This window comes from Podarcis cretensis (genome assembly GCF_951804945.1).
Source record: "Podarcis cretensis genome assembly, chromosome: 4".
Taxonomy (NCBI): domain Eukaryota; kingdom Metazoa; phylum Chordata; class Lepidosauria; order Squamata; family Lacertidae; genus Podarcis; species Podarcis cretensis.
The window spans coordinates 44,759,171-44,831,259 of NC_137173.1; the positions used below are offsets into that span (position 1 = coordinate 44,759,171).

Consider the following 72,089-nt stretch of genomic DNA (forward strand, 5'->3'; position numbering starts at 1 on the left):
TTAATTGTTTTTGTTTTATTTTTGTTATGTATATGTAGTATTTTGTCTTTGTATTGTATTGTATGGTTTTGTTATGTTTCTTTTTCTTTTCTTTCTGTAACCTTTAAAACTTTAATAAATATTATTTTTTTAAAAAAGGTCAGCAACCTCCAGACCACTTGAAAAAGCTCTGCTAGCCAGCTGCTTGAGGATATAAGGTAGTCTGCAAAGAGCACCTTCCACATGGTAGACATGACTATCTTTCGTCATATGGAGGAACATGAGGTGGAGGGGTCATGTGAATCCCATTATAATTCGGGATATTATTTATTTATTTATTTTTATTTGACAAAAATTATATGCTGCTTTGGGGGGGACACCCTCTAAGGTGTTTATAAACATACAAATGTTGTTGTATAAATACTGTATTCATATACTGTCTTCCATATGAGAATTGGGTGGAAGAAAATGGTAAGCCAGGAATGAGGTACCTGAGGACCTCCAGATATTGATGGATTCCATCACCCCAACAAGTATGGCTAGTGGCCCAGGATCATTCAACCTGTGGAGAGCTACAGGATCCTTGCCCCCATCACAGACAGACAGATCACAACTACAATGCTGGTAGGTTTGTTCTTTTCCTACAAACACAAGGTAGTTCCACAGTCAGAGAACAGCACTTGTTATCTACACTCCCTTTGAGAATAATACCTTTTATCTATATTCTAAGGACAGTTTGCTTTTGCATTATTTTACTGAGTTCTGCTTCCTAGGAAACAAGCTGCTATGCTGCCCTATAATAAGAAAGAGGAAATAATTGGATCCATACCCTGTGAGGAGTTGGCTGAGGTGAGATGCAGGTGAAATTGTTGTGTAGAAAACAGAGGTGTGCTTCCTGGAGGGGTGAGAGCATTCCTCTGTCATATACACAGCTCTTTCACCTGTGAGGAATGGTATTGTATTCCATTCAGCAGAAGGGACAACTCTGAAGAAAGTTTTGCATGTGTTAAGTCTGTGCAAGAAGCTTGCAGGCTAATTAGCATAAAGTTCTATTCAGGGGGAAGGACCTTGCAATTTTGAAGTTGCTTGACAGTTGAAGTGACAGTTGAATGGATTTGCTGAATGCTGAGACTCTGTAAGTGAGGATTTCCCTCCCTCACCTAAGTATATCTGAAGACTAAAGAATGCCTTCATTCTGTCTGGTGAGGGAAGAGATTTCTTAAGTGATCTGAAAGTTGTGTTATCTCAGGAGAACGAGGTCCACTTCTATGAGGGAAATCTCAGGGGGAAGCTGAGTAATAATTTGGAAGCTGTTACTTGCCTGGCTTTAATCTAAAGTTACTCGAATCCTACAATAGCAGCCACTGTTAAATGTTATGAATGCAGGTGAAGAGATGGAGTTTTATCCAGTGGTAGTCGTATTCAGGAGGGAAACACTTCCATTTCCACAAGGCAAGAAAACAGAATTTCACTGATAAATCTACCCACTGCAGCACCACATGTCCAGAAGTGACTGGTGTTATGGAGAGGTGCTGAGGAATCACTCTCCCAACACTGGTATCACTGCAGCTTACATTAAATGGTGCAGGGGTAGGGCAGGATAGCAGCAATAGCTACTGCCCCTGTCCAGCCCCGACCTCATTGCCACTGTGCCCTGACCTATTATCATCCAGGTGAACTGCAACAATGCTGGTTGTGTCCCTTGAAAAACTGAAAAACGGGTGCTTGGTCTTGCATGAAAAGAACTATCAGCTATAATCCATGGAAGAAATGTATAATGGGTGGTGATGGTTGTTTATACAGATTGTATAGGCATGGTGGTACTAATTTTCACAATCTTTTGAAACCTATTTGGACTTATCTATTTCATATTTACTGGATATTTATTTCATATACACTGGATACTTTATTTGAGAATAGGGAAGGGTCATAGTTCATTGGTGAAGCACCTGCCTTGCATGTTAGTAGGTGCCAGGTTGATTCCTCAGCATCTCCAGATAAGCCTAGGGAAGTCTTTTGTCTGAAACCCTAGAGCAGCTTTCCACAACCTCTTAGGTGCTATATTTTGCTGGACTACACTCCCATCATCTTTGACTATTGGCCTTGCTGGGTAGGGCTGATGGAAGTTGGAGTCTAAAACATCTTGAGGTTACCAGGTTGAGAAAAGCCAAAGAGCTGCTGCCAATCACTGTATACCATTATAAATGGACAAGTAATCTGATTCTGTATAAGGCAGCTTCCATACACTCAACACTGCCATATCTTAATTTGAATTAAAACTTTGTATGACTGCTCCAATATGAGATTTAGTTTAGCTTTGCTTTTTGTCTCACATGTGAAGCAGTCATATAACATGCTTAAGACACATTTTAATCCTCATTTGAACTTCTCATTTGAACTTGGCCCACATTGTTTGTGATGCATCTTTCACAGAATCTAGGTTGCATTTGGATGTATCTTGTGAAATGTGGGGTGAGTTTTATAGAATGCATTTTGGAATCATCTCTTAATTTCATAGATATCTACAACCATGGGGTCAGATTTCCTTGAGGAAATGTCAGTTCTTGGAAAATGAGAATTACACTCCAAATTATCTGCCAAGCTTGATAGATCTCCCACCAAATATTTCCTCCCTAAATACTTCTGAGCCTTCTAAAGCATGGGCAGAGATTTAGGACCAAGTACAGGGGAATATTCTGCAGCCCCAATGAGGTAAGTCGATCCTGTATCACAATTTACTCCTTTTATCTAGAAATACAGTAGGAAGGCCTTCCAGTAAAAAAAAAAGTTTGACACTTGATTTGAGCACGTCACATAAATGATGAATGAGTGGCAGATGCCTGAAACAGAAAAAAGACTCCCTTTCTTTCTTTACTACTGATTCCAAAGTCATTATAACTGGATGCCTTGTTGTATTGTAGAACACATTCAGGAGCACAGAATATGTGGATAATGCTTAACATCTATGGTGTAATATGTGGCAGAACTTTAAGGCCATAGACTCGGCCAGTTGATTGTTGCAAAAAGGGCAGTGAGATGTGAACGTATGGATCAAATTACAGTGGCTCAAATTGCTTAGGAATCTTTATGATGAACTGCTGTTAATTAAATTGAGAGTCAAAGAATGACAGTATATTACTCTGTTGATAAGAGAGATGAATCAGGGAAAAAGTGAATCAGGGCTAATTGGGGACTAATTCAAGTTATTATTTAAAGTACTGGCAAGCATGTAAATTGTCAGTGTTTGAGAAGCTATTCTGAGGAGAAAATGACAGATGGCAATAGGAGTTGGGATGAGCCATAGTGGCCAGGGGGTGTTAGAGACTTCAGGAAACCCTAGCTCCATTAGATATGTAGGTAAAGGAAACACTAACAAAATAAAGAAGGAATATATCTCATGGTATATTCTCATGGTATAAAAAAGAATGGTATTTTTTATACTCATGGTATAAAAAAAGAATGGTAGCTTATTTTTTCAAAAAAATATACAATATGCACAAAGTATGAAATATTGCAAATGCTATCAGGCTTTATATCCACCCCTTTCTCCCTGCCACACCCATTCAGGTATGGAAGTAGGTTTTCCTGATTAATGCTGCTTCAAGGCCACACAACTCCAAGCGAGTGACACAGGTTAAATCTCCAAAGTGATCCATGCCCTATCTCATAAGTCACAAAGCACTGCATGAAAGTCCCACCTGACAGTGCCTCGGGGACTCACCATCTCTTCCCTTTACCACACACACATTCTATGTGACCAAAACCTATTGACCTAGTTATATACATCACCCACCACTAAAGACTCTCCTCCCTGAAAGAGAGGGGAGTGGTTGTGGACGGGAGCCCGAGCACCGCTCCTAGCAGGGGGCGTTGCCCCCTGCCTCCAGCACACCTGGCTGGCACTCACGCCCCCCCCAGTGGCTGTCCAACCAGGTGCCATGGGGGGCGTGTCCAGCAGCCTTTATGCTGCAGTGCCAGCCTCCCCCCCGGCCTCATTTCTCTTTGTCGTCCTGGGCGAGTCAGGAGGATCCTCACCTCCGTGTTCCTGCATAGAAGCGGCCACGTGGAGCTAACTTTGAAGAAGACTTTTGAGAAAGGGAAGTCTTGCCCTCAAATCCTCCTTCATTACTTTTGTGATTACTTTTTCCTTTCTCCTTGTCTTTAAATCCTCCTTCCTTCCCACCATCATTTCCCCCTTTACTTTTCACATAATACCCTCCTAGTTTCATCTTTGATCCCAAAGCCTTTTCGCTGTGTAGGGGGTCTTCCAGTGTGTGTTTCCAGCACAGCTGCGTTTTTGAGAGTGCTAATTTTAATTTTATTTTATGCTGCTAATTCTACCCTACTTACAGCTCAACTGGTCGAGCATAGTGCTGATAATGCCTAGGTTGCTGGTTTGATCCCTGTATGGGACCCCTGCATATTGAACGAGATATTATAATATGAAGTAGGAAGCATCTTTAATACATACATACATATATATATATATATATATATATATATATATATATATATTTGTTGTTGTTTAGTCGTTTAGTCGTGTCCGACTCTTCGTGACCCCATGGACCAGAGAGCGCCGGGCGCTCCTGTCCTCCACTGCCCCCCGCAGCTTGGTCGGACTCATGCTGGTGGCCTCGAAAGCACTATCCAGCCATCTCGTCCTCTGTCGCCCCCTTCTCCTTGTGCCCTCCATCTTTCCCAACATCAGGGTCTTCTCCAGGGAGTCTTCTCTTCTCATGAGGTGGCCAAAGTACTGGAGCCTCAGCTTCACAATCTGTCCTTCCAGTGAGCACTCAGGGCTGATTTCCTTCAGAATGGAGAGGTTTGATCTTCTTAATAAATAACACACGCACGCTGCACATACTAATTGGATAAACTATTGAACATTTAACCAAATAATTGGAAAAAATTGTTATTTATTATAAGTGAATCAATTGTTAATTAGTACATTCGTTTCAGAATCTATAACAGGTGCCTGTACAACCGCTTGTAAACAGCAGCACGTGTTTGTGGCAGTAACTTTAGCGCGTTATCCATGGCTCCTAAGAGGAAGTGCTCTGCGGCGGAGTCAGCTCACACCTCAGGCTGCATGGGTGCCACATGGACAGGATAATAACACCAAACCTATTTCGCACTACCTAAATGCCTTTAGATCGTTCATTGGTGATTATGAGCAGCATTTTTTCGAGCAACCCCTAACCCCATGCCCTCCGCTGCTACCCCTGATACGATACTAGATTCCCAGGTGGTTCCGGAGAGCCTGCCTTTCACCCAGGTTGATGACCTCCCAGGCACCTCTGCCGCCCTCTTCAACGTTTCTCAGTTTTCAGGCACAGGCCCAAGCTCTCTGGCAATAACTGCGGCAGTGAAAACTAGGCCTCTGGCCCTCAGAATCTGCATTGGGTCACCTGTGCGGAGGCCGCCGGCCTGTGTCAATAACCCTGTTGCGTCCAGTTCTTCCGGTTCTTTGCAGAATATGCAGCCCGCTTCCAGGATCCATCTAGCATGCTGGGATCTAATTGAAGATGTCACCTGGTCTGTGGTGGTCGTCCCGGATGTTGAGAAGAAGCCATTAGATTCTTATCGCACTGGTAAGCCGGACCTGAGAAGGGAGCCAAAGCGCAAGGTCAAGGTACGTTGGGAATTCAATAAGGGGTCATGCCAAAGGCAGTCTTGTAGGTATCTGCACGAGTGCGAGAGCTGTGCAGGGGTACTTCCAGCCGTGGCGTGTTACAGAAGGCAGCAGCGCTTTAGGGAAGGCGGGGTGCCAGTGCCAAGGAAGCCCCTGCAGCAGGGAACAGACGATAGGGACCCTCCGGGTCTAGCATTTTCCCTGATCCTGCTCCCTCCTCTCCACATTCTTCGATTGAAGTCTTCGATTGGGCACTAAGACTTATTCGGATTTTTGGTTACGAGGCACTCTTGACAAAACGTGACATGGAGTCAGCCTTCTGTCTATTGCCAGTTCATCCCAATGACTCTCATTGGCTGGGATTAAAATTTCAAGGGAAATATTACATTGGCAAGCTGACACGTTACCTCGGTGACTTTCTACTCGTTGGGAAGCCCAATACTGGCAAATGTGCCTCCCTTCTGGAGGCCTTTTCAGCTTTGGCCCAGGAGCTGGGAGTTCCCCTCGGTGACTTTCTACTCGTTGGGAAGCCCAATACTGGCGAATGTGCCTCCCTTCTGGAGGCCTTTTCAGCTTTGGCCCAGGAGCGGGGAGTTCCCCTCACAGCAGATAAGGCGGACCATCAACGGATCTTACTTGCCTGGGTATAGAGCTTGACACAGCAGCTCAATCCGCCCGCCTGCCAGTGGGGAAAATGGTTGCCCTTAAGGAAACAATTCGTCAAACCCTTCCCGAAATAATAATAATAATAATAATAATAATAATAATAATAAAAAGTCGCTCTTAGACAGGTCCAGTCCTTGCTAGATCATTTCAACTTCGCATGTAGAGTAGTTTCACCAGGCCGCCCATTTCACTCCCGCTTAGCCAGGTTGTCAGCGGGCCTCAAGCATCCGCACCATAGAGTAAGACTTCTCAAGTCGGTCAAGGCGGATTTTGAGATGGGGATCAGATTTCTGGAACACCACAACGGAGTCTCCCTATGGCTGGAAATCCTTAATTTAGCCTCTGATTTCCAGGCCCACTCCAATGCGCCTTCGGTGCCCGCCTAGCCAGGCTGTCAGTGGTCTTAGACACCCGCACCACAGGGTCTGCTTCCCCAGGTCGGTCAAGGCAGATCTGGAGGTATGGACGACTTTTCTGTAGAACTACAATGGGGTATCTCTATGGCAGGATGTCTTGAATCTGTCATCAGACTTTCAGGTCCAATCGGACGCGGCTGGGTCCTTAGGCTTTGGCTTGTACTTCAAGGGGCGCTGGTGTGCACTACAATGGCCGACGGCATGGCAAGGTCAGGCCATCACGCGGGATCTCACCTTTCTTGAGTTCTTTCCAATAGTGGTGGCCGTTCACATCTGGACGGAAGATTTTCGAGATCACCGCGTGTGCTTCTGGACCGACAACCTGGTGGTCGTGAACATTCTAGCCAGGCAGTCATCTCGGTCTGAGAGGATCTCCTCCCTTTTGCGGGCATTCGTCCTCCGGTGCCTTGAGTACAACATAATACTTAAGGCCAAATTTGTACCCGGAGCCAATAATGACATAGCCGATGCCTTGTCTCGATTTCCGATACCTCGCTTCCGGTTGCTTGCACCTGGAGCACAACTGTTGCCTTTCCGGAGCACCTGTGGAACGTGGGAGACGCTAAGTGATACAGGGAGTATTGGCGTCCGTGGCACCCTCCACTCTCAGGTCCTACAAGAAGGCCTGGTGTGATTTCCTTGGTGTCAGGTCTGGGTTATCTGGGCTCTCACATGACGTACCTCCTACCACTGACGCTGTCTTGCAGTACCTTTCCCATCTCTATGATCTGGGACGTGCTCCTAAAACCTTAAATATTCATGTAGCCGCCATCAGCTTCTTTTCAAAAGCTACATTTGCTCATGACCCGGGTAGCGACTTCTTGATCCATAGAGCCATTGAGGGTTGGGGCAGGTTACAACCTCACAGGGCCGAGGGCCGTAAGCCGATTTCTTCCGAGTTGTTATCACAGATACGCATAAAACTCAGGTCAATTTGCTACGCTATCGCCTTTTTGGCACGCTTAGAGTTGGTGAGGTGGTGTTTGAAGTTAGTGCACGAGGTTCAACACGCGGCCTCCTGTGCGAGGACGTGCAGTTGTCCGATTCTAACATGACAGTGCGTATGTGTCAGTCCAAGACTGATCAGGCTAGTAAAGGTGTCCTAGTTAAGCTCACGGCGTCGGCACAGCAGGGCCCATGCTCGGTAGAGGACACTAGGCGGTACCTCTACCTCAGACCGCCCAGCCCGGGTCCGTTTCTGGTCCATGAAGATGGGTCACCCTTGTTGAGGCATCAATTCACCAGAGTACTTCGCAAGGCTATTGAGGCTTGTGGTCTACCCTCCCAGGAGTACGCTGCACATTCATTTAGGATTGGCGTTGCAACCACGGCCTGGGTTGCACCTGGGGCTACTGGCGGACAGGATCAAAGAAATGGGCCGGTGGGAAATCCAATGCTTATAAGTCTAATATGCGACTTGCAGCTTTACCCTACTTATCCGCCTTTTCTTTTCTGTCTTTTACCCCCAGCTATGCTCAGGAGAAGCGTGTGGATTTGCGGCCACAGTATAGTTCATTGGGCCCGCGTACAAGCGGTGAGCTGCGGCCTTGCACACAATCTTGGCCTTCCACATGGTGTTCGAGTTTCCTGGTTGTCGACAAGAGGCATGTGTTGGGAGGAGCTTATGCCATTGCTGTGGGAGAAAGTAGCCAAGTTCGGCCCTCCCGACATCCTTGCAATTCATTTGGGGAGAATGACCTCGCTAACAGAAGGAGTGTGGACTTGTTGTGGAGCATAAAAAGAGACTTGAATGCATTTGCAGCCTTGTGTCCCAGAACAACGGTGTTCTGGTCCTCCTTCTTGAAAAGAACTGTTTGGTATGGCCATTATAAGAACCAGGAAACTCGTAAATCGGGCGGTAGCCCGTTGGGTGCGCTTTATGTATGGCCGAGTCATTTATCATGACCGTATCCGGATCGGCGACCAAGCTTCATACCGGAATGACGGCATCCACTTAACGGATCTGGGGAACGACATTTGGTTAGCTAGTGTCAGCAAAAGCATCTGGGATTGGTTGCAGCTTTGAAGGTATTGGCGGCGAGCCTTTAGCTCGGGTGGCGGTTAGGCATTGGAATAATGTGTTGTGGTGTGTCGAAGTGCTAGGTGTGGCCATCGCCTATGCCTTCAATTTCTAGGGGTATTCCGTTAATGGAATCTGGCGGTCGTGTATTCCGTCCGAAGCCTGCTTGGCGGGAGGCCATGGCACGACCCTCGGTGACATCAGGGGTGAGCCTATAGTTGAATTAGCATCAACAGGTGATGAACCCCTGGTGAATAAACCCACTTGTTTCGCGATCCAATGCCTAAGCCAATACCTTTTCATTGCTGTAATCAATAAAGTTGTGGCCTTTTCTAGCCCATTAACCTTATATCGTGTCCCTGTGTCTTCATTTTACTTCGCGGGGGTCGGGTCCTCGAACCACAAAGACTCTCCTCCCTGAAAGAGAGGGGAGTGGTTGTGGACGGGAGCCCGAGCACCGCTCCTAGCAGGGGGCGTTGCCCCCTGCCTCCAGCACACCTGGCTGGCACTCACGCCCCCCCCAGTGGCTGTCCAACCAGGTGCCATGGGGGGCGTGTCCAGCAGCCTTTATGCTGCAGTGCCAGCCTCCCCCCCGGCCTCATTTCTCTTTGTCGTCCTGGGCGAGTCAGGAGGATCCTCACCTCCGTGTTCCTGCATAGAAGCGGCCACGTGGAGCTAACTTTGAAGAAGACTTTTGAGAAAGGGAAGTCTTGCCCTCAAATCCTCCTTCATTACTTTTGTGATTACTTTTTCCTTTCTCCTTGTCTTTAAATCCTCCTTCCTTCCCACCATCATTTCCCCCTTTACTTTTCACATAATACCCTCCTAGTTTCATCTTTGATCCCAAAGCCTTTTCGCTGTGTAGGGGGTCTTCCAGTGTGTGTTTCCAGCACAGCTGCGTTTTTGAGAGAGGACACCATTCAGGTATGGAAGTAGGTTTTCCTGATTAATGCTGCTTCAAGGCCACACAACTCCAAGCGAGTGACACAGGTTAAATCTCCAAAGTGATCCATGCCCTATCTCATAAGTCACAAAGCACTGCATGAAAGTCCCACCTGACAGTGCCTCGGGGACTCACCATCTCTTCCCTTTACCACACACACATTCTATGTGACCAAAACCTATTGACCTAGTTATATACATCACCCACCACTAACTGCACCTACCCAACACTAAAATGTGGAATGGGGGGGGGGGTCCTGCCTTCCAGCCAGTTGTTGGAGGAAACAAAATGGGGATGGAGCATTGCAAACCAGTGGAAAAAGAAAGGAACAGAGATGTCTATAAATGCAAGGAGGTGTTGGTGGAGAAATGGGCTTAAATGTCAGTTGCATCAACATGAATGAGCACATCTACATACCACTTTGTCTGCCCACCTCCTGCATTCTTGGCTTTTTCTACGAAAGTGACTTCAGCTAACCACTACAGCACAGGCTTTAAAGTCGCAAATTGGGAACAAAACTTTGCAAGATCTTCATTATTTATCGGCAGAATTGTTCAGCCGATGAACTGCGCTGTCACAGAAGCTCTGCAACAAAATATTTTACACACACAAGCCACAGTAGTGTCGTGTTCCTGGTTCAGAGGCAGCTGGGAAACTCTAGGGAATGCATCCAAGCATTAGGTTTTGCCTTTTGTACTCCTTTGGCAATTTCCTGTGCTATGAAAGTATCTGGGGGTTGCTGTCTACCTAATCACTCTTGCTTTTGTCTTGGTTTGCTTGCCACCGTGATGTTACAGCAAAATAAAATGGTTGTGGAGTCTTTCATGTCTCTCCCTCCTGCAGGTCCCGCATCTGTAAAGGTCAGCGTTCCACTGGATTTTCACTTACCTCCAAAAATAGGATGGATTCATCATAACTGTAGCTGTCCAGGCATTCAAAGTCCTTTAACAATACAAGCTCCCCTCCCCACCCCCATATAAATGTTTTATAGATCTATAGCAGTATTAGTTTTCTCAGTTTCAGGTGAGGTTTTTTCCTTTGTTTCTTTCTGTCAAGACAACTGGTATAACTTTTTTTTTTTAAGCTATGCAGGTTGAAATTCCCCTCACAGTATTCAATCCTAATGTACCATTTCTTTCTCCTGCAGTAAGCTCTGAAAGAAAAGGAAGGGGAGGGTATTAAAGCTTTTCAAAGTACTTTTTCACGAATGGAGAAAAGTTTGGATTGGCGCCTGTGAAATCACTAACATTAAAGATAAGTTCTCTCCCCGCCCCGCCCCCCCCCAAAAAAATTGGGGCAGAGGCTATTGATTGTATATCATCTTCCAGTCATGGAAAAAGTTTTCAACTTAAAATAAAATACTACATTTCTGCGTTGAATATAATAAAATATACCTATATTTGGCACTGAGGGGTGAGTCACGCTTTCGTGCGTGCCTGCTTTCCCAACTGTAAGTCAGACACCAAGGCCACCATTTTAATGCAGGCAGCAACCATTTTGTGCAGGGCTTCTGTTCCCAGCCCCCATTCATGTCAGCAGTGTATAAGTGCACCCCATCCCATTATGCCCCACCCCGTTTACCCCTGTTCCGACTTCTTCTGGGTCCAAAAGGACCCATGTGCTGGTGATCGTTGCCTGTATTACATCTTCTTTCCTCCCTCCTTTTCTCCCATTTATGTTGTGTCATGGACTGATAACAGTTCGTTAGCATTATCAGCCTCTTCCCTTTTTTAAGTCTGTCCATTCTACAATCTTCCTTCTCTGAGGCAGGTCTGTCCACCATCCTATATACTCTAAGATATTATCTGAATGCACTATATGTGGGGGTACTACTGAAGAGTATATTGCAGTGATGCAGTATTCTGCATCTTGTTCCCATCTCCAGGCAGGTTGCTCATATAACATACATCTTTAACTCGGCTAAATTGGCTGCCATAGGTTTCTGAGCCCAGTTTCCACAAGGGAGTGCTTTATTCCATATTGCCCCTTTGCACTTTAAGATCTGTAGGGGAGGTGCTGTGGTGTAGTCCACCATTAAATTTGTGAAGGTGAGGAGAAGCACGACTTAGTGGTGGCACCCACCTTGGACAACTTGCTTCAAAGAATAGCATCTCAACCTTACTGACCAACTTTGGGCAGCAAATAATAGCTTTCTTTAATATGGGCTAGGAGTGAGCCTGAAATTAGAACTTGTGTTGCTTACTTTTTGATAGATTTTAAGGATATATTTTATTTTAGCCATTTTATTGTGGTTTTGACATTCCAAGTGTTAGTTTTAAAGGAGATTATTGCTTTAGCTAACTGTGGTAGAAGAATTAACATACCAAATAAACCTGGGGTGGAGATTAAGTTTTGACCTACAGGCCACCTTCCAGGGGCTCCATTGTAATGGTGCACAACAAGTGTGTGATCTTTCTTAATTTGATGTATTTTCCGTACATTTTATGTATGTTACGTTCATACCTAAATGGCCTTGGCCCAGTATACCTGAAGGAGCGTCTCCACCCCCATTGTTCAGCCCTGACACAGAGATCTAGCACTGAGGGCCTTCTGGCGGTTCCCTCAAAGCGAGAAGTGAAGCTATAGGAACCAGGCAGAGGGCCTTCTTGGTAGTGGCACCCACCCTGGGGAACGCCCTCCCATCAGGGAGATAAACAACTATCTGACTTTTAGAAGACATCTGAAGGCAGCCCTGTTTAGAGAAGTTTTTAATGTTTGATGCTTTAGCGCTTTTTATTATTATTAATATTCAGTTGGGAGCTGCCCAGAGTGGTTGAGGAAACCCAGCCAGATGGGCAGGGTATAAATTATATTTGTTTACTTGTTTATATCAATATCCCATTAGAATTATGTGAACTATACAGATTTTTTTAGTCTAACACAGGCATAGGCAAACTCGGCCCTCCAGATGTTTTGGGACTACAATCCGCATCATCCCTAGCTAACAGGACCAGTGGTCAGGGGTGGTGGGAGTTGTAGTCCCAAAACATCTGGAGGGCCGAGTTTGCCTATGCCTGGTCTAACACTAGGAAAACTGCAGAGAATTATAGGGCAGGTTGAAATGATTAACAGGTGACATGTCACAGGGTTGGAGATTGGGTGGAGCTTGCTAGAAATGGACTTGTGGCCATTTTGGAGGGAATTGGTGAGCCAAATTAGGTCCATAGGCTGGAGTTCCCCCACTGATGAAATAAGCAATAAATGTGTGAATACTGGCACCCCAATTTTACCCACTGGTAATATAATATATAAGAAATAACTACCCTGTAGATCTTATCCAAATCCATAACCCTGTGGTATAGGACGTAATTTCAAGGACAGGAATGTGACCAAATTCCTTTAATAGCAATTCAGTTAAGGCATGAGCGATTCTCTAATTTGCTGCTGCTTCTTCCTTAGGTAGTTGTTTCTGTGAAAATATGTCTAATCCATTTCATACACACAAGCACTAGTTGATACATTAGTTGTGCCTATGGTAGATACTGGCTTCTTTACAGAATTACCTAAATCAGTATTCCTGCCACTTACTTTTGCTTGCAGCTTACTTCAAGCAATTCCTTTTGAGTCAGTTATGACCCATACAGGTCCTTACCAAGCTTAAAAGATGAATTAGCAATTTACGTAAATAGCAGGGATATTTAATTACAATCTTTGTAGCTGTCAAATTTTAGAAGGCATATCAACCCTTATGTTCAAGGACTTATAAGTAAATAATTATTAAAGACAGGGATAAGTTGCTACCAAGAAATGTGTGTATACCTAATCTTCTTTATTGGTAGTGCTTCTATCTCTACCTGAAGCATATGCAAGTATGGACCATCCTTTGTGTAAATATGAAACAACGGATGTACCTAGCAGTTAACATAATAAAAGAGACAGAACCATGGGGGTTGGAAGTAACCTTGTCAGCATCGAGCCCAATTCCCCTGCTTGATTCAAATAATTCAGACTAGAGCACAGATGGCTGTCTAGCCTCTACCTGAATACCTCCAGCATGGAACTGACCACCATCCTTCAAGGAAATTGGTTCCATGTCAAACGGGTCTCCTAATATTCAGTCAACAGCTACCCCCTTGTAACAAGTTACTTCTTTCCAAACCTAAATGCCACGGAATGAGAGAAATTAATGAGGATTTGCTGGAATGTGGAAGAAAGTGTGTGTGTGTGTGTGTGTGTGTGTGTAAGGGTGAACATAAATCTTGTGTGCTGCTAAAGTTGGAGATAACTCAGTTAAGAACAATATTCAGTAAAATATATTGGCCCAAACTATGCAGAAGTTTGCTATGATAAAGTTCCACGGAAAGCAATGAGACTTAATTGAGTTATGAGCAGTGCTTTTTTCCGGGGGTACGCATACCACTAAACATTTTGTGAATTTTTGTACTTTTGTCCATTTACTGTATTTATTTCCCCCGATTTGAACTATAAAATGGTGGTTTTCTTGAGTCAAAATGAGAGTACCCCTAAACATTTATTTTTAGAAAAAAGCACTGGTTATGAGTAACCTGTTTTATTAGTTTCAGTGGAACTTAGCCATTACATGTTAGCTGCAGTGCAGTGTGATAATTTTGAGTTGTTGCTCCTGTTTTCATGCTGCCGCCGTAATGCTTGAAAAAGAAGCTTGTACCCATGTCTCCTAACCCAGTATTAGGATCATTTGTGCCTCTTCCAGGAAGTATATGCAAGGGTGGGTTTTTTGAATTATATAGAAAAAAGCTGTGAAAATGGAAAGCACAATTCATGGAATGTGTGAAAGAGCTCATGCAATACTAGAAAACATCTGTAAATTCATAATGGTCATTAACTTTATTGCAGGTATTTTACAAAGTACATTTCTAGCTGAACTTGAATTCACATTTCCCATACCATCCTGCAAAGCACCTATTAAAACATAATAATCTAATAAATTAAGCTCATCTTTTTTTGTCCAACTGAAATCCAGCCAACAAACACCTGAGACATCTTACAGCACTTCAGGATGATGGTTAGACTGGTAGGTGAATCAGGGGAAGGGAGCTGGAAGAGTAAACACTGAAAATGCTTTTTTGCCATTCAGATGTGGCACATGGATGGTATAGATGCTCTCAGTTGATTGTAGAGGTCATAATGATACAGTTGGAAGGAGAAATTTTCTAAAAAAGGTGGTTCACAAAATGTGAGGCAAAGCCTCCAAAATGTCTCTTGATTGGGATTGAAATCAGAGTATCTTCTGTTGATTGCCAGTTACTGGAGATCAGTGGGACCGTCACCTCCTTTTCCTAAGCTTTTTGCATTGTCAACTTAAAGTGTGTTATGCCGTTCTCTTCCATAAAATTGCAACCCTTTCTTTTTCCATCCATCTTCTTGCTTCTAAGCTGAGAACAAAAGTGAATTGTAAACTGAAGAACATTCTGTCCACTGGTTTTACATCTGAAGAAACTGCAGAAGTGGTGTTTCTGTTTCCCTCCTTGTTTGTTTGTTTTGTGGTGTGGAAACATTCTAAGACAAACTTTGAGTACATAGGGTTCAGGGGTGGGACAGAGAAATGTTTAAATCACTCAAAGACAGTTTATGAGGAATAATCAAAGGGGTAGTGAAAACAGGAAGAGGGGATGGTGGCTGCCTCAGTGTTCCCCTCACCCACCCCAGAAGTCTTACAAAGACATTGTATGTGAAAAAAAGATGGCTGTCCTCACAGACTGATGGGGGCAACCTGATTTTCTCCATACAATTACCTAGGAAGGGACTGTACATTATGAGGTGTATGGGAGCATTATTATTTTTTAACCTTTTGAACATAGAGGAGAATTTAGCTGTTCTAAGGAGGTTAACATGCTAAAGAGGAGGATAGTCCTTGGACCACCTTGTAAGTACAGTACAGATCCATGGACAGATCAGTTTGTTGATTAAGCAACTTAACCCACATATCTATGTTCATATCTAGGTGTGAGTTCAAGGAGGTTGAAATGAATAGGTTCATCCCAGAACACTGAATAAATAGGAATCCTCACCCCTATTCCTTTGGAATTAAGGAATAGGAAACTGCTAACTGCAGGAAATTGAAACATGGGTTTTGATCTCTTTAATATAAAGAGATAACACTTCTACAGCCAAGGAGTTCCCTAGAAAATGTAAGTGGTTGAGACAATAGCTAGAACATACTTGTTGATAAGTAGGAATGAACAAATCTGGCAGTTTTGGTTCTCTGGTTGCCATTTTTCCAATCTTAAATCCATTTTTCTGCATGTGGAATTCCTTTTAATTCATTTTTTAAAACATTGTTTAGCTGAAGAACTGCATCACGAATTTGGATAAGTGTAGATTTTTAAGGATAGTTGTGTTTTGGTTTATGGTTTGAGAAATGTAAATTAGATAGTTTCTCATTAAAATGCAAACAGAATCAAATTTCTCCCCATCTCAGAGTATGTTAGCTGATCCAAAAGTGACTATACATATTACTCTGGAATCAATTTTATTTTACAGCCAATGATAATTTTCTTCATATTCCAGGGAAAGTATATTTTATGGATTTTGGTCTATTAACAGTTTTTCTGTAGTCTATACAAGATTGCAGATTTATCCTGAGGTAGCCACTGCCCTAACCAATACAACTGAGCAGCTTCATAATATGTACAGTGGTACCTCGGGTTAAGTATTTAATTCATTCCGGAGGTCCGTACTTAACCTGAAACTGTTTGTGATGGCCTGGGATTCCGATTCAGAGGCTGAACCAGAGGAATCTCAGCCTGCACAGGAGTCCCTGCCTCCAGGGCCGGCTGAACTGGGGCAAGGCCTAGATTCTGAGGAGCCTGCACCTGTGTCAGATCCTCAAGAGCAGGCAGCAGGTGAAACCCTTCTGGCCCCAGAGGTGCTTGAGGACTCAGTGGCTACAGGTGAGCCTCCTCCGGGGCCCAGTAACCCTTCGGCCTCTCCTGAACTACAGAGGCTTAGGGCAGAGAGGCGAAGGGAACTGGTTGCTCCCAGGAGGAGTGCTCGCCTTAAGGCCAGAGGAGGCGGGGCTCCTGGGGGCCGGGACCGCCCCTGGCCTTAGAAGAAGATAAAGGTCAGTCAGCCCGGTCCCAGGTTGCGGGAGCAACGTCGTTGTTGGCTTCAGACCTTCCAGTGTTCCTGTTCCCTGCTCGGCCTCCTGTTCCTGACCTTTCAGCGTTCCTGCTCCCTGCCCGGCCTCCTGCTTCTAATCTTCCAGCGCTCCTGTTCCCTGCCCAGCCTTCTGCTTCTGACCTCCCAGCGTTCCTGTTCCCCGCCCGGCTCCCTGTTTCGGACCTCGCCTCTCATCTCGTGAACTCTGACTACGATCACGGTACCTTTCCCCCAGGACCAGCACAATGTTCTTAACCTGAGGTACCACTTTAGCTAATGAGGCCTGCTGCTGCCGCTGCACCACCACCACACAATTTCTGTTCTCATCCTGAAGCAAAGTTCTTAACCTGAGATACTATTTATGGGTTAGTGGAGTCTGTAACCTGAAGCATCTGTAACCTGAAGCGTCTGTAACCTGAGGTACCACTGTACCACCAAAGATTAGGAAGTCTTAATCTTCCATTATATACTGGTTTCTGCATAGCTGATGTCTTGACCCTCAGGCTACCTGCCCATATAACATTATCTAACATTTTCTGCCAACCACACAGAAGTCAATTGAAAAGGGAGGATTAGCAGTTTCTAATCTTCTATGGCATTATAAAGCTCCTCAAATAAATTGGTTAGGACAGTAGCTATCTCAGTATAAGTCTGAAATCTGGTGTAAATTAGAGCAAAAATTGATTCATATTTCATTAAGCACACTACCATTGGCAAGATGCCCTTCTTGGGCAGGAGCTTATTTCATCTCAAATCCTGGTATGAGAGAAATACAAGAAAAGGTCTTGGAGTATCTCCACTGGCATCAGCTATAAGCAATCAAAACTTTGACATGGAAAGTACATTGCTTTTTCCCTACCAAGAATAATCTCTAATGTTAATAAATTAGGTTATACTCATCAACGATATAATTAATTACTTGGGAAAACAATAGGGCAAAACACAAGGATGTGTTCCCTTGTGGTTTTTAAAAAAACAAGCACAATATTCATAATTTAAGAATCAGGGATTGTAGGACAATTGAAGTTATAATCCTGGGAATTACTTTTGTGCAAGCACCATTGAACTCAATGTGACTTACCGTACTTCTGTGTTGGTACCTAGAGGACTGCCTTGTAATGAAAACTATAAGCCTTGTGAATATTTTTGTTTTTTTGTTTTTTTTAGGAATTGGGTAAAAGTAGAATACTATCACAAGTTTATTTTAGTTCATTCATAACTGGGTGCTATGAGATGCTCCATCTGAATAGAACTAGATCTAAATTCATAGATCAATTAGATTCCCCCTTTATGTCTATCACTGAGAAAACATTTATGCATTTATAAAATCTATATTCCATTTTGAACATAAAAAAACATAAATTGCCTTTGAAGGCAATTTAAAACCATCAAATTAAAATAAAAAATGATAAAATTGAAATAAAACAGTAAAAGCAGAATAATAGGAGCACAAAGAACAGAAAAATTAGTAAAAAAACAAAAGCCAGCTATGGCATAAATAAATATGCCATCTGTTAAAGCCTGAATAGAGTCAAGTTGATTTTTCTGGTACTTAAAAGTTAACAGAGAAGGCACCAACCTGTTCCTGGGAAGTATATTCCACAACCAGACACCATTACTCAGAAGGCCCTGACCAACACCTGCCTAATCCCTCAGAGATGGTCCTCTGATGAAGATCTTAGAGTAGACAGGTTCTCATGGGTACAGGCAGTTCTTCAGCCATAATGAGCTTTAAAGGTCAAAGCAAGCACCTTGAATTGTGCCTGGAAACATATCAAAAGATTAATTTTGGACAGGTGATTGCAGCACCATGGAAAGATCCAAGTAAACAACTTCCTCTAGCAAAGGCTACAGGTGGGGTGAGGCCACACAAGTCCCTCCAAAAAGTTTCACTCTCCTAAGTCCTACCAACTTGCCTTAGGAGTGTGAATTATAGGGTTGCCACCCCACCCCACCAATTCCTGGCCTGAAGGAGGAGGAGAAGAAGAAATAATAAAATAAAATAAAAAATAAAATAAATTAAAATAAATACATTTTTATTTATACCCCACCCTCCCCAGCCAGGGCCAGGGCCAGGCTCAGGGCGGCTAACACCAAATATAAATTACAATAAAGCGTAATAGGGGGGGAAACAAAACAAAAAAAGTTAATTAAAATACGGCTTAAAATACAGCTTAAAATACAGCTTAAAATGCAGCCTCATTTTAGTAGTAGTCCATATATGAAGACCATAAAGGGAGGAAACATCAGATATTCACCCGAGCCAGCTATCCATGGGAAGATTTATATACCAAATCCCATATAAGGGGTCAGAGTGATTCTAAGCCGAAGGCCAGGCGGAACAGCTCCATCTTGCAGGCCCTGCAGAAAGATGTCAAATCCCGCAGAGCCCTAGTCTCTTGTGACAGAGTGTTCCACCAAGTCGGGGCCAGTGCTGAAAAGGCTCTGGCCCTAGCTGAGACCAATCTAACCTCCTTGAGGCTCGGGACCTACAAAGTGTTGTTATTTGTGGACCTTAAGGTCCTCCGTGGGACATACCTTAGAGGCAGTCCCGTAGGTACAAGGGTCCTAGGCCGCATAGGGCTTTAAAAGTCAAAACCAGCACCTTAAACCTGATGCTGTACTCCACCAGAAGCCAGTGCTGCTGGTAAAGCACTGGATGAATGTGGTCACGCAGCAAGGCCCCCATAAGGAGTCTCGCCGTAGCATTCTGCACCCGCTGGAGTTTCTGGAGCAGCTTCAAGGGCAGCCCCACATAGAGCGAGTTACAATAAGCAAGCCTGGAGGTGACTGTCACATGGATCACTGTGGCCGGATCAGGGCGAGAAAGGTAAGGGACCAAATGCTTAATACGGTGTTCTTCTATGTTCTTCTGTGGCCTCCTGCCTGGTGCACTTCTTGTGCTCTTGGGCAGCCACAGTGAAAACAGAGGCAGGTGACAAGTCAGATAAAGTGCGCTTGGGATAGGTGTCTGCAAGGCTCATGGCTTTTATTTCACAGAAGCCACAGGTGCCATATCAGGAACATAGTTTAGCTCTTCTGCCAATGGTAGTCATCCCCAGATTCAACTAGGTCATCTTCCTCTGTCTCTTGAGCATCAGTCTAGGGTTGCAACACCCCAGACATTCATTTATTTAAGCTATTTATTAACGGCATTAGCCTAATCGGTGAAAGCTACTGCATCACACATGCCTTCAGAGTAAGGAGCCGTTCTAATGGCACCTCTGCTGTCTGAATTTGATCCCGAAGTGGAAGTGCAACTGCAGCCTCATCCCAAACAGGTCAAATGCTGCCTCACAGGTTCATTGAACTACTTCCCAACAATGTCTTTTTCTTGTGGGGAATTAGTACTTTGAGAACTGAACCTGGACCCAAAAGATGGACTGAACTGGATTCAGATAATCTGTAGTGTCTTAAGAGTGGCTGGCATTGAGAAGCATATATTCAAAGTTGGGCCACCCCACCCCAGTACATCACTTACATTGAACTACAATTGCTACTTTAGCACCCCATTGATTAAGGTATTGCTGAGATAACTAAATCGACTTATAGTCCTAATAAAAGACATTAATCTACAATCATAGAACAATCCAGTTTAAAAATGATCTCACTTGTGTGTGTGTTTTAAAAATCATAATACACATTGTAACTCCATTTGTTGAAACAGAAAGTTTCTTTTCTCTCCTAATAGCAAATTTAGTTGCTATGTGCTATGTGTAGCCACAACAAGAGGGATGCTCTTAGGGATGCTGATGTTGGCAGAAAGGCAAACAAAACAAAACAAAACCCTGGGGGAGGGAATGCAAGGGGAAATCATCCCAAAGAACCCAACAAAAACTGAACATACTCAATAGCCACAGAAGGCTCAATGTCTTCTTTGGTGGGATAGAAAATGAGGAATGGAATCAAGTTCCCATAAGAGGCCATGGCTTGCCTGTTTGGAATTGTGGACCGGAGTCCTGCTTTTTGAAGGGTGAGGATACAATGCAACACTTAGTTGCAGGCTCCCTTATATGTTGTAATTCTACCCGTTTAAATCAGCAAATATTTAGACCTGAGCTGAGGCAATTTTCATTCCAAGCAAGTGTAGAAAAAAATAGAAACATTCCAAAATCCCCCTTAAAAAAAAATCCAGGCAAATTTCCAGAGCAGTGAAGGAGAACAACAAAAGCCTGATATGCAGATAGCAGACACAGGGTGTCTGTTCAGACTCTAGATTGATTGATTTATTACACATTTCCAGCATTCACATCTTGAGAGAATGTCCATCCCCATCAATCATTTAAGAGGATTTATTCTGAGAGGTGCACAGATATGCAGGCTACTGTAAAATATGTCTCAAAGCCTGGTTAGTGTGACTGTGACTCAGCCCATTTGTGCAGCCCACCCTCTGCAGCTTCATTTTGATTTATGTACTGTGGCAGATTATCTCCCTCGTAAATACTAAATTCCATCAATTTATTTGCATTATGCAAAGAGGAGAGCATTTTAGTACCAAAGGGAGCACACCCCATGTTGTGTAATCATGTTGCTTTATGGGGTTTCAGGGATTTTGTTGCTGCTGCTGATGTAATAAAGGTCTGCTTCACGCTATCTGATGCACTGCAACCCCCTTCTTTAATTTTATCGCTGAAGTGATGGGCCAGGCTGAGGTCAGATGATAAAGGACATGATATTAACAAGTCATAAAGTTTCACTTTAGATAATGCAAACTTAAAGAATGCTAATGATGCATAATTTACCACTAGCAACCCTTTCTGTACACTGCACAGCATCTAGCAATGTTAGTAAGGTACTAGGTAATTACAAGCTGCTACCATGTGTCCTCCACAAATATGAGTGAGCTAATTGCTATTAATTTAAAGAAACCTGTGGAGTTTAAATAGAGTAAGCTGCTGTCTGAAAATTATTGGGCTATAATTCTTCTGCCTTCTGGCTGTAGAGATAGTATAAATCTGCAAAGAATGTGCCAGGTTAGATATGTAGTCAGCAGAACCCTGAGATGAAATTAAAGACCCATAAGTCATAAGTTTAAAAAACATTTCCTATAATATGTATACTCAAGTTTTGCTCAGGGAATACCACTGTGTATATAGACACAGACTACAAATGTAATTAAAACCAAAGTGTTTATTCAGTCACTCTGTAGTTTATCACACCACTGGGAATGGAAATCATCATGAGAAGATGCAGCAGTGGTTCAATGTACAGTCATTAACATTTGATTTCTTTTGAGGGGGTAAGGAAAGGGAAGTCCTAGATTTTGCCGTTAACACTATACCCACGAATCGGAAACAAATGTGCATCTAGCTGCAACATAATTTTGTCATATTTCCAAACTTCTACTTTCCTAGTTATAATAATCTAGTGGGAGAAAAGAGTTCAAGAAGGTACTTCAAGAAACCATTCTGTGTCTACTCTACCCCGCCATGCAAATATTATATGATCTCTGGTAATCTGCTCCTACACATTGTGACAGCTAACCACCTCCCAAATTGCTATCTGTTATATGTCCTGTTCTGTGAATCATTCTGATTGATTGGAAAAGACAGGGACTTTTACCAGATTTAGAGTTGCTGACTGATTCTGGGCCCCATGTATATAAATAGTAAATACTACTCTTGGCAATGAAATATCACTGGTTGCTTTATTGTTCATTTATGACATAGACACCAATAGAGAAATATATTTCAGACAAGATTGCGTCAGAATAACAAAATGGCAACCATTGGCTTACTACAAAGCTACTAATCAGGTGTCAATAATACAGGTTGTTTAATGTTGGTGTTAACCTGTACTATCATAATAAACAAGGTTAATGGCTACAATGAGGCCTCTGGTGGTGAACCACTCTATTCATTATTAACATTTAGAAGGAATTTACAAACATTAATGCTCACCGGGGCATTTGATGGCTTAAATATACAAAAAAAAAAAAAAAAAGCAATTCACTGTAGTATCTGATCCTGCACCTGCATGCGAAGCCTCTGCTCTACCGCTGAGATTTTTGGCATGCAAAACATGAGCTCTTTCACATAGCTACGTGGCTTCAGTTGTCTTCAGTTGAAATAAATAGTATAGAATTAAATATAAATCCTGAGCTCCTGCTATGATGACATGTGAAATGCACCCAGCTATATAGTTAGGAAGACACACAGTAAAACCTGTCTATTTTGAAATTTTATTATTCAGTGGGAGTTGCCAGGATGAAAAGCAGTGACAGACTCAACTACTACATCAGCATGCGGACATCTTGTATTAATTGATGAAACAACAGTGAAGCTCACAGCTTCAAGGTAAACTCTGTCTGCCAAAACTACCTGAAGTTCATAAGAGTAATTAAGATCTAAACCCAGAAGAATAATTAAAATATGCAAAACACTTATTGATCTTCAGCATCTGGTGACTTGTCAGTTACCACAGACATACAGACACAAAAGCAAGCTTGATTTAACATACTGTTAATTTGCTTTCTTTGATTAAGCAAATTTTTGGAAAATATTCATATCTTTACCTAGTATGTAAAGAATTCTGCTGCTCATACTAGTGTTTCCTAGAAATTTCTCTGGCATTTGGAAGCCAGTTGAGATGCTGTGAAGAGTAAAAATGCTGAACTGAATATATATATATGTAATGAACCAGGTATTTATTTGGATCCACAAGAGATTATGCCATAAGAAATTTGATAGTCTTTAAGATATTAGGGAGTTGGACTAGATGCCCCTTCTAACTCTGCAATTCTTTGATTCTTTGATTCTATTACTTCTGCCCAGAAGTCATCTTCCAAATGCCAATGAAATGTTCAATGTTAGTCCCTATACAATGAACACAAGAGCTTTGAGAACTTAATGTTATGGTGTTGAAAACCATTTGGTGGAAGAAGAAGAGGAGAGCAGATTGCTATTCACCTGCCCCTGAACTGAATATCTAGAACCAACAACTCTTGTCATCACAAAACATTTTCAAAAGAGTGAGGTAGTATAACGGGTCTGAATTTCCACCTAGAAATATAGGAAGCTGCCTTTGTTCTTCTGGCTCACTGTTGTCCATAAGTCCTGCAATGATTCACCCAAATTTCAGGCAGGTATCTCTCCAAGTCCTACCTGGAGATGCTAAGGATGGAACCAGGGACATTTAATATCTATTAAATGTCTATATTGCCATTACTCCACAGATCATAGGGCAGTTTTCCATAGAGAAACACAAAAATACATAATATAGTAAGAAACAAAAACAATACTCCCTCACAGTTTAAAAGGCCAGAGTGTTTAATTAGCCAAAGTCCTGGGAAACAAGGAATGATTTTGCTTGGCAATGAAAGATATGTACAGTAGTACCTCGGGTTACAGACGCTTCAGGTTACAGACTCTGCTAACCCAGAAATAGTACCTTGGGTTAAGAACTTTGCTTCAGGATGAGAAGGTGCTGGAGCTTACCATGAATGCCTCCCTTGGTGTCTTATAATGCCAATGTAGCCGACCAGAGAGGTTCTGGAACTTATTATGATACCTGTGATGTGATTTATACCACTTTGAGGAGTGGGTTTTTTATCTTTACAACTAATGGTACTGCGTATGAAATAAATACAGCAACATATTTTATGTATGTTGTGAGGACAAGAGCCTGCAGCCCTATGAGTCAAAATTAGGCTAGGAACAGAAATGGGGGGCGGGGACTGAAACCACTGTTCTCTTCCCAGTAATGTGACCATGTAGTCTCCATGTTTAAAACGTGTTCCTATAACAGAGTTTGACTGAAATATATGGAATAACTCTTGACGTGAAAAAAGAAATGGCCCCAAGACACTGCATGCTGGGAAATGTTATTGTCGTCAGTCTCTTTTTGCTTTCTGTTTTCTGACATGCTTTACTTCCCTCATTCTATGAACACACACATTCCTTCCTAGCCTTCTTGTCTGAGATCACTCATCTCTTACCTTCATTGCCAAACAACTAGAGCACTTGATGTTTATATCTATGACTTTTGTTTCATTTCATAAACCAAGAGGCTCCCTGTACTGATGTTCACCCATTTCATTTTACCAAATATAATGGCTTTTTTTTTTACTTTCTGCTGCCTGTAATACTACCAGCTGGGTTATGCACCTTGATTGTCTTTTTCCTTGAGTTTCTAAGATGCCACAACACTATTGATTCTTCTCTGTCTATTATTATGATCCCCCCTCACACACTTCATCTCCAGTAATATCAGTTTATTGCAAGACTTCTACTATTCTCACATGACATATTGGTGATTCTATCTTCTAAGAAACAGCATTTATCCTTTTGACTTCTAAATCATTTTTTTTTTTCTAAACGCAAAACTTTCTGTCTAATCCTGTAACATCTTCTTGGGCATCTATCTAACATCCTGGCTTAAGCCACTGAAGAAGTACAGAGAACATATAGTGAAACCACATGTTAGCTGCTATTTTAGCATTTTTGCTAGCAATATCAGAGGAGATTTCACCAGCCACAATTTCAGCAAAACTGTGCTTTCCAAAGCAAAATGACTGCTAACATTTTGTACTTTCGCATGGAGGATAGCAATTTGTATTTTAATCCATAACCATCTCTAATTCAAAGCAACTTTATCAGCGCTCCATATAGCAGTCTTCTTGGCTGCAATTACAGCATTAACGTTTAGCTTTTCAGTCTTGATAACACAGTCTAATTTTATCCCATCTGGTTTATTGTGCAAAGTTTTTTTTCATGCCTGGAGGTGGCATTTCCTTAATCATTTCTTCTGCATGGAATTGCTGGTTGGAGTTTAAAAGGTTTTGTTAGCTACAAGGACCAACTGCAGGTTTCTTCTCCATGAGGACAATGTGTCAGCAGTTCTCTGTAAGAATTGTCTAGAAGGCAATCATTTGGAAGCTCTTGCTGTACTAGGGAGGTCATCAAACCAAACTGAATAAGCTTTTGATCTCACTTTATTTTTTTAATGACTGTAATGTTAGAGTGACATTTCCTTTCTAATGATTAGCTTTCAGGGAGGTAGGATTACAGACTGCCAGTTTATTAATAGCTGGTGGGAAACAGGTGACCTTAGATTTGCATATTAAACCCATGCCAAAATCAATGTGGAGATATGAAGGTGGAGGAGGATCTTCTCAGCAACAATGTGGAAAGTGTTTGGAAATCGGCATGCAATCAGTCCTTTTCCCTTTTGATGGCCATATGCTTCAATTAGTTCCTGTATTGAACATTTGTGCAAGATGACACCATACCAAACCACTTTAGGCATTTCCAAATAGATGCGTGTGTTCTGTTTCTAGGAATATCATGCCAAACATTTTCTCAAACAGAAAAAAGGCTCAGATACTTTGCTTCGCTTTGGCGAAAATGGGATTTTTTACCAGTAATATAAAATCTTGATTAGAGATGCCAGGAAATACATTCTGTGATTCATAAAAAATAGGCCCCCAAACAAAAGGTGACCATTTCAAGCCTCAATCTTTTGCATTAAGCTTTCTGGCTTCCCCCCTGCCAACCTATCACTGCTCTTCCCTTTCTTTCTCAGTGGAAAGAGCAGCAGCAACATCACAAAAAGAGAGAAAATAAGTCTCTCTCTCTCTCCATTACTTCATTACATTGGCTAATAGTGTAATGGGATGCACGGGATTAGCTCCCTAGAGATCCTGCAATTATAGCTCCTTTGGGTAAAGCTAGAGCTCCCATAGTCTTTCATGCCCTCCCATGTCCTTTAAACTGAACACAAGTACAAGCAATCTCTACACATTTGTGTGAAGGTGTGTACAGCTCATCTGTTGTGTATTCAAATGGACAGACTGTACAGTCACTGAACATTACATATAAATAACTGTGCAAGTGTATGGTTCAAGTATTTGGGTACACAGGCTGCACAGTCATTGAATGTACTATTAGCTAGCGTACTGGGGCAATGGAGTGGGGGAAACTGTGTTCCTCTCTTTTCCATGTCTGTCTCATCACTGCCACAGAGGACAAGGAGGTGGGTATTTGGGAGGAGCTGGCAAGTCAATGCAGAAGGGATGCTGGTGAGTTTCTTTCAAGCCCTCAGTGTGGTCTATTTTTATTTCTGGGAAACTTGGGGAAAGCCCAGCCCAGAAGAACTTTGGAGAATTTAAACATCTCTGTTTCTTACGTAGTATATGCAAGCAAGTGGAAAAATCAGGAAGATAAACTGGACTGGCCTATGCGTTTCCACCCTTTGTCCTCGCTCATATTTTGCTCTTCACACCCATTTTCTGCTATCCATATTCAGAGGAGACTGAACATAACAAAACTGTAGTCGACATACCTAAGGATGAGGGGGAAATTCAATCCAGTTTGCATATAAAGGTGAAGTGACCAGATTTGCACTTTCCTAAACAATGTGCAAAATGAAACACAACCATCTTTTGAAATTCAAACCTCTCCGAATTTTGCAATGCAGTTCGCCACCCAAGCAATGTGTACAAAAATGTTTATCCTTGGGGAAAGTGTACACAAAAGCACATATATCAATGGAATCAACATATATATTCACTATATGTTGTGAACACAGAATAATTTTACTTTCTTTTCTAACACTGATGAATTTTCATGATGACCTTTTATTTATTTATTTTAAAAAAATCCCAAGCTGATGTGGAAATCTGAAAAGCTGAATTTAAGATCGGATAAATTTGAAACAGAGAGACACCAGAATTGACAAATTTGCTCATCCTTAGTTATATTTCTGTTTTCTTCAGTACCTTTGTCTTCTTGCTTTTTTCTATGTTTGTTTCCCCTATTTCTTTTTCTTCTAGTCCCATCATCCAATTCTGTTTTATATCCTTTTTTTGCATGAGTCACTCTAGACAATGACTTGTATCTCTGTTTCTAAGCTTGTTCCACATTTGGAAAATGTTGGTTGACTGCATTTCCACCTCCCAACCCCCATGACTGCAGTTATACGAAGAGGCCAGGGATTTTTTTCCTGTATTCCTTTAGCATGTCAAAATTCATTTCTGGATTATGTATTTAATCATACAAACTGATTTGCTGTTTAGAACTTCTGACATTAGAGTTTCCACTATCAGCTTCCCAAATATCATTTGAAGTATTTTCCCCATATTAATCAGCATGACATTTTTACTGCTAGCACCTGTAGCTATTTCTGTGTTTAATCTCTGAGTCTTTTCTGTCCTCTTTTAATATGGTCACTGTATAGAGAAAGAAAATACACAATCCAAATCACAGTTAAGCACATTCATTAAAATCAGTTAGAATTCAAGAATGTAAGTATTTCTTTCCAGGACTAGTGCTAATATTAAGTTGAGGAGGTTGCTGCCTAATGCAGCTGATTGTGGGTGTCACGAAAGGGCAGGAACTGGTTTGTTTAATATTGTATTTTTATTCTGAAGGAAAGGCACTTCTGGGATTTTCTCTCTCAGATGCCAAAATAACTTGCCAACCTTGGGTACTAATGACACAGAGTTCAGATCAAAATAGAAATGGGTGTGGGAATTGTCACTGTTCACTTATTTGCTCATTATCAGGACTGGATTGATGTCATGCAAATGAAAGCAGGCTATTTTTGACACTGAATTTCAATGCTGTGGATGTCTATCACTGAACTATATGCCTTTATTTGGCAGGAAGGATTTAAGGTAAAGGGACCCCTGACCATTAGGTCCAGTCGTGGCCGACTCTGGGGTTGCGATGCTCATCTCGCTTTATTGGCCAAGGGAGCCGGCGTACAGCTTCCAGGTCATGTGGCCAGCATGACTAAGCCACTTCTGACGAACTAGAGCAGCACCCGGAAATGCCATTTACTTTCCCGCTGGAGCGGTACCTATTTATCTACTTGCACTTTGACATGCTTTTGAACTGCTAGGTTGACAGGAGCAGGGGCTGAGCAACGGGAGCTCACCCTGTTGTGGGGATTCGAACCGCCGACCTTCTGATCGGCAAGTCCTAGGCTCTGTGGTTTAACCCACAGTGCTACTCAGCCAGTAAAATGGCCTAGCACAGCGCTGTCCTCAACCTCCCATTGGAATGTGACGAACTTAAACGTACTTTACTTTGTCTGGATTGTGCCCATAATATCAGTCCTCCTCCCTAACTTGACAGTGGAAAAGCCTATTAAGTGTGGATTGAGAATCCTATAGGGATGTGGTGGCAGCTGACTAATCTCTCTCCCCCACCACCAACTCTCCTCTTCAGCTCACCTATCCAGAGAAACTTTCTCCTGCCAATAAATGAGAGGGGAAAGTGCAGGCCCATTTTCCTTTGCAAAGAATGGGTATTGCACCTGTGGCAACTGCATTAAATGGGTACAAAATAGGATACAGAGGTCTTGTACACACTTTGTGATGCATCAAAACTGTTAGCCCTGCTGTTAGTATATATAATAATGAGATCTGTAAAACTGAGGACAACATGCTGGTTAATGCTGGCTACTTCACTTTCAGATTATCCATTACACAACAAGCACCCTTTCAATAATATGGTAAACACAGCCTAGAAATGTGAATTTCTGATATCACTCTACTTTCCTCTCTCCATGTTGTTCTATTACATTCTGAGCCAGAATTGATTGAATTAATTTATTCAAGTACACTGTTGAGTGGCCCATAGCTTTGAGAAGTCTAGGTAAGGTGCATTTACCAACTCTCCTTCATCAACAGTTATCAGCTGGTATTGTGCTTCATCACTATCATCTTCCTGCAATTCTGGGAGTCCCTGCCTCTTCAAAGAAATTAAATGGAAGATCCTTATCTGCTGAAGATCACAAATGTGCATTAAACATTTCAGTATTATGAACAGGTGGTCAAGCACAGAAGAATGAAGATGTTTTGAGTTGGAAACAATATGAGAAGTAATCGCTGCCATCCCAATTGACTCTAAATAGCAACAGGCCATTTCAGAAGTAGGAGATATCTAATGTGGTCACATGAACTAATTGGATTGTAAGCTAGTACAGTCCAGGCTTTTCTGTTTCTTTTTATGTTTATGCTCAAACATTGTTATCTATGCAGTAAGAACCATGATGCTTTTCTTCTGTTCAGTGAGCAAATGCCAGTTCCCATTAGACCTGCAATTTGGGTTTCATAAAAGCTCTAGCTTGCAAAACTAAAAATAAATAGTGAGAAACAAAATTTGTTTTCTTTCTTTCTAAAAAAAAAATGTTTTTAGGAGCAATGGACAAAAGAACAGCTTAAAAATGAAGTGTTGGGATGAAATGTGAAAGCAGTTATTTCTAAAACATACAACAGGCAAATGTGGCTGCATTTATCCTAAGTTTAACCATGGGAGCCAGGAAGGACTCTGGTCCATAGAGGGAGCACGTGAAGGGACTAAACCCTACACACACCAATGTTGTTTACCTGATGAAAATTCCCCCATTCTGCAATTTGTCACAATATGAAAATGATACATTTGCATATACGTTTTTCTAGTGTGGCAAATAACAGCTTAAGAGGAGCTTTTACCTGAACATGCAAGGGTGTAAACTGCAGAGGGGGGTGGGGAGTGTGCATGCAATTCCCCACACCCCATTGTCCCCCTTCAGAGCTTTGTGCTGAATGGACAAAGGTCTGACAGAAGCCAAGAACCTTGCAAGGATTTGTGGGGTGGGAGGCTTGCATGCAATTTTAATGCTCATGTGTTCAGGAAAATGCTTGAAAAGTGTCTGTCATGATTATAACAGAAGAAAGTGTCTGGGTGGGCAGTGCATCAGGATCAGAGTACATGATTTTGGCACATACACATTCTCTCTCTCTCTCACACACACACACAGAGAGAGAGAGAGAGAGACAGACAGACAGAGAGAGAGAGAGAGAGAATATTTACATTAAAAAACATAGGTTGAATTGGGCCTTGATTAGTGAAATATTGCTTGGAAAAATTCCCAAGGAAAGTAGCTCCCATCACCCCTTCATCCAATCAGATTCACACACATTATCTGCATTTCAATGTTGTTGGTTTCAACGCCAAGTCTGATCATATGTCTACTGGTATCTCAGTTTAGGCTCTTAGCCTAAATTGCAGGGATAGGACTTTTCACTACTCTACCTTTTTTCATATACAATGGTATCTCGGGTTACATACGCTTCAGGTTACATACGTGTCAGGGGCTCAGGAGCAGAGGCACAGGGAAGAGAGGAGATGGAGAGCGAAGGGGAAGAATCCGAGGGGAGCGTAGGAGAAGAGGACAGTGGACCGAGGGATTCCATGAGCCTCTCCAGCGAATCGGAAGATTCACAGAAGGGGGCGCCAGTGGCCAGGGGTAGGGGGTTCCCAAGGGGAATGCCCCAGGAGCAAGGGGGCAGCAGGGACTCCCAGAGCAGTAGCTGGAAATCAGGACCAGCTTCCCCACCAGAGCAGAGGGGGGGGGAAGAGTCCCAAGGATCGGGGCCAGTGCATTCCCCACCAGGGAGAGAAGATAAGGCAGGGCTGACCACGCCTCCATCAGAAAGTTGGACAACGGAGGAGAGGTCAGATCCAGCCAGTGTCCCGGAAGAGGGAAGCAGTGACCGAAGTAGTGTAACGGTAAGGAGAAAGGTCACTGGGCTGGCGCGAGATGCAAGTTCAAATGTACAGGAGCGCGGGACAGCAGAGAATGAGGATTGGGAACCGGGTCCTAAAGCCCGCCGGAGGGAGGGGGAGGAGCTAAGCGACTCAGCGTCGGAAGAGTCCAGAAAGGGCAATGCCCCAGCGGGCAGGAGGACCCAGAGGAGGAGAGAGCAGCGTAAAAGGTGGAGCAGGGCTAGGATCTTAAACTGGTGTCATAGGGGAGGAGACTCAGACGGGACTTCGCCGATCTAGGGTTTAAGACGTAGGGCTGCATGCTGTGGCTTTGAAATGGAAACTGAACTTCAATAAAGACTTTTGTACATTACCACAGCCTAGCGTTGGTCCTCTGTGAGCTGGGACCTAGAGGCAGCTCTGACAATACGCTTCAGGTTACAGACTCCTCTAACCCAGAAATAGTACCTCAGGTTAAGAACTTTGCTTCAGGATGAGAACAGAAATTGTGCTCTGGCGGTGCAGCAGCAGCAGGAGGCCACATTAGCTAAAGTGGTGCTTCGGTTTAAGACAGTTTCAGGTTAAGAATGGACCTCCGGAACGAATTAAGTACTTAACCTGAGGTACCACTGTATCTTCCTTCCTCTTCCTACTCTTTCACTTGGTTCTTCTGAACTGTCATCTATAAGCTCGTATCAAAAGCATTTTAAAATTCTCAAGGTTTCCTTAGTCACTTTCTTAAAGTCAATGGAGATTCTAGTTTAAGATTAGTCATTTGAAGTTTTCATGTTCTCAATTATGCTCTGAGGTGCTTTTTAAGGGAATTTAGCAGGACTGTTTAGAGGGCTCATTGAATGTATTCAGTCTTTCCCACCATCCCAATAAGTTTTGTAATATGTCTCCTGTTACAGGTAAGGAACAGCAAAAGAATCATTAGGATGCTCCATTGTACATCAGGGAAGTGATTTGTGGGTATATTAACCCCTTGAATGTCCTAATGACCGATAGAATTATACATTTCAAAGAAAGTGAAAACCCTGCGTTTTCCTCTTGAGAAACACTTTATCCTTCTGCTGTACCCAAGTTCAGGAATTGTAAAAATGGTTTCCCTTTGTGTTAGCAGAACTCCAGAAAATTAATACAGTTTATGTCGATAACTATGTGTTTCAGAACATTTCACACTAGCAAAATAGACATTCATCTCTCACATTTTTTTGTACTGACAATATTCAGTTTATCATATAGACTATCCTTGCACAACAAAGAAGTTCAATTCTGAAGTTTATGCCTTGACTGTTGGCAAAATGGCAAAAACTTTCTAAGGGATGCATGGGAATATGTTAAATTGAATGCAGTGACTCAGGTGTGTGACATAGATTTGCACCATAATAAATTCATAGTTCACTTTTTGGTCTCAGTGTTTTGGGAGCCAAACACTGGATTTCCAAATTAATGTCCTTGGATATTGGCATGAAAATTTGCAGCATATTGCCTTAGAGAAACTTGCACAAAACTTGAAAACTGCTAGGGCTCAAAGTTCAGAGGACAAGCTTGTGGCTGTGTGATATTGTTTTACTGTATGCAGTACAGGAGTCAGTGTGTGTGATTGTCCACCACCTGCAACATATTTTCACTTGTGATTACAGTACAGTAGTGCCTCACAAGACGAAATTAATCCGTTCCACGAGTCTCTTCGTCTAGCGGTTTTTTCGTCTTGCGAAGCAAGCCCATTGACGGCTTAGCGGATTAGCGCTATTAGCGCTATTAGCGGCTTTTAGCGGCTTTTAGCGGCTTATCGGATTAGCGGATAAGCAGATAAGCGGCTTAGCGGCTTAGAAAAAGGGGGGGGAAGGGAAAAAAACCCGCAGGAACTCGCAAGACATTTTCGTCTTGCGAAGCAAGCCCATAGGAAATTCATTTTGCGAAGCACCTCCAAAACGGAAAACCCTTTCGTCTAGCGGGTTTTCCCTCTTGCGAGGCATTCGTCTTGCGGGGCACCACTGTAATAACTTCAGCCTTGGGAGTACAGTGGGACCTTGGGTTAAGAACTTAATTCGTTCTGGAGGTCCGTTCTTAACCTGAAACTGTTCTTAACCTGAGGTACCACTTTAGATAATGGGACCTCCCGCTGCTGCCACACCACTGGCGCACAATTTCTGTTCTCATCCTGAAGCAAAGTTCTTAACCCAAGATACTATTTCTGGGTTAGCGGAGTCTGTAACCTGAAGCGTCTGTAACCGGAGGTACCACTGTAATAGGGCAGCCTGGAACATGCAAGAAAGATACTTGTGAACTTGAAACTGGATGGAGTTTCCAGACAAACGGCTGTTCATACAATGGCTGTGGCTCATGCAACAGGTCATCTGTGTGATGGAAGAGCTCACACCATTTTCCTGCTGTTCTGTTCCAGTGCTACCTTTCAGTGAATATCAGAACCAATGTGAAAAGATGCAGGGCACTTGTCTGACAAGGGTTAAATCAGAGATAGAATTTCCACCACATGTAACTTTTACATCAGCTATAAAGTGATAGCTGAATGATGAGAGAATCCATAGATTGATTGATTGATTGATTGATTGATTTTTTAAAAAAGCTGTTTCCCATCAAGAAGGAAAACAATTTGCACAATGCTAATCAGAACTTTCTCTTACGTTCTTTTTTAAAAAAAGATGTTTCTCTTAACAAAGGAAAATGTCACATTCAAACTTTAATATCCAGCGTACGAAGATAAGCATAGGGTATGTGTGTGTGTGTGTGTGTGTGTGTGTGTGTGTGTGTGTTTGATCACCCTGTGTCTCAATGCATATTTAACACAACAGTAATGATTTCCAAAAGAATGCCTTCTGGATAGTACCTTAAAAATATGCATTGAGACAAGATACAGTATTTAAATGCCTCTTTATCGTAAAACAGCTTGGAAGTTCTGTGAAAGAATAATGCCAACTAGAGGATAGTTTAAAGACCATAATTGGACTTTATCCCAGAAAAGGCTAAATAAATTGAAATATGTTTTATATCATTATGCATATTTTCCTGTGATAAAAATAGATTTATATTTCATAGTAGCACAAGAAATTGTACAACAGGGGAATAATAATGGAAAGGAAAGGAAGCAATCAAGAAAGAAAGCAGAATATTCCTTATATCCCTTTAGAAAGGAAGCAATAAATTACTTTTGTGAATAATTTCAAAGACTCAAATATGGTCCATGTATATCCCAGGTGACATTTTTTAAAGAAAAAACAGTCTCAGCCCCCTGTTCATATAAAAAAGGTATAAAACAATCATTGGGTTTTTAATCTAGAAGGAAAAAATGACTACTGAAATATTTACTGCACAAAGTCCTCTTAGAGAGGCCTCTTATTGAATAAAGGAACAGTTTCTGATCAAAAAAATTTCATGGTCCACCAGTAAATTCAAAATTCCAGCTAATATATAAGTTTCTTTCTCAGAAAGAACAAAACTGTGTTACACCTCTTTAGATCAATGGATCATGCTTAATTAATAAGAGTCATATGTTGCAAAATAATGGAATCTGTGAATAAATTCCTTTTTCTTCTGCTGAAAGAGTTATATGCTCTAATTTCAAAGGCGATGGTGCTGAGTGCTAGAACATCACATAATTCTGTATGGTGAGAAAGCAAAAGAGCAGCTCATTGTTAGCTTTTAGGCCTGGAATCAGCTACTGCCATACAGGGCTGCCTTTTCATTTGTACTTAAAATTTAAGTAGAAAATTAAATAACAGTCCTTTGTTGATGCAGCCATTTTAAAGGAACAGATAGATGGTCAAACAGACACAATGGTGCTGTGAATTAAAACTTCAGAGCTTTGACCTGCGATGACTTATCATGCAGGCATACTGATATCCACAGGTATTTAGAGAAATATTTTTTTAATAATATAAAAAACCCGCCACCCTTACTGATTTTAATTTCCATTTTTTGAGATTGATTTGGGGGATGGGAAAAATCTGCACTGTTTTCCCCAGCAGAGGAAACATAATTTCCTGTTTGGGTCATCTTTATATCTTGTTTTTGAAAAGCACAAACCTATCCCATCATGTTTTCTCCTTTTTTTGTAATAAGATCAATAGTTTGAAAACTATTTTTCCTTCTCTGAGTGTGCCTTTAGGGCCCAAAGAGTCGAACTTGTGAAAATGGTTATTGCTGTTCTTCAGGCTGCTTTCATAGGTTTCTTTCTTTATGTGAGAAGGGGTGGGAAGTAGCTTTAAGTACAGGTTTTTAACGGTATCAAAGGTAAAAAACCTCCACAGCCAAGTTCACTGAAAGTTTCGCTGAGGCTTGTGAACTTAGGCCAATTTATGGCATCTGCTGGAAGTCAGCCAATAAATAATACCTTCTGCTGAGGCAGGCATTGAGATTCCTATGTAGTTTATAAAAGGAAAATTATAGGGATGGCAGATTGGGCCAGAAACTGCAGATGAACAACTCATTATGTCTTCATAAGACATGAATGATTATAAGGGGGGGGGGGGGAATGTGGATTCACGCTCATATTGGCAACCCATTTTATTTCATAGACCAAGAAGGATAATTTTTACTTCCTAGCTTTCTCCTGGTTAGCCTGCATCTATCCAGACTACATTTCTATTATTATTATTATTATTATTATTATTATTATTATTATTATTATTATTATAGTGCTGGTTATTAGTACAGCAAAAGCATATGCACGTGTGAGTTAAGGTGGTCACCTAGCTACCTTCTCTCTCTCTCTCTCTCCCTTCCTTCCTTCCTTCGGGGGTGAGGGGCTTCTTATCATTTTGCTTTGCAAGGAGTTCTGAGTATTGTGGGATGTTGTCCCCAACCCACTACAACAGGAGCCTTCTTGGAAACTGGGGCATTACTAGGATGTAGTAGATTACTTTCAAGTTTTATCTAAAGCACTGTAAGGAGCTATTTTGGGTGGCAACATAATAAGGTGCATAAGAGGTTTGCTTCCCCTCCCCCCATCTTGCAGCACAGTCCTTATGGAGAGCAGTTCAATTAGCTTTTCTGGAATTGCTGGGAATAGCTACTTAGAATGGTACTAATTCATCTACAAAATAAGGAACAGAATATATGGGGGGGGGGGTTGGAAAGCTAAACCATAAGCAGCTGGAGAGGCTTAATAAGAAATAATTGGTAATTTTAAGATATGAATAAGTCCAAAATCAGGTTTCAAGCTAAGGAAAGATAAGACAAGTGCATAATGAATGTTGGGTAAATTATAGCACAATCTTACCTCACCTGTGCTCCAAGCAGGACTTTGTGGAGCTGTGGGGCCACCACTGCACTTGCAGACCTGCTGATTACAGTGGCTACAGTGGAAGCAGGGGGGACAGGACAATTGGGCATGGAGTTGACTCAATGCTATTATATTACAGCTATTAGAACAGCCCAGGAGCCAGTGGTTCCCAAGTTGGTCCAGCTTCAGCCCCACTCTCAGGCCCATTTCTGGGCCTTCCACTAGCTCCATTCAGTAAGGATCCTCCCATTGGGTCTCTTGCCTGACCACACATTTGTTGGGGTTGGCACCAATTGAGTGATGCTTGCACTTGTGTGTGTTTTAATGATGATTCTTCTCACAAAGGAAAATGTCTCTGTTATACATTCCTTAAAATCCATTGCACAGATACCTTTAGTTCAGTGGTTCCCAACCCCTTTTGGCCATGCCCCACCTAAGCATCTCTAAAATCCTGATCTCCACAACCACACCCTAGGCCAACCCCAACCTCTCTCACCACCAAAGGAACACAAGTGAACAGCACAAGCAACGCTGACACCAAACCCTACATACATTAAGCATAATAGAAACATTGCCACCTGACACCACCCCACACATCTTTCCCCCCTCCACCCCTTTTTTTCTCCCCCTAATGTCTCAACAAATGAAACGAATTTGTAAAAATGTTACATGGAAAAAATACAAGAAGAAGAACATATATTTGTAAAGAGAAATGTAACTATCTGCATCATGACTAAATGAACTCATATCTTGCATCAACTGCATAAGTTGTGCTGGTGCTGTAGCTACTAACCTCTTTTTATAGTTGCATGTGCGTCTGTTATCATCTATATATCTATCTATCATCTATCTAAATTGCTAGATTTCTGAGTCTCATCCACTACTTTCAAAATTTTTAGGAAAGTTTGATAAATATATGTTATATATAACCACACTTGCCAAAAGTGTTTTCACTGCTTTTCTAGACTATTTGAAAAATGAGAACAACATATTATGTAATGCATCACACAATAATAGCAAATAACAGAGTTGATAAACTGAAGAAGAGAGTTCAGCATTCTTTTGCAAGCTGACACATATGTACACAAAATCATTCAATTTGAGGGGTGAAATAAAATAAAATTTGATTTTTCAAATTAAATGTGTAAAGAATATCATTTCATGGTGATAATTTGCCAACAGAAAAGGGAGATAATTTGCAAAATATTGCACAGCTTAATCAAGATGAAGCCTTTTTGTAGGCTACTTGTTCCCCTTTATGCTCATGTGACAAATATAGTTTGAAAAATACTTGACAGCACAATCTTGTGCATGTTTACTTAGAACTAGGTTCCACTGTGGTCAGTGAGGCTCACTTTCAGGTAAGTGTGCAGAGAATTGCAGTCTCAGTCATTCACATAATACTAATATTATGTCTAGTTTAGAGTTTAGAGTTTAGTTTAGAGGTCTTAAGGAAGTCAGACTATCCTCTACCAGGGCCAGGGCCTTTTCAGTGATGGCTCCAACCTGGTGGAATGCTCTGTCCCATGAGACCAAGGCCCTGCAGGATTTAACTTCCTTCCGCAGGGCCTGTAAGACAGAGCTATTCCGCCTGGCTTTCAATTTGAACTTAGCCTGATCTTTTATTCCTCTTCCTCCCCTCCCTCTCCCCTTTTTATGAAGATTACCCGCTGTGGGATCCCACAGCTAATTCTCCCCTAGTCTCCTTGCTGGCCCAAATAGGACTAACTTAGTCAGCTAGCCCTGGTGATCATCTAATGTTTATTGGATGGATTTCTTCCCTAAATTGATTTTTGAATTCTGAATTTATTCTTATTCACGTTTTATACTGTATTTTATGCTGTTTTTTTGTTGCATCAATTAAGTGTTTTAAATTTGTTGTTAGCCTCCCTAAGCCCGGTTTTCTGAACCAGGAAGGGTGGGGTATAAATAAAAAAATATTTATAATTTATTTATTTATTTAGTTTGAAGTTGCCATACAACTAATTTGTATATATATGATACTAGTTTGTAAGGTTTGGAAGAGCCCGTTGGGTTACAGGATGTAGTGATGGTCACCAACTTGTATGGCTTTAAAAGAGCATTCGACAAGTTCATGGAGGACAAAGTTATCCATGACCGCTAGCCCTTATGGCCATGTTCTGCCTCCACTGTTAGAGATAGTGAGCCTCTGAATACAAGCTGGAAGCAACCACACGGGTCATCTAGTCCAAACCCCTGCAATGCAGGAATTTTTTTTGCCCAAGGTTGGACTTGAACCCATGACCCTGAAATTAATCGTCTCATGCTCTACCAACTGAGCTACCCCATCATGAATATGGATGAGAGTGAAGGGTGGGGAGTATGTGGCTGGCTGGCTGGCTGGTTTAGTGTGAATCCAGGTGCAGTGTGTAGATCAGGCTTCCTCAACCTTGACCCTCCAGATGTTTTGAGACTACAGTTCCCATCATCCATGACCACTGGTCCTGTTAGCTAGGGATCATGGAAGTTGTAGGCCAGAAACTTCTGGAGGGCTGAGGTTGAGGAAGCCTGGTGTAGATGGATTAATGTGGACTCACCTGCTTTTGGATTTGGTCTTGTCCTCTGATGGTTTGTGCCCCTCAGAATATTACACAGGAGGGAAAAGAGCACCCTCCTGAGTTCACCACCCTTGTGCTAAATACAAAATATCCTAGGTCTTAAACACTGAGAGCTTTCCTAAAATGTTTCCCCTTTTCCAGACAGTAGCAAATTCTTTTCTAGTACTACAGAAAATTAAACTCCTTTCAGGTCACTGTGGTGCCAATAATAGCTTTACTTTAAAATATTTTTGAATAATTCATAAGCACAAGAATAACATTCTGACATTTACCTGATCTATCCTAAAGATTAGACTCTAATGGGAAACTTGATCATATTCACTAGCAGTTTCTAGGGAACTGTGTGTGAGGGAGGGAGACTCAAGTAGGTCTGAATGGCAGATTGAGGCTGTACATAGAGCTACCGCCTCTTTAGTAAGTTTTAAAGCCAATGCAGGTGCTTAGGATCAAACATGATGTGCCCCCCTACATATTAGTGGCCAGAAATTATGAGTTGCTCCTTTCTGCATTAGTTCTGCCTGAAGAGAACACAGATCTGAGGCTGATACACATGTGAGAGAGCCTATCGCTTGGCAGATATTTCCACAGACAAGGTACTGCAGCACAATGTTTGGAGTTTCCTGTTAACATACCATATGCCTTTGAAGACACTGCAGGTGGCTCATAATTCAGCAACTAGATAAACTAGACTGGGACAAAGCAAATGGAATTATGCTGGCTCCCAGCAAGGCCATCTTAAAATGGAACTCCTTGTCTCAGACAATCATTGCTTCCTGTCCCCAGCCTGTCCACTTCTGCTTCTGGCTTCTGTCCATCTAAAGAGCTACCTGTCACTGTTTCATGGACTACTGTCACAACTGCCACCACAGGCCAGTCATTCACCACCCTGACCCAGCAGATCTGCCTAGGCATTGCCATTTTGCTCCTGACACAACCTGGCAACAGCATATCTCTGCAGGTACCTGGAGAGCCAGGTAGCTGTGATCTGAAGAAAAAACCTTCCTTGGGGAGAGGCACTGTGGCAATGCGGCCAACATTTCATTCTAGTAATGGTGAAGAATACTTATGTAAAGTTTTGCACATTACCAGTATGAAACTGTAAATAGTACTTGCCTCTGCAAAGAGGGGTGATCTCTCTCTGTGCCACCTCGCCCACAATGCCTCCACCAAGGAAGGCATTCCTCAGAGTAAAACGTGGGCAACTTGTCCCCAGAGAGCCTTAGAGGGGCCTGCACTGCCAACCCTGATGTGCAGCAAAAAAAAAAAAAGAAAGAAAGAAAGAAAGAAAGAAAGAAAGAAAGAAAGAAAGAAAAAGAGGAAGGTGGAGAGGAAGTAAGAGGTGGTGTTGGAGGTAGTTGGCACTCGGGGAGGCAGTGGCGACTGGCCCACTTCACCTCAGGTGCAACCATGTTCTGGTCCTATTTCAAAGCACAATTCAAGAGGTTGGTATTGACCTATAAAGTCCTAAATGACTTATGACCCAAGTGCTAGAATCACCTCTTCTTAACATCAAACTACTTGTACATTAGGGATGCGGGTGGCGGTGTGGGTTAAACCACAGAGCCTAGGACTTGCTGATCAGAAGCTTGGCGGTTCGAATCCCCACGACAGGTTGAGCTCCTGTTGTTCAGTCCCAGCTCCTGCCCACCTAGCAGTTCGAAAGCACGTCAAAGTTCAAGTAGATAAATCGGTACCACCCTGGCGGGAAGGTAAACGGCATTTCTGTGTGCTGCTCTGGTTCACCAGAAGTGACTTAGTCATGCTGGCCACATGACCCGGAAGCTGTACGCCGGCTCCTTCGGCCAATAAAGCGAGATGAGCGCCGCAACCCCAGAGTCGGTCACAACTGGACCTAATGGTCAGGGGTCCCTTTACCTTACTTGTACATTAAAATTTGTCTGAGAGGCTCTTTTCTTGTTTCAAGCACCGTTAGACACGAGAAGATGGAAACAAGAAATAGGGGCTTCCATGCAGTGGTGCCCTGGTTTTGGAATTTTATTCTCAGTGAATTTTGCCAGGAAACAGGTCTGTGAGTTCACAGTTTTGAACCCACCAGTTTCACAACACAATGCCCTAGTTGTATTTCACAGCAATGGTTTCCCCCTGCCTATCCAGCTGGCACCTCTGCTGTGTAGTCCTACTACCCAAAGGCCATCCTATAATACCTTTCCCCTAAAAATACAAATAGTAATCCCCCTCCACACAGAGATATGGATTTGAGAGACAAGCTGACAAAGTGCTTTTTTATATCGTCTTTCCCCTTCTTCTTTTCTGAGGAAGAGTTTTATCATAGTGTCTCCTTCAGTTTATTTTTCTCAAGCAAATATGCTAACCTAAGTAATCTTATGAAAGGCAAACAGATAAAGCTTGAGAATGCAGTGCTTATGAAAAGTCTATAAGCTCTGTCAAGGAAGTTATTTGTATTGACTGGCTAGAGAAATTATTGAAACCAAACTAAATTTGGAACAAAAGATGCACTGTTGTTGTTGAGTTTGCAAACAACACAACATTTAAGGGGATCCATAAACTAATGAAATAGCTCTTTGACAGAAGAGTGTGCTGGCAGTATATCATGAACCACATTTCAAAGGCTCAGCCAACACAATCCTTCTAGTTATGGCGAACAGCTTCTGAATAGCACGGCACCTTCATAAATATAGTCAGGTATCTAAAATCATTATTTGGACTTTTCCTTCCCTATAGTGTTGAATCTAATAATGTAGAGCTGTTCAGTTTCTGATGTCCCCAATACATCTTCATGTTTCCAAAAACCAAGTGGTAAAAAAAAGGGGGTGGGGGGAACCAACACACAAACATTCACCAGAGAAGCACCAAGCGAAAATTGTTGTTAAAAACACAATCCCTTCTGCTAAACATGCTTATCCATGAGTAAGTCTCAGAATGATAGCACTAACAATGTGTGTGTTTAGGAGCAGAGCCAAATAAATAAAGAAGTTAATCCATAATTGTTATCAGGCCAAATGAATGGAACTAAATCCAACACCCCAAAGGTTTATATGGATGTTTATTAGAGGCTTGGATTTGTGTGTTTATTACTTAAGTTTATCCAATGGAGAAGCTGAAAAACAAAGGTTAAGTCAAGGCTACTTCCACATTCCATGAATAATAGGGGATATGCAGAAATGAATATCTTCTTGGAGAATACAGGAATGTGCCTGGGCAGGGGGTTGTACTGAAGGAGCTGGTGGATACTCTTTGCTTCATCTCTGTCATTGGAAACCCAAGTAGCCTCTGTGGAAAGGTCACCCAATACCAACTTAGGCTGGTACTGTTCAGAGTGAAGCAACAACATTTGCAGCATTTGGGGGATGATAAACAGAAAAGCAATCTGTTCTTTCTGCTCAGTGATTTCTTTTATTCTAATAACTATTTGCTGGTAAATTCCTTTAAGACTATACTTCCTGTTCCTTCTCAAGCCAATACAAGTAAGCGTTACCACGTGCTGGTGTTAACTTCCCGGCTTCATCTTGGCCATATGTCCCTTTGCTCTTCTAGGGCAAGTGTCTTTGTGGGATGGCCCCAAGGCCACTCTCGTGAACCAGCGAATGCTAGACCGGATCATCACCTGATGCTAAAATTGGCCAATGGCAGCAGGGCCTCATGGGCATTCCTCTGGGCACAGGATCAACTGCCCAGTGGTGGCACTTGGCCCCGCACCCAGGGCCAAGATAAACTGCAGCCTGCCAGGCCATTCAGTCTACACTTAGAATAGCTTTGTTTGCCATGAGTAATGATCATCACTTTTTCTTTATCCCTTCAACTTGTAGTCTTCCCAGACTACCATTTCTTTCTGCACACTTATTCTGTCATTCTGGTGTTATAAGGTATGGTCCTGAGAAGCAGGAGGCAGTATGCATGATGGATGAAATAGCTGTGAACCCAGTGAACTGTTTGCCCTGGGCTGACTAGTTTGCCTTCTTATCCAGGTTTCATGCAGGAGAATGCCAGGCACTGAACCTGAGACTCTACCACTGCGCTACAGCTCTTCTTCATATAGTAATTTGGGGCATGTCAATTAAAATATATGAATTACAGTTTGGGGAATGCCATCTGGGAACAGACATATCCAAATTGGTATAAATATATATACTTCCCATGTGTATGGAATGCAAGGAGGAAAATGGGAGATATTTTCATGATGATGTTTAACAGTTAAAAACTGAGCTATTTTTGTTTGTTTACAATGATGATATAATTATAACAACAATACTATTGCTTTATTATTTTTCTAAAAGAGGTAGAGATTATTTCCCACAGTCACCCTTTGTTTTCTTTCCATGTTCTTTTTTGGGCTCCCCCCCAAAAAAAAAATCACTTCAAAATGTGTTTTAGGTAATGTTACGCATTAAAAGAAAATATGATGAAAATTACCCACAGATGGTACTTAACACCTACCAAACCAGTGAAAAAAAGAAAGAAGGTAAATGTTGGAAATCCAATGAAGTAGAGGGATATTTTTTCCACATGTGGTGGTCCTGTAAGGTAATCAGGGAATTCTGGGAAGTAATTTACAATAAATTTAAAAATATATTCAAAAAAACAAAAAAAAAAAACTTCCCCCCAAAACCTGAAACATTACTCTTGGGAATGGTGACAACAAAAGAATTTATTATTATATGCCACCACTGTGAATCGAATCTTATCGGTGGAGAACAAGTATGGTACCCACTAAGGAAGAGTGGCAGTTTAAAATGCTTGAATATGCTGAATTGGCAGGTAAAACAAATAGGGTAAGAAAAAAGGTTGATAAAGAATATAGGGAGGATTGGAAAAAGTTTATTGTTAATATGTTAAGAACCAGTGTAAACAAGTAATGAACCTAGCAGGTCTTGAGCAAATCCAGCAGAATAGGAGCTAATAGAAATTTGAAGAAATAGAAATAGGAAGACATTTGAAGATTAAAAATATGGAATATGTGATTTAGTAAAAAAGTAAAGAAACCAGGAAAAGGGTGGAAGGGGAGTCACTAGGTATTAGTTGTATATTGTGATTGGTATGAAAGTTGTATAATTGGTGGGTGGAGGGAAGGGGATGTGGGTTTTTTTGTTTTGTAATAAAAATGCAAATAAAATTTTTTTGTAAAGAAAGAAGTAGGCAACAATATAGTGATAATGTAGTAATAAGACAGACACGTGGAAAATTTTGCTAGACCTACCAAAATGTACTAGCTGCCATTACAAATCCTCAGAAATTTTGCCTAGGTAGGAAGTATTCTGATTTCCCTTGAACTTCACTTCAGGCAGAATTCAGTGCCACTTCTATGCAGCAAAAGTTTACAAAAGAAAACCAGAACTTTCCTTTGTAATTCACTTTGTTTGAGACATGAAGTGAAATTTGTGTTTGTAAATGTATCTGCAGAACAGAAAACCAGAAAGCAGTCCTTGAAATTTGTGTTTCAGCAGATTATTTCACATGTCAATTTCAACTCTACCACTATGGATTTCAAAAAGAAACGTAGTAATTAATCTCTCCAGAACAACAAAGGAGATTGTTGTTGATAAAATGACAGGATAATGACAAAAATATTTTCCCAGCTTGTTCACTTGTTCACTTGTAATATCTGTTCTGTGTGCCAACTTCATTTTCAATATTATTTTACCTCTTAATTTCATACCTAAAGATATTGCATAAATCAAGTATAAAAGTCAAACTGTGGGCATAGGTAAAGGTAAAGGTAAAGGTAAAGGTAAAGGTACCCCTGCCCATACGGGCCAGTCTTGCCAGACTCTGGGGTTGGTGCGCCCTTCTCACTCAAGAGGCCAGGGGCCAGCGCTGTCCGGAGACACTTCCGGGTCACGTGGCCAGCGCGACATCGCTGCTCTGGCGAGCCAGAGCCGCACACGGAAACGCCGTTTACCTTCCCGCTAGTAAGCGGTCCCTATTTATCTACTTGCACCCGGAGGTGCTTTCGAACTGCTAGGTTGGCAGGCGCTGGGACCAAACGACAGGAGCGCACCCCGCCGCAGGGATTCGAACCACCGACCTTTCGATCAGCAAGCCCTAGGCACTGAGGCTTTTACCCACAGCGCCGCATAATAATACACTATTATTGAGAAGTGGCAATATTGAGACCTTAATGAGATGGCAATTTGTTTTAATTGATCCAATTTCTGCATAAATTACAGGAATAGTTACCTACCCTTGGCCTTATATTTATTACTTGACCCAAACAACTCTAGGAGGCCATTCACTGGGTTCTCAATGTTTGTGCTTTAAGTACCGCAACAGTAACTATAAATCCAAACAAACACACATGTGCAATACATGGTTAAAAAGACATTTTTTAAAATAAAAAAACCTGTCATTGTTGAATTGCTCCCAGATTACTTGGGGTAAAAGTATTCATATGAATGGGGTATTTAATGAGCCATACCACAAGGTCTCAGGTTCAATCCGCATCATTTCCAGATAGGTAGCCTCTTCTTTGAAATTGCTGAACTCTCTGTGACCTACCTTGAGTAAGCAGCTCTGACATTGGAAGTCAAGGCTGCTCCGATAGTCTGCTGAACTTCTATTCCCCAGCATAGCTAGCATCCTATCGGGCTCTGGTACTCACCTAGAAGCCAAGTCTCGAAATCCCTGCATCTGAAAGCAAGGCCCAGGCATCAGCAATACCATTTCATAGTCATGACTCATTTAGAGCCACAAATGAAATATATTCCTTCTGGAACTGCATTATGGAAGCATGAGCAAGTCACATCACATGGAAAGTCCAGGGAAGTCTGGGTATTGCTCTCTGGTACCATAGACTGGCTATCGCTCCAAAAAATTAACTGTGCAGTTATGAAACAACCATGACCAGAATTGAACAGTTACAGTAGTCAGAAAGAAAATTTTGTTACTGTGATGTAATTCCCCACTCTTCCCCACTTAGTGTGCTCGCCGCAGAACTTCACAAAACCTGTCTTTGTTTATTCCTCTCTTCATTTTATTGTTTGTAATGCCTTCCATTCTATACTTACAATGCAATAAACTAAACACTAATAAAGAAGCTAGGTCTCTAATAATATTGGCTGTGAGTCCTGGAAGACCTGCTCCCTGCTCTGTAGGCCTGTTTTCACCCAGCCTGGGAGGGCAGGACCCTGACTGACTTCAGCTGCAAAAGCTGAGGCTGCTGAACAGTCTCTTGGGCTTGAGTATTGTTTAGGGGTTTTTGTCAGGGGGCGGGGCTGTTGTTATTAATGTTATTTTTTATTTTTTTATTTTGGATCTTATTATGATCTATGTAGAAATGGTTCTGTTTGGTTGTGTAATTTTTGATGCTTTATTTATTGTTTATGACTGCTTTGGGTATGTTGCAATTATGCATTATTTCATGTTGTAAGCAGCCCTGAGCATGGTTTGAACTATGAAAAGGTGGCATGCAAATAAAATTATGCATGTATATATGTATGTAGGTAGGTACACAGAGAGAGAGAGGGGAAGAGAAGACAAATATGACCTTATATAAGAAATTTAGTTAAAATTAAGGGAGCATCATAAAGAGAATTGTGTAGATTCCCCCCCCCCCCCAGGTCTTGTAGAGGGCACAACTGAACCTTGCAATTATTTCGTTTGATATTGTACATATCTGGTACCTCTAACTAGGACAAATATATGGATTTTTCTTGTCTGTAGAAATTTCATTGTGACTTCTCTCCAATACAGCAGTCTCAGAAAGATTTTAGGAACCTATTTGTCACCACACTAGGTGACAACAACCCAAAACTATTTCTCACAGCATGACAAATAATATCTACCATTGGAGACGCAGAGGTTGTATCTCATTTGTAAATGTAACAACTATAAGACAACAGAGCTGAAATTTCCCACTGAAAGAGCAAAGGGCTTGCTGTACAATTTCTTTTACACTGCACTATGCAAATCTTGTAACGGAAGTGTTGGTAATTACAAGCAGTATGTTTTCAGATTTATTTTATGTGTGCTGCGTGTCAGTGTTGTTTATCAGTTGTCTTCACAAGCCTGCCAAGAGACATAGGGCTTCTTTGGGGTTTTGATTGTTAGGTTGTGTGTGTGTGTGTGTGTGTGTGTGTGTGTGTGTGTTAGTAGACAGATAGAAAAGGATCATACAGCAGTTCACACAGGCTTTCTCTTAGCTCCTTTCAAGGATTCAGTTGAACACTAACTTATCAGTTGCTCTAATAAAAATGAAATTATGTTGTTTCCAAGGTGGCAGTTACAGAGCTTTGAGGTCTGGATGCTCAAAAGTTCTTCATTTGCCAAAGCTACACAATGTTACTACTATCCTCTGATAAGTCTGATGGGTTGTGAGTCTCAGAACTAAAGTGTTTAGCAACAGGTTAATTGACTTTTTTTGTCAGACTTGCCAATTTGTGGTTTCTAAAACACATGCATAGTTCAGCCATTTATTATTTTGAGCCAGTGAAAGGCATCACTGATATTGCATTGCACCCATGGGAACCTTTTCTGAGTAAAGATGTTTTGGTTTGGGTTTGACTTAATGTGATAACACACCTGTATTATTAATGACCTGTTTAAACCAATCCATAAATGATATTGTAACTATAAATTATTTGTCCTGTCTACAAAGGAACTTGTGCCTGCCCAGACAATTTGGCTGCCAGTATATCCCTCTGCTGTTCAGACACCTATTGATATCCACATAAGACCAAGAGATGCAAAAAGGGATCTCATGGAAGGTGTGGGGAGGTGGAGATATGGGAGGAGGATGGGGTGTAAACAGAAAGCCAAAGAGAGCTCTTGAGAGAAATAAATCTTTCATGTAATCATTAACATTCAAGTGTTCCTGGATACTAGAATGCAATGGAAGAAAACAACACATTCTGTTTGCAGTATTTACAGTGTTCTTAAATACAAAGGAGAAATTAAAAATTTGTAGATACTGGTTGCATTTTCCACAAAAAAACACTATTTTTCTTCATAAGCTGCAGGTGACTGGTGACAGAAAGAATGAGTTTTTGTTTCAGAGTGCTAACTTCAATCTCCTAGCTATTCAGGCATATTTATATTTTATTTTATTTATATCTCACCTTTCACTTGACAGGGACTCAAAGAGGCTTACAGATAAAATGAGAACAGCTAAAAACTTCCACCTCTTGCCTCCACATCTGTTTCCCCTTTTCTTAGAAGCTCAGGCCAATGCATCTGAAACCAGGATGTAGCTCCACTGCCCACTTATTATTTCCATTTACCAGACTCAATAGCCTCTCAGGTCAACTCCTGAGCTTTATTGACTTACCAAGTGAAAACAATTGTTTGTGGCTCAGGCTGAAACTGCTGGTCCTAGCAGTGGGGGTTAGAGCAAGGCATATGCCAGCTGCATAGGATCGTCCCTCATGTGCCATCCCATAGCCAGTGAGGTTGTCTTACATTTAGGCCACAGTATGCAAAATCCTATGAGCCACAGCCTCAGTCTAGTGGCACAGGAGATTAGGCTGTGTTGAATCACAGGTTTTAGTTAGCATATTATTCGGCGAGGTATACTTTTGTTTCTCCTGCTAAAATTCAACTGCAAAATTGCCATCAGCAGGCCTTCCCTATCATCTCAGGATGAAACTGAACAATGTTGCGTATAAGAAGCCAGGAAGAAAAGAAATCAAAGACCTAGGAGTTCAAACAAAAGCTGTTTCCCAAATTTCAGCAAGATCTTTGTGTCTTCAATGATCTTTCCCTTCTGTTCTCATATATATTTGTTTGCTGATCAGTGTCTAAATACTTCTGTTAAATATCAGGTGATATCAGTTATTACAGCCTGAACATGTAGCAACCACGGATGGCAGACTAGATGGATTTGTAAAACAAATGCAACCTTTTGTCATTATGAAAATGTATGCCATTTGTAAAACAAAAACATCAAATTACTTTTATGCTTACAATACTGTAAGTCAGAACTTATAGATGTTCAACAGCATCATAAATGTGACTTATTTGTTTCAAGAACATGGAACAATAGTACATATTGAAAATTGCAGAAGGCAGACTAGATTGAATAGGGCAGGTGTGGGGAGGGAATACAGGGCAAGATCCAGTAAAAGATAACATTTTAACTCTAATTAACCTTAATGAGGCATATGCAGGCATATGCTTAAATCTTCCGCTGAAAGTGAAGGGACTTTATTGCATAGTTTTGGCTAGATTGTGGAAACAGTTCTCATCAACTCCTACGCTTATTTCTGAAAATCATAACTGTTCTTAAACATAAAAAGATTTCACCCATCACAGTCTTCATAACTATTAACTCATTGCTGCTTCTGGGGAGAGAGTGGGGGGAATTTTCCTGTTTTTCATTCTTCCGAACACATATGATGAATACATCAGAGGTGGAGAGATGGTGACTCTCCTGATGTTGTTGAAGCCCAACTCTCATCATCCCTGCTCTGCTGCCATTGCCACAGCACACTGATGCTTCCATTTCAGCCTCAGCAATGTCAGGAGAAGGGAAGAACCAGCAGAGCAGGACTGTTGGTGGAGAGCTGTCCTTCCCTGTCCCAGTTGTTCCTCTGCAGCTAACCTAGATGCAATTTAGGTGAGCTGTAAGGGGGAAGTGTCTAGTGACAATGTTAAGGGAAGTGGGGTTTGGGAAGGGGGTGGATTTGGTGAGGTGGATGAGGCGGTTTGGTGAGGGGGTGAGGATCTGGCAGGGCTTTGGCAATGCAGCATGTCAGCATTGTCAGGCTTAAGCTGATAAGCCTCAATATGACAATGCTGACAGGGCCTCCTCTGTACATCATTCAGGCATGTGGGCAATGAAAAGCAAACAGCAACATCATTAATCTGAATCTTGGGAGTCCGGGTTATGTTGCCCATTCAAGAAGACTGCTTCTCAGTGTGATACCAAGCACACACCTACTGAGTTTGGGAAGGATGACTATAACCAGTCCTGGGATGGGGAATTTAAGGCCCCAATATGTTGTTGATCTATAGCTCCCATCATCCCTGACCATGGACCATGCTGATGGGACTTGGAGTCCAACAACATAAGGTTCCCCATAATGTTGCATATCAGATAGACACATTGCAAAAGCTGTGACCTATTTTTCAACCTTTTCACAGTCTCATGTATTGATAACTGGGATGTGGGCACAATATATAAGCATAAGTTACAGGTGTGCAGGAACTATTTTGCTCATCTCAATATATTTTTTGCATAGGATTAAAATTATATGTGAAAAGTGCTTCTATCTTCCTGCTGTTCTTGAGAATTAACCTCTAACTACTATTCACCCTCCTGCCTCAGTCACATCATTGTTTTATAAATCATCAATGTTCTGCAACATGCATCTCAAGAAGGCATCATCAATTGCTTTTTATTTTGACCGTTGTTACACATTTATTTTCTCTTCATTGTTTGCAGTACTTTGAAGCTGGAAAATGCAATTTCTTGAGTATTGATTTTGTCCTTTTCCATTTAGTAAGCTAAGACCCTAAATACACAAATATCTATGCACGTTTCTTCCCATCAGTAATCTGAGAATATATCTTACAAATGGAGACATGCAAAAAGATGCAGATGGTTTTCTCTCACTTTCTCGGCACTTTTGCTCTCATTTCTAGTCATGTTGCCAAAATTTTCATTTACCTGGTTTGGAATGCATATTTTCGTAGCTGATGATTCCTGGATATGCAATACAAATCAAATGTTATTTTCCTCAGAAGCTGTAATATGACTCAGAATACAAAACAAGCATCCTCATACACAGAGGCCTACACTGCTTTTATAATCTGTGGTGGCAATCCTATGGCCCTTCAGAGGGCATCCCAGGGACTATAATATATATAGGTTCTTCTTTTCCAATGATATACATACATAGAGAGCAAGAAAGTGAGAGTGTTGTTATCAGAGAGGAAGATCCAGTGTGAGACAAGGAGATACAGTGTTGGATTCCCCCTCCTTGCCACAATGGGAACTTCCAGTGCTGTGGCCCAGTTGATACTGAAGCTCTGATATTGGTAAGGGCAAAAGGAGAGGGGGTGCCAGGGTCATTTGGGTCATATCAGTGAAAGATCAGGAAACAACTTTGATCCAAAGGCTCCAAAGCCATCTCTGTCAGCTGACAAGCTTCAAACCAAGCAAAAGTTTAGACCCAAGCTGTCTCTGGTTACCCTTGCATTGCTCTCAATTGGGAGGGAAAGTATTTTATTAAAAATGGATGGAAAACTGCAAGAATGGTCCTCTAACCTCAGTAATGTGCTTCAAATATGATGCCAGCAGAGCTTAGGATATGATGATTGAAGCATCTTCCTTTCCTCATTGCTAATATTGGGATTGCAGTTGTGTGGGGTTTTGTTTTGTTTTTTGGTCCAGGCAACATCTGCTGCTTTGACAGGGTTAAGGAACCACAACCAAAGGAGGACTGTTGAGATTCAAGGTAGGAAGAGTTTCTAACCACAGGAAAAGGCTTTTCAGGTGCCACATTAATAAGCATACGCCCTGGACATTTTAAAAACATTCCTCTGAAGAGCATCAGTGTGTTGATTCTGTTGGGGAGGGGTCCTCAACTTTTTCATAACCATATATATGACTGTACATAATTTGCACACACTGCAGTTTAGGCGAGACACATAACTGGTGCACAGCTATATTATCTATCCTACATGGAACTTGACCCCAAGATGTGATTTTCAGCTGCAAGGGAAACATTATCTCTTTCTCTTTCTTTCTTTCTTTCTTTCTTTCTTTCTTTCCTTCCTTCCTTCCTTCCTTCCTTCCTTCTTTTTCTTTCTTTCGTTCTCTCTCATATTGCATAATCATGACTGCATTATTTAAAATTATATGAGCAAGGGGTAGGCTAAAGGCTGCATTTTAAATACTTGCATGTGCATCTTTAAAACTTTACTAACAGATTTTGTACATTTCAATTAAGATGTATTGTGGAAATGGCTAAGTGTCACAGATGGTAATACTGCTGGGGCTACTTCAGCGTTTTGATTACAGTTTGCACAATATGCTACTTTTTATGCATTTAAAAGTCATAAAATTTTATTAAAAGAAAGTGAAGCAGAGATATGTTTTGATCTGCAAAAATGCAAAAGCTGCTCAGCTGATTACTGTACACTTCTAGGTTTCATGTAAATAAAGGCCATGATTAACTAGATGCAGAAAGATTGGAAGCAACATTCAGTACAAATAGGACAAACTGTTATGTCTTCTTGCAACCCCCCCACCCTCAAGAAAGAAATGTATTGGAGACCTGTCATGTATTGTGCTGGCTGGCAAGGGAAAAAAACTTATACTGCTAAGTCCAAGAGTAGGCAAACTAAGGCCCGGTGGCTGAATCCAGTCCAATCGCCTTCTAAATCCAGCCCGCGGACGGTCCGGGAATCAGTGTGTTTTTACAAGAGTAGAATGTATCCTTTTATTTAAAATGCATCTCTGGGTTATTTGTGGGGCATAGGAATTCATTCATTTTTTCCCCTTCAAAATATAGTCCGGCCCCCCACAAGGTCTGAGGGACACTGGACGGGCCCCCTGCTGAAATAGTTTGCTGACCCCCGGCTGAGTCCATAGTAGAATTAGAATTCAGTAGTTACCCCTTCTTCTCTGCCTCTTTTGTCTTCTCTTCCACCTCTTTTTTCTTCACTAGCATCCTGCACAAAATAAGAGAAAATTATGTTGGAAGACTTTATTATCCATTGTTATACCCACAATGTACAAGAAGGTTCTAAAAAGCAGCTCATCCCAACTGCATGTTCCACAACAGACAAAAAAGCAAGAATATTATCTCTTCTTGCTCAACTGAGAGTGAGCAACAATATACAATGGGAACTGGTTGGCCATTGCTATACAACTGGACCGAAGTCTACAATGACTGCGAGTCATGGAGAACCAAGATTTGTAAAGTATAATCTGAATGAATCCAGTTCAGAGATTGTTAGCCTCCACTCTCCGGTGGCATTCTATTGGCTAAAATAAATGGAGAGTTTTAGTTTACCCAATCCCCTTACTGCAGTTTTCAGGTGGGAAAGGAAATTGCCCAAATACATATCCCTGTGGAGAAGAGAAGATAACTTACACCTCCTTCCAGTAGAGATAATTTTCTTCTTGACTATGCTTTTTTCCCTTTTTTTAAAAAAGTAAATGACACCAATTTCCACATCAATGCTATCATCCTTACTTGCTATGGTGACTACATATCCAAAAGTGCTAACCGCATATTCCCAAAGCCTCCCATCAAGGCAGCTTCTCAGTCAGGGATAGAAGCCTGTGCATCAATATTCATCCTGACAGCAACAAGATGGTAAGAGAAGAGTTGAAAGAAACATGGCTGTTCACCTTGGACCAAGCGAATAGTAGTAGAAATAAAAGAAGGAAAAAGAAGTGTAGAAGTAGAAGGAAAAAAGGCAAATTCCAAAATGGCGCTGGGGAAAAATGAAGTTAATAAAATCATAAAAATATGCTTATAAAATAGTGAAATGACTAATGTGTTTCACTGAAGATGTTCAGAAACACAAAAATACAGTTTTCCTATTAAGGCAAGAGATATCACTCCTACTTCCTTACACCAGCCAGTAAAACAATATTTTGCTGTGACTAAATAGCTTTCTACTTTAGCTTTTTTCTGCTGGAGTGTATTAGTTATTTATTTATTTTTAGAAATCAGTAATATTTTACTAAGCCAGCCACCACTTTGTTTATCACACTGGATGTGCATGTAGGACAGTGGTCATATCTTTTTAAAAAGTAAAGATAAGAGTTATCTACAGACATCCTTTTGGGTGTAGAAACATTTGATGATTGGGTGGCTAGGAAGGAAATCCATGCTGGATTCCAATTATGACTAATGAATACACCAGGCAACAGTTGAGATTAGAGGGTCACATTTATTACTATTGAGTCAAGGATCTGCAGTGGGCTGGACAGATCTATTTCTCTGTGGTCATAATTAACAGGGTGAAACACTGAGGAAGCCCCATGTTTTCTCCTTTGAGTGACACCACACTGGTTCCACGTTAACCATCAGGTAAGGTTAAATGATGTATGCCTTTCATTGATGGCCCAATATAATTGCACATCGAGTGCCTACTGGCTGCTCCATCTCATTCCCACTGTCCAGCATTCACAGGGAAGAAGCCTACCAGACCCAAGTGATGCTCCCCTCCCTTTCCCTCTCAAGCCAGCTGGGAGAAAAAGGTACAATGGGAAGGCATCTCTTTACCCAGGGGATGCTCACCAGAGCATATACAACTCTCCTTCCCTGACCACACCATCTGTCCAAGTGTGCCCAAACCTTTCTTTTTAAACAAGCAAAAAACAATTACTCCACATCCTGGCCAATTACACATACATCTCAGCCAAATCAAGCAGTGTGGAGTAGGTGAAAAAAGGTAGTCCCAGAAAGCCAATTGTGAGATCAACCAAAGAAGAAGAAAGTGGTCCACCAGAAGGTGACTCGCTAACTCCCAGCCTCTGTCTGGCTGTGCCATGTAACGGGGACAGCTGGAGCCCCCTAAGTTCCCTTATTCCACACCTAGCAGGAGGTGGTCCCCAAATAAATCCATTCCATACGTAATGTGGGTGGACGAGGAATGGAAAAGAGAGAAGATGGCTCCTCACCATGTGAAGATAGATCAAAGGCCCTGTTCTTAATACAGAGGTACCTCGGGTTACAGACGCTTCAGGTTACAGACTCCGCTAACCCAGAAATAGTACCTCGGGTTAAGAACGTTGCTTCAGGATGAGAACAGAAATTGTGCGGTGGTGTGGCGGCAGCAGCGGGAGGCCCCATTAGCTAAAGTGGTCCTCAGGTTAAGAACAGTTTCAAGTTAAGAATGGACCTCCAGAACAAATTAAGTTCTTAACCCGAGGTACCACTGTATTTGGATGGTCATGATCAGTGCTGCCCCCCAGGGGGTACTCAAGGATACGCAGTACCAGCATCTCTCTTTTGTTGTTGTTAAAAAGTGTGGCACTTACTGTAACAACTTCATGTGAGTTCCGGCATCTATTTTTCAGGGAGGGGGGAAGAAGCACTGGTCATGATCATGTTTACCACCGTAAAAACCAGGATACGGAATAAAGCATGCTCACCTGAAGAAATCAGACCCTTTCAAATGGTCAGAACTAAGTTGCTCTGAAGAATGTAATCTCAGCAGAGGAAAAGATAGAGCTGTCCGAGTAGAATAGTAGCAACCAGAGCCATTGAGCAGGATACAATGAGGGGAAAGGATGGAGCTGTTAACAAGAACTGTTATGAAGTGCCGGGTAAGTTCATGTCAGTTTTTCTGTAATTTAAATTGAAGATTGTAAAGTGCTATAGGTTACAAGAGGTCAGGTATTTCTACCCAAACTGGGAACCCAGCCTGATTGCTACTTTGCAGCTGGAGGTCCCAAATGTGATAGTATAACAGAAAAAGAACAAGTATTCCAGAAAATTACCCTTGTAATATATATCCCACAGCAAAAAATACAAAAGATCATTTGAAAATGTAGCCACTATGTATTTTTAGAGAGTCTGATGAGGATAGTATTGAGGTGGAACTTGGTTTGATTTACTTTTTTTTTTTACTTCCCCCAAATTTAGTCAGGGAGAAAATGATCTCTGCTGGAAGGAAAGAAGAATTTATTTTCCACTGAGAGTTATCTTATATATTCTGCATAGACAGAAATGCTGTTGTTCATTATCGAGTCACGATTAAACAAAACTAAAAATTGCTTTAATTAAGTGTCCTAAAAAGCAATCAAGAGATGGGTGGGTGTTTTTTGTTTTGTTTTTATTAAAAAAAGCAAACTGTTTTTCTCTCTCAAAAGCTCTAGGCATATGAGGCATTGTTTGGATTATGAGAAATCTCATTGATTAGACTTGATTTGTTTTTAGAGCCAATGAGAGTATTTTTCAAGAGTTTAAGCATGTAAGAAACACCATTTTCAGTGGAATATCATTTAAGTAGGACAGTCTAGTCCAACAGGGTGGTGCAACGTACAGCTCACAAGGCTTTTTTTTTTGGTGATTTTCGGTAACACTACCCCTCCCCCCTTCAGCACCCCTCACCTGGGTAAGCAGGCCCTGGGCTTTGAGAAGGAGGTGTGAGGGCTCTGACAGGGTCCCAGAGTCCTGTCTCCTCCATCCCAAAGCCTAATTAGTGCTTTCTCAGCTATGGGATGCAGGAAGGAGGACTCTAGGACCCTCATGCCTTCTTCCCAAGCCTGCTCCTCACCTAGCCAGCTTTGGAAAGGCAGCATAACGGCTGGTAGAAGGACATCAACATTTGGCCTTGCTTCGCTCCACCCACACAACAAGGCAGTGTGTGGCCTGAGGGTTTTATGTCAAAGTGGCCCATTTGGTATGAAAAGTTGGACCACCCTGGTCTAGAGGGTTTAAAAAACCACCACCACCAAGTTGTCATAATCAGCCAGGAAAAGCCAATGTGGTACCTTCCAGATTGTGGGATTATAATGCCCACTAGCCCATAGTGATGATGGAAGTTTCAGCCTAACAGGATCTGTGGGACACCACGTTGGTTCTCCCTGTGCTATGTTTAACTACACTGGATAATTTTTATTTTTGTTGTGAATTAGCATATCATAAAACTAAAAAATAAGTAAATGTGTAGAAAGTTTCAGACACACAATACATTCCTCTTTGTAAACAGCAACTGGCATCCAGATTTATCTTTACATATACAGCTATCTATAGGTGTGGATATTTATTATGCCATCCCCAGGGTAGACTGTTTTTCATCAATCCACATTAGCTCCCATATCCTGAGATTGTTGCATATTAGAGAAAGATACTGGGTGGGGGTGGGGTGGGGCTATGCATCTATTTATTGTGCAAGTGAATGGACGTGTGAGGTATTCAGGCTTGGGGATGCCAGCTGCCAGAGATTCTGGCTGTGAGGCTGGGATGAGATGACAGGATGTGAACGGTTGATGAAATAAATAAATAAAATGCAGTTAACGTTTTCACTATTCTCTCTGCATGTCTCTCTGCACCTGTGTGTTTCAGAGAAATAGCTTGGCAAGGAAGCTCAGCTCTTCTTTCATAAATATAGCCAGAGATGACTTAGAATGAGACCCCCAAACAGCCATAGCCAATATGGTGCTGTCCAGGTGCTGAAGTCTATAATTTTCATCAGCTGTGGGGATGGCCAATTCCAAGGACCATGGGAGTTGAAAACCAACATATTTGGAGGGAACGATGAAACCTTTCAGCTTCCCGACCCTAAAAGGACATTGGGCAAATCCATTGTTTGTATAAAAGCTAGTAAACCAATGGTAAGGAACTGGAGGGCCATAACTCAAATTCAGCCTATGTTTGACCACCAGATGCACCCCATCACTCAGCTGTTCCACTTATAGTGACTAAAATGCCACTTTTAGTCAGAATTCAGGTATTAAATAGGTATGTTTTTGCACTCCTATGTTACTGTTTAAATATCTAAGTTTTCTGCCTCAAAAACCTTTGAGTCTGTATATTACATTGGCTGTTCTACTGAAATCCTTGTGTGACTGGAATGGCGGAAGATGCGTGGCATGAAGGAATCCATGCTTCTCCATGATAATTCATGTAGTTGTGGATTATGTTGACTAGAATAACAGTAGCAAAGGTGTGAGCATGTCGAAGCATAGGTAAGAAACCCATTTGATATGAAGCAGCAATGATTCTTCTGTACCTTTCAGTGCCATTTGATGCCATCACTTATAGTTCCCCAGTTGAGTTGGGAATTGGAAGCAGATCAAAATACTGATAATAAAATAAAACTTTAAAAAATGAAGGTGAAGAAAAGAGTAGCGAGACACAGACCAGCTGTGTAGGATATAGGACTGGGGCACAATCTGATGCTCTCTACAACAGTGGCCCAGGGACAACACAAGATTTTGCAGATCTCCCTGTTCACAAGAAGAAAGGGAGATCCTCCCTCGAGGAGAGAGGAAGAGATGTCCTTGGAAGCCTCCTCCTGACTTGTGTGGAAAGGATTGCTTCTCCACCATTGGTGTTCTGATGGTTGACGGAGCAATCCAGGGGTGTATCAAGGGCAGATTGAGGAAACTTGGAATCTACTTGACAGGTGGCGGAGGAGATTATGCTGATTCTAGCAATGGTGCGCTTATTTCCCCTTCCACTGAGACCAATGGAAAGGGAAAAATAAACACAGCACCCTGACCTTCCACTCTGCTGGTGCAAGCCTGGCAGGCCTTGGATTTGACAATTCCATGATGGGTTCTCCTCTCCTGGCCCCCTTAGTATTGCTCTATTAACATTTTGCTTTTTGTTTTTGTTTTTAAAGAGGAATGGTATTAACTGATAGAGCTCCATAGATAAGGGACAATGGGAGAGATAAAGTGAGTGACAGAGGAAAAGGGAGGACAGAGGGAGGAAGGGAAAGAAAGAGATAGAAGATGGATAGAGATTAGAAAAATAACAAAGAAAGGGAAACAAGCAATGAATGGGTAGGAATAAACAGAGAAATTTAGTAATTTGAATTCTATACATAATATATTCATGTGAATAAATAATTTCTGCAATCAATCTGTCACAGAGAAATCACACTTTATCACTTTTAAATTTCAATTGATCCTGTTTTGCAATGGAAGAGCAAAGGTCTTATTCTGGTTCCCTTGGATGTGGGCCAGCATGGGTTAAGTGATTGACAGCAAATGGCCCTGATCCAGAAAAGTTAATTGTGTTTAGATGCCACTGTTTTCATTCCTTAAAACTAACTAACTAACTAACTAACTAACTAACTAACTAACTAACAAAAACCCTTTGGTCTGATTGATTTTGACATTATTCAAAGATAATTACCTTTCTCTGTATTGGAATCATTATATTTTTACATTAGAGTGTTTTCTGTGAAGTGGCCCCTATTTGCTGCCAATAACATACCAAAAATATTCCAAAATAGAAATAATACAAAGATATTACAGCACCAAAATCATTATTTGGAAAACAGAATCTATCAGGTTTGGTTCAAATCCAGTCATCATAATCATATCTGGACAGTTTCACCAATATTTTTTTTTTTTAAAAAAAATCTAGACTGGGAAAACTCAAGCAGAGAAACCACATCCTTAATTAGTATGAGAATATCTTCATCATACATATTACTTAACCTATAATTCTTCTAGCCTGCAGAGACAGCTTTCATCTCCAGATGGAATCAGATTATTGTTGGCCAGTGCTTGATAGTAACTTACTGTTCCTGATAAAAATAGATAAAAGCTGAAAATGTGCTTTATGCTCCACATGAGATCATTAACATCCTAGAACCTTGGGGTTTGCCTTTTTAATAAAGTAACAGACTGCAGAGTTTAAACAAACTCTGCAAGAGAGGCAATGTATTTAAAGATGTATTGAATCGGCCTTCAGATAACCAACCTTATACCCAAAGTATTCACATGCGATGTTAATCAGGTTACCAATCATAACTCAGGGAAACACAAATAAACACAGGCAACATTGTGTCTAATTGCCTTTAGTGCTACACTAAAACATAGTACCATTGGCAAGTATCTGGCAGAGAGCAGTGATAGCTACACCTCCTCACTTTACCTCCATGTATTAAAAATAGATCTGCGCTTGGGTTGGCATTCACAGTGTCTGAAAGGCATCAATTGACTTTTGCATAATTACACCTCAAAACGGAGAGATGCTTTTCTAGTGGCTAATGCATCCTTGATGTAAAACTCTCCCACCGCACATTTAAACCAACCGAGGACACAATTCACTAAGCCTTTCCCCTCTGCAAATCCCATTTATTTCAATTGCGCAGGAAAAGCATTAAGTGGACTGCATCCTTAGACTCTTAATAAGCCATAAAGGTCAAACATGTCAGCTGATATAATAAATCAGCATAGTACTGTTTGCTCAGGGGAACCATTCTGATTTGAGAAGGAAGAGATCTAGGACACTGATATAAATAGATTCTTTGATGCTGTAATACAAGATACAGACAAGTATGATACAGAAGTGGTTGGGGCAGTGGGCTGGTGCTGCATGACTGCCCTCCGAAGAGCTGCATTTCTGCTGCTTGCCAGGAAAATGTGTGGGACAGAATGACAGCAAAGGTCATGGCTGTGCAGGTGCTCCAGCAGAACCAATCCAACCCTTCCGTCAGTGTGCCCATGCAGCCCTGAACTCAAGGTTGTCCTGCTAAGCAACTGCACTGTCCCAGTATGTAAAATAGCTGCAGTGCCCCATAGTGCTTGCTACTTCTGACATTATGTTATTCATACCTTGTAAGTCCATTCTTATTGTACCGTAACCCTCAATAATTGCAACTGGCAAAGTAGGTCAATGGGAGCATCCAAACACTATGCTATTTTTTTTTAGACCAAAATAACTTCTTCTTTTTCCCCTGTTTCCATATTCCTAATTTGGCACCGTATTCTCATTTCAATGCATATACAATTGCTATTAGTGTTGAACAACCATTCAGCATGGTTAACCCATTTTTTTCTACTCTATTTATCTTGGGGTTGTTTCTTCCCTCAACTTCTTTCTCTTTCTCTCTTTCTCTCTCTCTGACTCATTCTCAGTATTTTCTGGTCTTTGTTTAATAGCACAATCATCACTTGATAACATCTGTGTGTCTTCTGCAATTCTGTCAAATTTGCTAGGATGGAGAGATTTAAGTGCTGCAATTTCCCTTCTGAGATCCTGCTGCTGCCTCATTTCAGCATACAATTTTTGTCTTTCAGCCTTTCCCCCTTCTTTCTTTCTCTCACTTTTGTCCTCTATAAAAATGTTTTATATTCAAATTCACTATGGAGAGCAACTTCTTTGCATAAATTACCCATGAACGCAAGCATATGACACAAAATATAAAAGGAAGCAAGGAGTGCACAAATCAAGACAACCAGCTTTGATTGCCATAACAAATCCCCCTCTCTTCAAATTCATGGGAGCTTTTACAAGGCAGAAATCTAATCTCAGATGGGCAGGCCATCATTGCACACTTCGAGGAATCTGCATTTGCTGGCAGTATTAAAATCTTCCCTGGAGAGTTTTCAGTGGGTACTTTCCCATTTTAACTACACTCTGGTGCCTTTTCTGAACCTTTCTGTTATAGCAACAGAACAGAAGCGAAGGCATCTAAAATGATCCCTGTGTATATTTACGTTGAGTGCTCAAATATAAAAATAACCAATCAGTCTAGTTATTTGTTCTTTGAAATAGTTATAGAATGCTGGACTACAGGAGCTTTTCAATCTTTCAATCCTGGCCCATTTATGTATGTTAAAGAGATGACCTTGGATGAAGCTTGAAAACCTTGCAATTAATGCTCAGCTAATTCTATGGAGATCTAACAAGCATACAAATTGTAGGGGAAGATATAGTGCAGGTAGTTATTTTTAGGTTTCCACATGGATCAAATTGTAAGAACCATTGGCCTGGATCCATCTTTCCTAAAACTGTAAAGAAAAGGAGTCTCGCAATTATTCTAGAAGTAGGACATATTGCCTAAAAGAACAGGCAATACTATTTCCTTTCTGCAGGTTCCTTTTCTCTCTCTGACTGAACACTTCAAGCATAAAACCATAGAAGATACTTCAGTAATGGAGTGGCTCTTGTAATCATGCAGTGAAAGGAGAAGAGTTCAAATGTGGGCAGCAGTGCTGAGAGGTTCCGCATTCTTGACTAACTTATTCCTCAGACAGGTTTAAAACACTGGAAGCAAATGGGATACAAGCAGGGAATATTCCGATCCACTGAAGCTTAGTAAATAGGAGAAACTAGTGGCACCCAGTCCCAACCTGGATAAGAAGACTGCGCCTCACTTGAGATTGCATAGCAAAGTGCCACTAGTAACGTTGTATAAATATTTATAATTAAATTATCACATTTCCCCTTCTCTTCAGTAAACTCCACCATCCTTCTGCTTTCATGTGTCCTTTTACCAGTACTGAAATAATTAATGATGTTGACATTTTAATTGTCAACAGATTTCAAAGCTAACACTTAATTCAGATGGGTAGACTGTCTGAAAAGTCAACCATGCATACATCACTGTATTGAACTGAATTAAATTCCCCTTTCAGGTCATTAGCTTGCCACACAGTTTTCATTCTACCAGCATCTTCTTGGCTACCTAACTGGCTATATTCAAATCAAAGGGTTGCAAAATAAATAAATAAAAAGGGGGAGAACATTTTGCTTGTATTAGTTAAGGAATGTTGTTATGGAATGGTGAAAGATTTGGTTCAGTTCCTATTTAAAGGTGAACCTACCAAATGTTCACTTTCTGAAACAACATGCAAACCGAAGCACAGCCATTGTTTGAAAGTCACACTTATCCACATTTTGCAATTTTGTTTGCCACTCAAGTGCTGTGTACATTACTAGGGTAAAGTTTGCATAAAAATGCATATAATACTGCAAAGAATACAGATAAATGTGTTATAAGGGGGGGGGGGAGTTGCAAATAAATGTGTATTGGGCAAAATCATTATCATGAGTGTCTTTTTGGCAGTGCCTATGACACCAAGTGATACATATCCCCACAACCAGTATCATGCAGAAAAAATATGATATAATCACAGTGTATCAGGTTTATATATCTTTCTTTGCATCACAAGCTGATTCATGCACAGTTTATGCTCAAAACATGAAAAATCACTTTTTTGAATCTTTCATACACATTTTCCATGAATACTGTTCTTTTTGTTATGGAGATTATCTCTGTGTAAGGAAATTTTCCTGTAAGAAGTGACCCTAAATTACTATGAAAAGACAGTATTCTCTCCAAGCTTAAATAATAAAAATGTGTTGCTCAGCTGGTTACAGTTATTCTAGTTCCAGTAATGAGGTGAGAAGCGATTAAGGCTGAAGAAGTCCAATATGTGCTATTATTTGAATAATAGAATTTTTCCCTATATTTGGCACACTTTAGGTTATGTAAATGGAATGGTACAAATAGAGCTTTGCACCCACACCCTGAAAATGATAAGACAAAGACTAGAATTTTGTGGTTTAAATGGAGCAATGGTGTTTATTACCACTGTCCCCACAGAACAGGATCTGCAAAAGATTAATGTTGAGCATAAAAAACTCACTCACCCCAATCACTGCAGATAACCTATCAGGCTGAGGAGAGCTTTCTTCTTCAGACCCTCCAAGTGTCCCTATTTTCCAGGGACATCCCTGATTGAGAGAAGCCATCCTGGTTTCTGATCTGATCCCATAATGTCCCACTTTTCCTTAGGATGTCCCTCTTTTCATTAGAGAAATGTAGGAGGGTATGGAGTTATCTGACCCCGAGCTGTCTGGAGGTAATCCTGTATAGGGAAGTTTTTAAAGAAATGTTTAATGTTTTATTATGTTTTTATATATGTTGGTGGCTGTGGCAACCCAGTAAGACATGTGGGGTATAAATAGTAAAATTATCATTATGGAATGGGATGTCCCTGTTTTCATCGGAGAAATGTTGGAAGGTATGCAGTCTTTCCTGGAATACAACTTTTCTCGCTCCAGGCCTATAGCTATTTCTCCTTCCAATTCATGTCCACACAAACATGGTAAGCTGTCAGACATTGGTCCATCTATACCAGTACTGTCACCATTGATTTACAGCAGCTTTTCAGAGTCTGAGGCAGGGTTTTCTCCCAGCCCTACCTGGAGATGTTTGGGATTGAACCAGAGACCTTTTGCATGCATCTTCTCTACCACTGAGCTGTGTGTGGCCTTGTGGCCTGTCAGCATTGCCATCATTCAGACCTCACAGCTTTGTGTGGGTTATTTGGACAGGCTGCAAGTGGAAGTCCTTGCCTTGAAGAGGCAAGCAGGTCTGGGGAATTCTCCCATCACCTCAAAATGTTGTTGTTGTTGTTGTTTTGTTCCCTTGAGTCTGAAGTGTTCTTTCATGACCATCATCTACTTAGGTCTCAGTCAGTGTGATGTAAACATAAACCACCAGTTACAAAGGCCATCTCAGTCAGTAGATTTCTTTAAAAATAAAAATAAAAAATCCCATATGACCCCCATACAGTAGTACCTCGGGTTACATACGCTTCAGATTACATACGCTTCAGGTTACACACTCCGCTAACCCAGAAATAGTGCTTCAGGTTAAGAACTTTGCTTCAGGATAAGAACAGAAATTGGGCTCCGGCGGTGCGGCGGCAGCAGGAGGCCCCATTAGCTAAAGTGGTGCTTTAGGTGAAGAACGGACATCCGGAACGAATTAAGTACTTAACTCGAGGTACCACTGTACTCTCATTTCATCCTCTTAAGCGGGCAGGTGGGTTTTGAGGGAGGTTGAGCAAAGCTTTTAAATACCTCTATTTTTTCCTATTTCCACCTGGCTGCATGCAACCAGCCCTGCATTACATCTGCTCTGTGGTGTTTTGGATTGAAAGGCGTTACTTCAGCCCACTGTGACACAGGATGGCATATGTAGCATTATCCTGTGGCATTTTATGCCAGTTTGAGTTCAATAGACTTACGTTTAGCATCTGCAATAAATTTGCAATGTAGACATTTGTTCGATACTATGATTCCAAAGATAGCTGCAAGGCAAGCAACAGCTTCACGTAATGCAATGAGGATCCTGTGCCCAGCATCACCAGTATGTACAAACATCAGGAGTGGAAAGAAAATTGTCAGGAACAGATGAGTTCTCTCCCCCCCCCACACACAAATATTCATCTAGAGGTGAGAAAAGTTCACCCATTGCTTCTCAGAACCTGCATGTCCTAAATATCTGAAAAGAAGCCTTGAGACTAGTTTACAACAGAACCAAAAAGGATGATAATAAGCACTGGAAGAACATAATGTGGTGCTTAGGCAGGATGTGATATTCACTGAGGAACATATTGCAGCTATAATTAAAGGCTGTGTTGCACTCACTTTAAACATGAGTCATGAATGAAAGCAATCAAAAGTTAAATTCTAACTTTGCTGTTTTCCCCAAAATGGGATGAAAGGGTAACACTTAGGAAGGATGTTAATTTGTTCTAAATTTATCAGAAAAGAGGTGTAAATAAGTCATCGAGTGATAGAATGAAAATTGCCAGGAACCTGTCATATTACATATTGGGATTCTTTCATACGTATGCTTTTCTTTTTTCTTTTTGGTAAAGACTATAACATTAAAAAGTAATGTGTTTATTCCACTAAAAGATATTTTCTTCTCATAGAATGCACACTTTTGTTCACACTTGAGTTCCAAATGTACCCAATAAGAACAGGAAAATATATATAATTAATCTGCTTTTTTGTGTGTTTCATAGGCTTCAGCTTATAAGGGGCAGTACAATAAATCTTGATTGCATTCATTTTGAAAACAGTTTGCATCAGGTGGTATAAGCTGATACAATATTCCAATTCATTTCTTTGCATGGGGTTATCCAAATCCACATTATTGCATTGAGTGAGTAAGTAAGTATTTAAGGTCCCCAACCCTAAACTGCGGGTTGTCATATGATTAGATTTTATTCTGGTCCTGATCTGATTTTAGGATGTATTTTAATTGATTGCCTGATTTTATGTTAATGTGTTATACATTTGATGTTAGCGGCTCTGAGCCCAGTTTTGGCTGGGGAGGGTGGGGTATAAATAAAGATGATGATGGTGATGATACCATAAAATTGTTACCATCTTAAAACATTATTTATGATGAGAACTTGACAGCTAGAAAAACTTTAAATGTAATATCTATCTGTCCAAATGTATACCTATCCATATATGTCTGTCTGCCTGGATAGGAAGGTAGGTAGAATATTTCTATAGCAGAGCCTCATGTAAAACATATTGCAATATTCCAATCTGGAAATCACCATAGCATGGTAATTTCCATCATCACAGGACAATAATAGGCTAATCCAAAGCTAAACTGATTTAAGTACAGTGGTACCTCAGGTTAAGAACTTAATTCGTTCCGGAGGTCCATTCTTAACTTGAAACTGTTCTTAACCTGAAGCACCATTTTAGCTAATGGGGCCTCCTGCTGCTGCCGCGCCGCCAGAGCATGATTTCTGCTCTCATCCTGAAGCAAAGTTCTTAACCTGAGGTACTATTTCTGGGTTAGCGGAGTCTGTAACCTGAAGTGTATGTAACCCGAGGTACCATTGTATTACCTTTCTTCACATATGACAATGATTCATGTGGGTACACTGATATCGGCAATCAGAGTAGTTGTCATAAATGAGTTCCTTCACCCATTTAACAATAATGAAATGTGTGCAGAGTAGCATCTAATACCCTCTTTCTTACCTAATAAAAAGTTGCTTCTGCACTTATATGCTGCATAGGGTGATGCAGCTTGGTATAAATATATACAAAAGCTCTATTATATATGAAGATATATATATAAAACAAAAGAGGTTTAAAGACTGTCTCAAGGCAAATTTTTAAAAATGTAGTATAAACACCAACAATTGGGAAACACTTGCCTGCGAGCGCTCCAATTGGAGAACAGCCTTTACCAAAGGTGTCATGGGCTTTGAAGACACTCAAACTCAGGACACAATGGAGAAACGTGATAAGAGGAAGGCACGCTTGGCAAATCCACACCCTGATCAACTCCCACCAGAAACCAATGCCCCCACTGTGGAAGGACGTGTGGATCCAGTATTGGTCTCCACAGTCACGGACTCACTGTTAAGACTGTGTTTATGGAAGTCGATCTTACTTGGCTACAAGTGATCACCAAAGAAGAAGAAGATATATGAAGATGCTCCTCTTTCTCTTATTCTAAGATATAAGGCAATAATAGGTCTAAGTATCTGACAAATCCACATAACTCCCCAATTGGTCATGTATACAAAAAAAACAACCCCCCCAAAAAACAACAACAACCAGCAACAGTAGTATTAAAGGCTCTGTATCTTTTGATGGACTCAACAACCCCCACTTCCAGATGGTCAATCCCATTCACAGATCTATCTCACTGGATTCAGGGATGTTCAAGTTGCCACAGAAACATCATTTAATGTGAAAGCTGAAGTGAAAAGGGAAGTTCCTCCCAAGAGGAAACAGCTGTTGTCTTCTGTATCTTGGTAGGAAGACAATAGCAGTTTTGATAAGCCTAGCAAAAGGCTTTAGTATATGTTGAGAGGAGAAGAGTGGGTGGGGATTCTGTACTTATTCAGTGAGTATATTGAAGATGAGAGTTGATTTCTGTCACCACCAAGGCTAACAGATATTGCATCCCTATCTTAAGCCTATTTCAAAATCAGGTACAGCCTCTCTTGTGCAATAATATGCATGAGGACTCATGTGGTGAAAGTAAACTGAAGCCCCACTGTTTCCTAGCCCTGCCCCCCAAGTTGTGCAGCACCCAGCTCACTTCCCAACATCAAGACACTGAAAAGGGGGGTGGGAATCTATGTGTATAGACTGCTAAGAGAGTAGGATTGTACACAGATGAAACCCTGTGAGATTGGAGTTACTGCCTGCATAGCACTTTACATATATAGAATTTCCTGCTGCAAATGTCCATGTGCAATGTGTGGCCTTTGGGACCAGGACTGAGGAGCTACATGACATTAGAGGTGGATAAGTGGCATGGCCCTGCTGCCCATTCGAAGTATGGACCACTGCTCATGAATATAACACATGAATGGGACACCCAGAAAAGCAAACACATTCTAACATTCAAGACCTAGAGTGCTTGCAAGCTGGATATTTGAAGGACCACTTTCTTCCATATGAGCCTATCTGGAATCTAATAACTCCTTCCTGGGTTCCTTCAATTTAGGGAGATGGTGACCAGTGATGGCACTCTATTTATTGAATAGCCTCTCCAGGCTCTTTCAGAAGACACCTACACATTTATTGTAGATATAAGAGGAAAAGCAGCCCTGAACCAAGACACCAATCCAGCCTTGTCAAGGAAGGTAGAATCAAAAGTAGCCATACTTCCAAATCCAGAGGCCTTCTGGACTTGCACCAATAGGAACAAACGTGCAATTGGAGGCATCATCCTTCCAATAGGAGGGGAAATATGTAGGCAAACCCCAGGGGAAACCTATTTTTTCACATTCAGGGGATATGTCAAAGTATCCAAAGCCTGTTTCCCTCCGATAATTCCTCCTGTTGCCTCATCACACTGAATGCAACAATGGCTCTTTTTCTGCTGGTTGGAAATGGGATTCCAAAGGTTGATCTTCTGTGAACATGGATCTTGTTCTTAACATATGAAATGGGAGAACTACTATAGTCTATTGCCCCTTGGAGACCCTAAGGCATTTTTATCCCACAGGGCATTTAGTGTGCAGTCAGTTGCTGCTGGTCCTGTTCTTTATATAATTTGGGCTCTTATCTGCTTCTGTCATTTGTGGCTACTTTTAACATTATTCCTATTGGGGTTTTTTATAGCAAACTTATTTGGGTATGTTAGTGGAAAGTGGTATATAAACCTCATACGTAAATAAGATAAAACTTGATATACGGTCCCAGCTTTACACCATTTTTACAAATTATTTATGTCCTCTCTTACCTGTTTTCCAAAAATGAAGATCCCTAATATTTCCAGCTTTTCCACGACTCCATTGATGAATTTTGTAGCACCTGTCTCTAAATTGTTTTCAAACTGTATCATTTTAGAAATGGATGCTCCAAAATGTATTGGGCATCAAGATGATATTATTTGAATTTTATGGATGCAGTGATGTACTTTCTTATTTTTTATCTCTTTTTAAAGAATGCTGAGAAATGTATCTGCTTCCCCCCTTCTGTCTAAATATCAGCAATGATTTCAAGACCTCTTTCTCAAATAGTAACAGGTGCTATAATACTTTAATACTTAACACTGCATAAGTATGGCTGGAATTATCTTTTCTGGTGTGAAAACTTTTGCATGCATCTAGTTGCCTGTTTCAAAGACTGTAGCATCACCTCCATTTATTTTTAAAGTGATTGGTTTGAATTTAAGGTTGCATCTTATCCACAATACAGTATCTATACATCTGTACTTATCAATTATATATACACAGGGGTGGAGGAGGGGGGGCGGTCCGCCCCGGGTGTCACCACTGAGGGGGTGACAAAATGCCGGGCGGCACTCACTGCGGGGCCTGCAGCGTACCCGAGCCACACGTCTCTCCTGGGAGTGACGTGGTGGCTTGGGTGCCCACAAGCTCTGCGCTGCCCCAAATGGTCTGCCCGCTACCTCAGCCCCAGCTGTAGGGTGGCTGAGTGGGAGGAGGCAGGCAGACTCCTTGGAGGCCCCACAGAGCATCCTGCCCTGGCTTGGCCTGCCCCATGGATGGATTGCCCGCCCCTGGACACAGCTTGCTCCACAGCTGTATATACAGACTATATCCTAGTTAGTGGTAAAGCTAGATGCCCTCCATGTGCCTTCTCTCTAGTTAACACAGTGAGTCAAAATGGGTCAGGGAGTGTCCAACTTTCTGAGTGGCTCCGTTGCCTTCTCCAGCCCTAAAGTTAAGTGTACAGATATTTTTTCTCTTCAACACCCCTTCCAATTTCCCCCCTGAGAAATAAAATCAAATTGACTGGGGAAAGACACAGAGCAAAATCTTATGGATAATAAATACTTCTGTTTTACCATTTTGAAAAAGCTTTGTTTTGTTGTAAATAACTTTTTTTTTTTTACATTACTTGTTGTAAATTCCTGGGCAGATGGGGGGGTATCAACAATCATTTTTGTCCAACTTTTTCAAACATGTGGCATGATTTTACCAAGTCCAAGAATCAAACAGTTCTTGTCCCCCCCCCCAAAGAAAACTTAAAGTGGAACTGGTGATCTCACCAAGTATGTAAGATTTTGTAACACCTTGTTGTTGTTGTTGTTGTTGTTGTCCACCACCCCACTGAGGATGGGGACAATAAGTTATACTGTAAGCTTCATTTATTTGCCAATACCCAGTGCCAAATGGAAGGGTCTCTGCAGGCAGATGTGCCATACCTGGCTAATGGGAAGAAGGCTTTCATTGTTTGATTCTGCAGAAAAGCTGTGGTCAGATTTGCACATGTGATTCCTTACAAATGCGGACCAGCTATCAATAGTTCAAGGCACAAGGCTTTCCAGTGGAAGCAGTTTACACATTCAGCTGTGGTTTTTCAAGTGAGGAGATATCGAGTGATGGACATGCCTGGGTGAATCAGCCCTGAGCCTAGCATCCAGGGGCGAATAGATAAGATATGAATAGTATCCATAGAGATTTATGTTTCTACTAATGAGGTAGTGGCAGAGGGACACTTATGATACCAATTTGATGGGGATCTAGAATAAGCTATAAATTACTGTCTAGGTATGATGTACGTATAGCTGTGCCACTAACTGAATATCAATAGGAAAAGTAATCTTCAGGCACTATTTCACTCCTGTCAATCAGTATTTCTGTGCAGCTTGGTTTGTGTAAGGGGATCTTTAGTGCTAAAGCAGTGGAACAGGAGTCATTTTAGACTTTATGCACCCACAAATACAAAGTTTCATAACAATCAACTTCTGAATGAAGCTGAAAGAGAGCAAAACATTGGCAAAATGATCACACCAACAATAAAGTAGTGACCATCATTATTAAGGATGTGTTGTCTATTAGAGTTATGATTTAGTGTACAAATGTCAAAACGTGCATGCTTGTTATTGACGTATGAAATAAGTCGTATGTGGCTCACACAGTTGCAAATTTATTCTTTTCATATTCAAATCCTTAGCAATGTAGACTATGAGAACTTTTAGTGGGATTTGCATAAGATATAGATCCTCACCATAATTCATTCATTGCTTTTGTGAAGCACTGATTTTAAAAGAATGTCCAAACATGTTTCGTATTTATATGCCATCCTGTTAATGAACACACACACACAAAGGGATGCCAACAAGATTTCCTGTGCCCAGTGCATTGTATGTGAACATCCTGCCCCCTAATAATAATAATAATAATTTAATAATTTATTATTTATGCCCCACTCATCTGGTTGAGTCTCTCCAGGCAAGCTGGGGGGTTCCCAACGGAATATTAAAAACAGGATGAAACATCAAACATTAAAAATGTTATTATTAATCAGATTTCTTACCAGCTCCTTACCATAAGGTCCCAGGGCAGGTTACAACAATATAAATTTTATTATTCAAAACAGTATAAAAATGAATTAGTGTTACAGGAACTAGGTGGATCCTACTGCAAAGATGAAATGAGGTAGGGAGAGAACCTTGGGCTCATGGGCTCAAAATAAGATACAAATATGCAACAACAACAACAACAACAACAACAACAACAACAACAAGATGCAACAAATATGTGCAGTTTCACAACTCTCATCAAAACACATACACAAAACATGTTGCCCATCTTGATGAGCAAATGCATTATTGTGTTAAAATATAGTCCACAGGAATTGTAACTAGCTGTTGCTAAAAAGTGCTTGCTGATACATTTTGCATTTTATAGTTTTGTTCATAGTTACTCTCTATTCATAAATATCAGCCCAATTATGCAAGCAGACCAGTAGTGGTTTGCAGGAGGGGGGGGGCACATGGAACCCTAGGAAAGGGCTGCAATAGCACAATCTTTTTCCTCAGCAGAACAGAAGCCTTGTTTATTTCAAAATAATTACATTTGAGTAAAATATACCAAAGCCAGGGAATTGTGTTTTATTCTGTAAAGGTAGCATATTTGCGGAGTGAATAAAATAATCTGGACACTGATAAAGTGCTTAAACAAACATACCACATTATTTTCCTCTGTGCAGTATGAGAATAGCACCAATAGGTATCTCCTGTTTTTGCTCCTGTTCTGGGAGAACTTTGTCTGGCATCACAGATGGAAGTGGTCATCATTTCTTCCTCTAATGGTTTGGCAACAGTCTTTCAGTGATGAAGAAAAGGTGCTGCCTTTGTGATTTAACTTTGTTCAGAAATGCCCAATTCACTTTTTAAAAAAATGAAAGCTAAGAGCCTGTGGCCCCTATTAGCTTAGGGCATAGTAGAAGAAGAGTTTGGATTTGATATCCCGCTTTATCACTACCTGAAGGAGTCTCAAAGCGGCTAACATTCGCCTTTCCCTTCCTCCCCCACAACAAAAACTCTGTGAGGTGAGTGGGGCTGAGAGACTTCAGAGAAGTGTGACTGGCCCAAGGTCACCCAGCAGCTGCATGTGGAGGAGCGGAGACGCGAACCTGGTTCCCCAGATTACGAGTCA

The 72,089-nt window shown here is 41.3% G+C and overlaps 1 long non-coding RNA gene across 1 annotated transcript; it reads left to right on the forward strand.

Moving 5' to 3' along the window:
- The first annotated feature begins 1,071 nt into the window (after positions 1–1,071).
- Positions 1,072–52,831, forward strand: LOC307215534. The gene is made up of 5 exons (XR_013838550.1): positions 1,072–1,181; positions 22,929–23,032; positions 49,457–49,565; positions 51,345–51,408; positions 52,624–52,831. It is a non-coding gene; the product is annotated as an uncharacterized lncRNA (long non-coding RNA).
- Positions 52,832–72,089: the final 19,258 nt, after the last annotated feature.